At 40.0% G+C, this 72,089-nt stretch overlaps 1 protein-coding gene and 8 long non-coding RNA genes across 13 annotated transcripts in view; 4 read left to right on the forward strand and 5 right to left on the reverse strand.

Annotated features, from left to right (window-relative positions):
* Positions 1 to 3,643: 3,643 nt before the first annotated feature.
* On the reverse strand, positions 3,644 to 4,004 carry LOC126927790 (uncharacterized). The gene is made up of 2 exons (XR_007715891.1): positions 3,924 to 4,004; positions 3,644 to 3,701 (listed from the first exon to the last, which is right to left on the reverse strand). It is a non-coding gene; the product is annotated as an uncharacterized LOC126927790 (long non-coding RNA).
* Positions 4,005 to 11,564: 7,560 nt separating this feature from the next.
* Positions 11,565 to 17,573, reverse strand: LOC126927781 (uncharacterized). Its single transcript, XR_007715882.1, has 3 exons — positions 17,062 to 17,573; positions 13,074 to 14,646; positions 11,565 to 11,585 (listed from the first exon to the last, which is right to left on the reverse strand). It is a non-coding gene; the product is annotated as an uncharacterized LOC126927781 (long non-coding RNA).
* Positions 17,574 to 27,579: 10,006 nt separating this feature from the next.
* LOC126927777 (uncharacterized) lies at positions 27,580 to 29,189 on the reverse strand. The gene is made up of 3 exons (XR_007715874.1): positions 28,757 to 29,189; positions 28,120 to 28,648; positions 27,580 to 28,005 (listed from the first exon to the last, which is right to left on the reverse strand). It is a non-coding gene; the product is annotated as an uncharacterized LOC126927777 (long non-coding RNA).
* A 187-nt stretch (positions 29,190 to 29,376) lies between these two features.
* Positions 29,377 to 29,825, forward strand: LOC126927783 (uncharacterized). The gene is made up of 2 exons (XR_007715884.1): positions 29,377 to 29,525; positions 29,681 to 29,825. It is a non-coding gene; the product is annotated as an uncharacterized LOC126927783 (long non-coding RNA).
* Positions 29,826 to 29,879: 54 nt separating this feature from the next.
* On the forward strand, positions 29,880 to 34,695 carry LOC126927770 (uncharacterized). 3 transcript variants are annotated; one of them, XR_007715857.1, is made up of 4 exons: positions 29,880 to 30,004; positions 30,221 to 30,580; positions 30,635 to 30,787; positions 33,031 to 34,695. It is a non-coding gene; the product is annotated as an uncharacterized LOC126927770 (long non-coding RNA). The 3 variants fall into 3 exon arrangements; XR_007715856.1 differs by lacking the exon at positions 30,635 to 30,787; XR_007715855.1 differs by lacking the exon at positions 33,031 to 34,695 and having other exon boundaries at positions 30,635 to 32,316.
* LOC126927767 (katanin p60 ATPase-containing subunit A-like 2) lies at positions 34,299 to 37,418 on the reverse strand. 2 transcript variants are annotated; one of them, XM_050743802.1, is made up of 7 exons: positions 36,751 to 37,418; positions 36,162 to 36,362; positions 35,802 to 36,051; positions 35,450 to 35,618; positions 35,280 to 35,392; positions 34,881 to 35,083; positions 34,299 to 34,723 (listed from the first exon to the last, which is right to left on the reverse strand). In XM_050743802.1, exons 2-7 carry the CDS (start codon positions 36,245 to 36,247, stop codon positions 34,339 to 34,341), a joined length of 1,206 nt encoding a protein of 401 aa, XP_050599759.1. In that variant the 5' UTR covers positions 36,248 to 36,362; positions 36,751 to 37,418; the 3' UTR covers positions 34,299 to 34,338. The 2 variants fall into 2 exon arrangements, with proteins under 2 accessions (XP_050599759.1, XP_050599760.1); XM_050743803.1 differs by lacking the exon at positions 36,751 to 37,418 and having other exon boundaries at positions 35,802 to 36,046; positions 36,162 to 36,356.
* A 31,156-nt stretch (positions 37,419 to 68,574) lies between these two features.
* LOC126927778 (uncharacterized) lies at positions 68,575 to 70,184 on the reverse strand. The gene is made up of 3 exons (XR_007715875.1): positions 69,752 to 70,184; positions 69,115 to 69,643; positions 68,575 to 69,000 (listed from the first exon to the last, which is right to left on the reverse strand). It is a non-coding gene; the product is annotated as an uncharacterized LOC126927778 (long non-coding RNA).
* Positions 70,185 to 70,386: 202 nt separating this feature from the next.
* LOC126927786 (uncharacterized) lies at positions 70,387 to 70,820 on the forward strand. The gene is made up of 2 exons (XR_007715887.1): positions 70,387 to 70,520; positions 70,676 to 70,820. It is a non-coding gene; the product is annotated as an uncharacterized LOC126927786 (long non-coding RNA).
* A 57-nt stretch (positions 70,821 to 70,877) lies between these two features.
* Positions 70,878 to 72,089, forward strand: part of LOC126927775 (uncharacterized) — a 3,330-nt gene continuing 2,118 nt past the window's right edge. Inside the window, exons 1-3 of one of the 2 annotated variants that reach the window (XR_007715872.1) lie at positions 70,878 to 70,999; positions 71,216 to 71,575; positions 71,630 to 71,782. This is a non-coding gene — a long non-coding RNA (uncharacterized LOC126927775). The remainder of the gene's footprint in view (positions 71,000 to 71,215; positions 71,576 to 71,629; positions 71,783 to 72,089) is intronic. The other variant, XR_007715871.1, reaches the window with a different exon arrangement.

Raw genomic sequence — 72,089 nt, forward strand, 5'->3', positions numbered from 1 at the left:
AAGTTCGTTCATCCCTTTATAACATGATAGGATTAGACTCATAGCTGTGTAAATCATTTCATGGAATAGTATATGTGTGCGTATGTGTTCTAAGTTTTTATTATAACAATGCTAAATGTACTAGGAGACGTTTTTAAAAATTCATAAATTTTTCTTCATCAAACATATCAATCGTTATATTGAAAAGTTAATTATCTTTTATTTGTTTCGAGCTGCACATTGATTGAGACATTCGTGTTGGTTATAATTGCGAATTTAACGCAACGAAGTTGTTTGAATCCCTTGCAAGCATGTAAATATATCGTCGAATTAATAGGTCAATTACTTGAGGTTGGAATTGAAAGAAAGGGAAAGGTGGAGGAGAAGTCTTGCGTTTGAATGCGGGACACTTTTAAAGCCCACAGTTCGTTGAAATTGCCAGAGAATTCAATTAAATGGCAAATTAAACCATTGAACTGAATCTGTTTCCAATCGCGAGCTTAGAAGTTCTATCCTTTGAATTTTTATATCAGTCAACTTTCTTTTTGTACGTACGGTAACGAATATAATTCATGAATTAATGAAGTATGTAATTGGATGAAAGTTCTTCCTCCTGGATTCAGTTTAGACTAAGAAAAATTATATAATAACGAAATTATTAACTTAAAATTGATAGAGTGTATAGTTTTTTTTTTTTTTTTTTTTTTTTTTGCGTGAGGAGGGGAAAATGCTGTTACGCATACCCAGTGATCCGCATCACTGGGTTATGTGGGACTCGGGCGGATGTTGTTGCCATACCCACTAAAAACCCCTCCTCCTTTTTCCTTTGCTTTGAGGACAGACAACCCCGGTAAAACCTGTCGGCAGTCATCAGGGTTGTCCTTTCATGCCCCGTTGTATCTTCTTCGTCGGGCAGTTATTCTGTATATTCAGTATTGCTCTCGTCATCTTCTCAGCTAGTTCAGAATACTGGGCTGATCTCCTTCTGTGGTTCTTTGTTGTCTTGTATCTCTGCCTTCACTGCTCCGCGTAGTTGTTGTTGCTCTCGTTCTCCTCCTTACCTCCTTCAAGGCCTTCGCTGTCACCCTCCTGTGAGACATGACGGTCTTGCGAAATTGCCTGAATTTATCCCAGCTCTCGTTCTTGGCGGCCACCGTGGCGATCAGATTGTCCACGTCGCCAAGAGCGTTCTCCAGCTCAATCCTTCTGTCCGTTCACTTCGGGCACGTGAAGAGGGCGTGCTCTGCATCGTCGTTAGGGTGTGCACAGTCGAGACAGTTGCTGTCGCTGCTCTTGCCAATCCTCTTCCTATAGAAACCAAAACTCCTGTAGAGGTGAGCGTGTGTGCGTTATATATTTATTGGACGTGCGTGATAGTTGTAGTAGTTGGGCCTGGTCCGCTGTAATTGTCACTGGGAGCTGTAGATGTCGCTGCCGTCGTCCGACAGTATTTAGTGTCGAGTGGTGGTATTTGGCTTGTCGAGTGCCGTCACACTCCCATGCCCGGTTAACAGCTGCACGGTGTGATGATCGATGTCCATCTTCTTTTTGGTAAATAGCAGCGCACTCGGTATTAATTTCCTTGCGCCTCCAGTTCCTCCTTCAGCTCGTTGCCGTCATCCGCGCCGATCCTGGTCTTATGGATCTTGTTCCTCTCGTAAGTCTCTCCGAGCATCTTTATCTTTATGTAGATCGGGAGATTCCCGGTCAACACGCAAAGTGCAGCGTGGGAGACGGTACGGTATGCACAGGGCCGTTCGCTGTGTCCGTTTCAGCTTCTTCCTGTTCTTATCGGTATTCGCTAAGCTAATTCTTCTTTCTGAACCCATACTGCCTCCGATGGAACGGGTCCGTTCCGATGCATCTCTCGATGATCTTGTTAAAGCATTTTTCCCAGATCTTGCTCATGGCTGGGAGTATGCTTATCGGCCGGTACGCGTTAGGGAGACCGGGATCCTCTCCCGGCTTCCTTAGCAGTATTACTCTGACCGTCTTCCAGCAGTCTGGTTCCAGCTTGCTTCCAGCTCCTGCTTCCAGCAGTCCAGGAGTCTTCCATCGACTCCTGCAGCCTTCTTGGTGTTCATTCTTCCGGCGGCATCGACGACATCGCCTTCGCCGATGACGACGCTGAAGCTGATGTCTTCCTCTTCTTCGGTCTCTGCCTCTTCGCGGCCCTCGTAATGGGAGAGTCCGTGTCCCATGGTGAATAGCCTCTGTAGGACTGCTTCCACCATGTCGATCGGCATGTCGTTGGTTGGTTTCTTGCTTTTGCATCTCTTCATGACTGTGCGATAGGGTTTGCCTTCTTGCTTTTTTGTATGGATGGAAACGCGTTCTAAATGTAAAAGTAACGGAGTAATTAGCGATGCACGATCCCAGGCTGGTGAATATTTTTCCATCGGGAGAAGTCATGTCGAGCGATACAAGATTTATATGCTCGTTCTGCCAGTTATTTCAACGTCTGTTACGCGATAGAAAATGAACATAAATGAATAATAAATGTATTACAGCCATAAAGATTGCTTGATGTACGCCACCGTTTTTCCCCTATTTCTCCGATACAATTTTCCTTTTTTTTTCTTTGCCAAACACTTTACTAATCGGTACGTATTCGAATTATCCTCAATTATTCTCGGTTGTTTCCGTTTCCTTTGGATTTACATAAGTACTCGTTTGATGTACGTGCAGAGAGAGATAATAACTATTAACAGCTATAAAATAAGAAGCGAAGATACGTTGAAACTCGACTTCTAGATTCGCGAGACTTTGCAGAGCTTCGAAACTCTCGTGTTTCAAACCTAATAAAAAGTTGTAGAGGGAGAATTACATTGCGAGATCAGTTAAGGAAAATCGTATCGTTGTAATAGGATTATTTCAGCGAGGGAAATTCCGTGTTGCGTGTAACGCGTTGCAAAGCCATGAGCTTTTTTTCGGGTTAATATACATAATCGCCTTATCGAACTTTCCATCTAAACCGTTGCGCTCACACGTGAATTTTGCATTTCAATCTTCTTACTTGCAGTCCAGTCCAGTTTAGTGCGACTAAGCTAAATGTTTCAGCCCTTCCAGGTAGAATATGTTTTATAGAGAGACGTACAACTCTATGAAGGAGAGATCAATAAATTGGGTTATCTTTAAATCACTGACAATTATTTCATCGACACGATTTCACCGACAGCGAATTCATCGGCAATGTCTATCAAAGTTTATTTACCGATACACCGAGTGAAATCATCCACAATCATTTCACCAATATGCTTGCCACTACATGTTATCGTTGATTATATGTCTTTATTTACACATTCGTTTACGCGCATAACGAGATAAACGAAGAAACGAAAATGATATGTTGTCATGATGTATTGTTAAATTACTAATTAACACGAGTTATATATCTACCTACATGAAAGCTTCTAAATATCAAATATAATTCATGAAAGCACACAAGCTATTTTGCTATACACAAATAGAATTATAAGGAAATGTTACGTGCTAATGATTTAACGAAATCTATTCCTCTGTACATTCGACATTTCTGTATTATTACTTGTGTACTTTCTGCTCTTGTTTACGTCATGGGAAGTAAAAATACGTTAAGCGAATCAGCTAATCTATTTGAGCGATTCAATGGCTCGGTCTTCTCTTATTCGACTACCAAGTAGAAGATAAGTTCTTGGTTATATAACATTTTATAACATCCAAATTAACTTTTTTTTCATTTTCTTTTTCTTCCTTTTTCTTTTCTTCCTTTTCTTTCTTTTTTTTCCTTTCTCTTTTTCTTTTTTTTCCTTTTTCTTTTTTTTCCCATTTTCTTTTTCTTTTTTTATCCTTTCTCTTTTTCTTTTTCTTTCCTTTTTCTTTTTCTTTTTTTTTTTACGTGGGGAAAATTCGCTCGGACACGAAGCCACTTCTTAAGTGGCGTTGTAGTGAACATCCAAATTAACTGTTTTTTTTTCTTTTTCTTTTTTTTCCTTTCTCTTTTTCTTTTTTTTTACGTGGAGGAAATCCGCATGGACACCAAGCCACTTTTGGGAGGGGGGGGGGGGGGAGTGGCGTTGTAGTGAACATCCAAATCAACTGGGGCACTAATTAACTGAAGCTTCTAGTCAAACCAGGTATCAGTCTTTGTACGCAAAGGCATTCATTACAATCGTTTAAAGTTTGAAGATACACCGTTACAAATTCGTGATATGAGAGAAAGCGATTCAGAACTCGGATTCATTTGTTGGAACGACGCCGTGGGCAAAAGTACATAATGGAAAACTTTTTTCCAAGACCAATTGATATTCCTGGAACTCGATAATTCACTAGGTGATTGCTTTAACCGTGCAGAATACATGCATAAATAATTAATCGCTATTAATATTCCATCGACTTTTGAAAATCCCTGATGTGACCTATTTCACGAGATGAGAATACGTGTAAAGTAAGGTTATTGCTTGATTATCTTTAGCCGAATAAATCGAGTGATTGAAATTATAATGCGGAAGAAAGTCAAAACTATGTATATTATTTTTTTCAATTTTTATGTATCATTTGGCGGAAGGAAATTTGGTAAGTGAGGTTCACCTTCTTTAATGTCAATGATTTTGAGATATGTTATTAAGCTCCAAATTCTAAGCAATCTTCTATATATGTACATATAATTGTGTATTATATATATATAACACACGTATAATAGCCAAAGTTCAACTCCCAAGTATACGCAAAGCTTTTATTTTCAATTTATGCGATACCACTATGTTTCATGAATTTATTTGTTAACGGTATTGTAACAAATAACAAGCAGAGGACGAACTATCCGTGAACTGTTTTGCCAACGAGTACGCTTCCAATATTTTCTGTTTGAGAAAACACGATCTAAGGGGGGGGGGGCAAAGCTTGTTAATCTGGAAAGAATACAAGCATCAATTTCAAGCGCTTATAGGGAATCAAGCGGGCTTGTTAAGGTCGTAAGTTGGACAATTATCCCGTGTTGCATGCTCGATGATGGCGGCAAGCAGAACGGACACGTGCACGTCGCTCCGTAGGCATAACCGAAATATCTGGGTAAATTAAAGAACTCGGGCGGAAAAGTGCACGAAAGTGAAGTTTCTAGTGCTCCGGAATGAGTGGGAATACAAGAAATAGGGGAGCTCGCTGGTATAAAAGCGAGAGAAACGATTGAAAGTGCTGTGTGTGGAAAGTGAGGTTAGGGGCAGAGCGAAGGCCATCTTGGGTCGCGAGACCGAAGCGCCACCGTGCGGGCTACCTGGGTAACCAAGGAGTGGGAGAGCGCCCCCGTGGAGGGCCAGTCTAAACTCCCCGCGTCGAACAGTGATAGGGACACTGCGAGTTTAAGTATCCGGTCATCAGACAGACGACTGGCGACCTTACGACGACATCGGCAAGTTATTTAGGACACGAATCGCATACACGCGGAAGGATACACCTCAAACATACATATATATATATGTATATTAAAGTCATAAACACAATATGGACAAGTACTACAAGGTAAGTAAACTTACGGCTCAGGGGGTTTCGGAGCTTCCAGGCCCCGTCGGGGATTCGAGTAGCGTCCCAGGCTCGACCCGACGGTCACCCAACGACTGGACGAACGGCGAGGGGAAGGTCGATCCCAGGGCCTCCCCTCGTTCGGTAAACACGACCGGGGACCAAGAAACACCCGCAGATGTCACAGAGGAAAAGATGTGCAAAAAAAGCACAAGAAGATACCTCGAATTTGATGAAGACATCGCGGGATTCATCGAGGATGTCGAGATGCCAATGCAGGCACTCAAGGATAAGACACCACCCACCGAAAAGGCGACCCGATTCGCCAAGGAAAAAATCCCGAAAGGTGACAAGATCACCAGATATTTGAGAAAGTCCCCAGTGGAGGGGAGCGCGTGCAAGACAACGAGAAGCCTGGCCAGGAGCCAGCCGATGGCAACGAAGGACGAAGCGGCCAGCACCTCGGAGCTAGACACACCGGCGGAAATGTCGGACAGCGGCAGCGAAGCGGCGGCACCAAGAGAATGTCTCAGGAGGAAGGCCATGGCGAACAGAGCAACGGCCGAGACCGAAAGCAATGACGAGGACAGTATCGTCATCAAAATGAGCGAATGGAAGGCGATGACGGAAATCATCACAGAAGTCTTCCGCGAAATCCAATACATAGGTAGCAGACTCTACCTCATGAGCAAAAAGGATACCGACATCAAGAAAAGGAGGGACGCTATCAGTAAAAAAGCGTCCAAGCTCCACTCGATGTTGAACGAGATGAGGCTCAAGAGGAACGCTAGGACAGTCACGGCCACCAGGATGACCACCCCTTCGGGGAGGAGTGAGGAGAAGGAAGGAAAAAGGAAGGAGAGATCGCCCGTCGAGGGGAAGGGCGACACCAAGAGAAAGAGACCAACGACCATGGAGGCCTCCTACGCAGGAGCCTGTGCCGGCAACAGCTCGGCAAAAGCGACTACTGACTACACGGACAGCGATGTAAAGGATGACTGGATCCCTGTCCGCGGAAGGAGAGGAAAAAGAACGGACACCCCGACGGTGGTCAGTAAGGCGAACGCAGGAAGGGCGGCATTGGACAAGCCAAAGAGGCCGGAGGGACCGAAGAGGATACGTAACAGACCCGAAGCCATCCTCGTCAAAGTAGGGCAAGACAAGGAGTGGATCCAGGTCTACAAAGACTTGATGGGGGCAAAGGAGACCCTAAAAGAGAGCTGTGGAATTAGGAGGACCAGAACAGGTGACATTCTGATCGAGCTGAAAGCAGGTAGCAACGCTAAAAAGACCGCGGCGGATATGAACACGGCGCTAAGAGGCAAGGTGAGAGCGCTACCAATGCGCGACAAGACCTCCGTAGAGATCAGGGATATAGACCCGCTCGTAGGCAAGGAAGAACTAGCCAGGGTGATAGGAATGCATCTGGGCATAAGCGACATCACTGAGGTCGAAGTAAAGACCCTAAAAATGGCGCCGTGGGGCACCCAATCGGCAATAGTGACGATGCCGAAAGCCTACCTGGCCAAAGAGGGGGCGAGCCGGAAGATCAGAACCGGCTTGACGATAGCCTCGATAAAGGCACTACACAATGTAGTAAAGTGCTACAGATGTCACATGTTCGGTCATATCGCGAACAAATGCACGGCGATAAGCCCTGGAAAGGAGATTTGCAGGAAGTGCGGAGCCAAAGACCACACGATAGCTGCCTGCGCCAACGCACCCTGCTGCTCCATCTGCAGCAAGGAGAAAGGTGTGAAATTTGACCACGTAACCGGATCCCTGGCTTGTCCAGAGTATAGAAGGCGGTTGAAAGCGAATAAATGAGGATACTGCAGATAAACCTCAACAGATGCAAGCTGGCGCAGGACATGATGCACCAATGCGCGATCGAACTTAGGCCGGATATAATAATAATTTCCGAGCCGAACAGGCAGCTACCGCACTGGTTTAATGACACCAAAGGAGACGCCTCGATATGGGTCACACTCCTCAACGGCAAACTGCCTGATGAAACAACAGAGGTCAAGAGCGATGGGATAGTGGGCGTCCGCGTCGGCGACGTCTTCTGCTTCAGCGGATACTGTTCGCCCAACATAAATATGCTAGCATACTCCGAATACATAGACACGCTGTCGACTATGACGAAGAGCGCTGCTAGAAGACACGACAAGGTCGTCGTGGCCGGAGACTTCAACGCAAAGTCAACCTGTTGGGGAGGATCGACCACAGACAAGAGATGGAGAGTCTTAATGGAGGCACTAAGCAGCCACCGGGTGTTTCCACTGAGGCTCAAGGAAAAGTATACCTTCTTCATGAACGGGAAGACGAGCTTCCCCGACATAATAAGCGTATCCAATAAGGTCAGCGAGATACACGCCGGAAGCGCGGTCTTGGACAAATACTCGGCCTCGGACCATCTGTACGTGCTCCACAGGTTTAAGGCGAGGAAGACCCGAACCGTATCGAAGTTCTACAGGTACGTGACCAAGGACATATCGCCGGAGGAGTTCCTGAGCAGATTCGACGACACACTGAAGAAGGAAGACCTCAACGCGGCTATCGGAGAGGATGGGGCCGAGCCCCTGCAAAAGAGCATCGAAGGTACGTGCGAAGGGATGCTAAGGAAGTCGAACTGTGCGGGGACCCGCAAGTACGCGAACTACTGGTGGAACCCGATGATCGCGGAACTGAGAGCGCAGGCGCACAAAGCGCTCAGGAAGGTGACGAGAGAAAGGAAGAAGAACGCCGGCAACACCGAGCCCCTCGTCAACGCCTACAAGGAGATCCGAAGGCAATTAAAAAAGGAGATCGCCCGCAGCAAAAAAACAGCCTGGGCAGAATACTGCAAGATACTGGAGAGCGACCCTTGGGGCAAACCCTATCGCACGGTCATGAAGATGTGTAAAAGCAAGGGACCAACCAACGACATGCCGATCGACATGGTGAAGGCAGTCCTACAGAGGCTATTCAACTTGGGACACGGACCCCCCCATTATGAGGGCCGCGAAGAGGCAGAGACCGAAGAAGAAGGAGATATTAGCCTCAGCGTCGCCATCGGCGAAGGCGATGTCGTCGATGCCGCCGGAAGAATGAACACCAAGAAGGCTGCAGGAGTCGATGGCGTGCCGGGCGAGATCGCGAAGCTGGTAGCGAGTCGCAGGAGCGAGCTCGTGACAAGGGCGTTCAACGGCATCACTGAATCAGGAAGGATCCCAGTCTGCTGGAAGACGGCCAGAGTAATACTGCTAAGGAAACCGGGTAAGGATCCCAGTCTCCCTAACGCGTACCGGCCGATAAGCATACTCCCAACCATGAGCAAGATCTGGGAAAAATACTTTAAGAAGATCATCGAGAGATGCATCGGAATGGACCCGTTCCATCGGAAGCAATATGGCTTCAGAAAGAAGAGGAGTACGGTAGACGCCATCACGCAGGTGATGAAGTTTGCCAACATCTGCAGACAGAAGAAGGTAGTATGCGTGATGATCACCCTAGATATTAGCAATGCCTTCAATTCGCTCAGCTGGAAGAGCATATACGAGGAATTTGACAAGAGGAAGCTGCCATGGAAGGTCAAAAGGCTAATCGGCAGTTACCTATCCGGAAGGAGGATCATCGTGAGCAACCAGCACGGCACGGTGGAGCACGAGGTGGCGGCGGGAGTCCCGCAGGGATCCATCCTCGGACCATTCCTGTAGAACTTGGTATACGACCGGTTGCTCGAGAGACTCGACAACATGCCAATGGTCAGAGCAACCGCCTTCGCGGATGATCTGGCCATCACATGCTCCGTCGGGAGGAACGAAGAGGCCTCCGCTAAGGTCAACACGATGCTAAGGATCGCCAACGACTGGTGCACGAGTGTCGGGCTCACCCTGGCGAGAGAAAAGACGGAGGTCATGTTCATCACAAGCTTGCGAGTGCCGAGAGTGGTGAAACTCAGGTTGGGCTCCTCGGACATCGAAACGGTCGATCGCATCAGGTATCTCGGAGTCGTCATTGACTCCAGTCGGAGGTTCGGTGCGCATATCGAGATGGTGTGTAACAGAGCCGACAAGTTAATAGGAGCACTTAGGGGAATTCTACCCAACATCAACGGGCCGCCCAGCTTGGCTCGTAGGCTCTACTACAATGTGTGGGAGTCCATCGTAACTTACGGAGCACCGGTGTGGGCTAGAGCAGCGAATACCGATAAGAACAGGAAAAAGCTGAAACGTGCACAACGAACGGCCCTGTGCATAACAACGACGGCATACCGTACCGTCTCCCACGCGGCACTTTGCGTGTTGACCGGGAATCTCCCGATTTACATAAAGATAAAGATGCTCGGAGAGACCTACGAGAGGAACAAGATCCATGGGTCCAGGAGTGGCACGGATGACGACTGCAAGCTGAAGGAGGAACTGGAGGCGATTCGCAAGAAGGCCCAAGAGGACTGGCAGAAGGAGTGGAACAACTACAAAAAAGAAAATATCACAAAGAAGCTAATACCGAGTGCGCTGCTATTTACCAAAAAGAAGATGGACATCGATCACCACACCATGCAGCTGCTAACCGGGCATGGGAGCTTCGGTGTCTATAGGAAAAGGATTGGCAGGGACAGCGACAGCAACTGTCTCGACTGTGGAGACCCGAACGACGATGCGGAGCACGCCCTCTTCGCGTGCCCGAAGTGGACGGACAGAAGGATCGAGCTGGAGAACGCTCTGGGCGGGAAGATAGACGTGGGCAATCTGATCGCCACGGCGACCGCCAAGGACGAGAGCTCGAATAAATTCAGGCAATTCTGCAAGACCGTCATGTGTCACAGGAGGGTGACAGCGAGGGCCTGGGAGGAAGCAAGGAGGAGAACGAGCGAAACAACAACTACGCGGGGCAATGAGGGCAAGAACATGAAACAACGAAAAACCGCAGAAGGAGACCAGCCCAGTATTCTGAACTGGCTGAGAGGACGACATGAGCAGTAACTGCCCGAAGAAGCAGATACTACGGGGCACGAAAGGACAACCCTGATGACTGCCGACAGGTTTTACCGGGGTTGTCTGCCCCCCAAGCGGAGGAAGAAGGAGGAGGGGTTTTTACTGGGTATGGCAACGACATCCGACGGACTCCCACATAACCCAGTGATGCGGGTCACTGGGCATGCGTAATAGCATTTTCCCCTCCCCACGCAAAAAAAAAAAAAAATTATCCCGTGTTAGGTTCAGTCAGCTTAGTCCTACACAAAATTGATCCAATCATGTGAAAACAAATGTATTCTGATTTTTGTCGCAGATATTTCTGGTCTACGCACTCCAGTGCCCGCACAACTGATATTGAAACGCCTGATTTTCCCATATTCTACAGCGACAACATTACCTGATTTTTTACAACCATGAAGGACTCGAAAATACTTGCAATCCTCATCTGTGTGCAAACTATTTTCGTCACTATCGTCCCGTCAGGGGCTGGTAAGTTGATACTGATTAATTATACCATCGAAATTCTATATAATGGCTACAAAAAATATTTGCATCATTACCCTCATTTCTTTTTTTTCCCTTTTTCTTTTTCTTTTTTTTCCTTTCTCTTCTTCTTTTTTTTCTTTTTCTTTTTCTTTTTTCTTTTTTACGTGGGGAAAATTCGCTCGGACACGAAGCCACTTCTTAAGTGGCGTGGTAGTGAACATCCAAATTAACTGTTTTTTTTCTTTTTCTTTTTTTTCCTTTCTCTTTTTCTATTTTTTTTCCTTTTTCTTTTTCTTTTTTTTCCTTTCTCTTTTTCTTTTTTTTTCCTTTTTCTTTTTCTTTTTTTTTTACGTGGGGAAAATTCGCTCGGACACGAAGACACTTCATTAGTGGCGTGGTAGTGAACATCCAAATTAATTATTTTTTTTCTTTTTCTTTTGTTATCCTTTCTCTTTTTCTTTTTTTTCTTTTTCTTTTTCTTTTTTCTTTTTTACGTGGGGAGAATTCGCTCGGACACGAAGCCACTTCTTAAGTGGCGTGGTAGTGAACATCCAAATTAACTGTTTTTTTTCTTTTTCTCTTTTTTCCTTTTTCTTTTTCTATTTTTTTTCCTTTTTCTTTTTCTTTTTTTTCCTTTCTCTTTTTCTTTTTTTTCCTTTTCTTTTTCTTGTTTTTTTTACGTGGGGGAAATCCGCTCGGACACGAAGCCACTTCTTAAGTGGCGTGGTAGTGAGCATCCAAATTAACTGTTTTTTTTCTTTTTCTTTTTTTTCCTTTCTCTTTTTCTATTTTTTTTCCTTTTTCTTTTTCTTTTTTTCCTATCTCTTTTTCTTTTTTTTCTTTTTTCTTTTTCTTTTTTTTTTACGTGGGGGAAATCCGCTCGGACACGAAGCCACTTCATAAGTGGCGTGGTAGTGAACATCCAAATTAACTGGGGCACTAATTAGCTGAAGCTTCTAGTCAAACCAGGTATCAGTCTTTGTACGCAAAGGCATTCATTACAATCGTTTAAAGTTTGAAGAAACACCGTTACAAATTCGTGATATGAGAGAAAGCGATTCAGAACTCGGATTCATTTGTTGGAACGACGCCGTGGGCAAAAGTACATAAGGGAAAACTTTTTTCCAAGACTAATTGATATTCCTGGAACTCGATAATTCACTAGGTGATTGCTTTAACCGTGCAGAATACATGCATAAATAATTAATCGCTATTAATATTCCATCGACTTTTGAAAATCCCTGATGTGACCTATTTCACGTGATGAGAATACGTGTAAAGTAAGGTTATTGCTTGATTATCTTTAGTCGAATAAATCGAGTGATTCAAATTATAATGCGGAAGAAACTATGTATATTATTTTTTTCAATTTTTATGTATCATTTGGCGGTAGGAAATTTGGTAAGTAAGGTTCACCTTCTTTAATGTCAATGATTTTGAGATATGTTATTAAGCTCCAAATTCTAAGCAATCTTCTATATATGTACATATAATTGTGTATTATATATATATATAACATACGTATAATAGCCAAAATTCAACTCCCAAGTATACGCAAAGCTTTTATTTTCAATTTATGCGATACCACTATGTTTCATGAATTTATTTGTTAACGGTATTGAAACAAATACCAAGCAGAGGACGAACTATCCGTGAACTGTTTTGCCAACGAGTACGCTTCCAATATTTTCTGTTTGAGAAAACACGATCTAAGGGGGGGGGGGCAAAGCTTGATAATCTCGAAAGAATACAAGCATCAATTTCAAGCGCTTATAGGGAATCAAGCGGGCTTGTTAAGGTCGTAAGTTGGACAATTATCCCGTGTTAGGTTCAGTCAGCTTAGTCCTACACAAAATTGATCCAATCATGTGAAAACAAATGTATTCTGATTTTTGTCGCACATATTTCTGGTCTACGCACTCCAGTGCCCGCACAACTGATATTGAAACGCCTGATTTTCCCATATTCTACAGCGACAACATTACCTGATTTTTTACAACCATGAAGGACTCGAAAATACTTGCAATGCTCATCTGCTTGCAGGTTATTTTTGTCACTTTCTTCCCGTCAGGGGCTGGTAAGTTGATACTGATTAATTATACCATCGAAATTCTATATAATGGCTACAAAAAATATTTGCATCATTACCCTCATTTCTTTTTTTTCCCTTTTTCTTTTTCTTTTTTTTCCTTTCTCTTTTTCTTTTTTTTTCCTTTTTCTTTTTCTTTTTTTTTTGCGTGGGGAAAATTCGCTCGGACACGAAGACACTTCATTAGTGGCGTGGTAGTGAACATCCAAATTAATTATTTTTTTTCTTTTTCTTTTTTTATCCTTTCTCTTTTTCTTTTTTTTCTTTTTCTTTTTCTTTTTTCCTATCTCTTTTTCTTTTTTTTTCCTTTTTCTTTTTCTTTTTTTTTTACGTGGAGGAAATCCGCTCGGACACGAAGCCACTTCATAAGTGGCGTGGTAGTGAACATCCAAATTAACTGGGGCACTAATTAGCTGAAGCTTCTAGTCAAACCAGGTATCAGTCTTTGTACGCAAAGGCATTCATTACAATCGTTTAAAGTTTGAAGAAGCACCGTTACAAATTCGTGATATAAGAGAAAGCGATTCAAAACTCGGACTCATTTGTTGGAACGACGCCGTGGGCAAAAGTACATAATGGAAAACTTTCTTCCAAGACCAATTGATAGCGCTGACGTAATTAAAATGTGACGATATTGCCAGCGACGTTTCTCCAAATAGACGACTAACTTATTTACGAATCGCCGTTACACGATTGTCGCTGGTAATACGGTTAGTAATCACTTTATTGAATTTTCGCTTGACGTGACAACGTCGAGTTCCTAGAGAGATTCTTCTCCCTTGTAAAACTATGTTTCTGCAACGACTGTATTTGTTGAATTACCGTTCGTGAACAAGTCCTTCTCTTTATTACGTGTAATAGATTCTTCTTTTTAAGTTTTAAATTACATTGGTAATTTTCTATAATTTATTACTCGAATATGGTAATTTTTTCTTAAAAAGTTTGCTTTTTCTACAATTATTTTACTACAAAACCCATCAAAAACATGATGTATGTATATATACCCTCAAATATTATCGGTTTATTCTCAAGCTATAGTTCAATTTCGGAAATTGCCAATTAAAATCATAAAAAAAAAACACAGAAAGTTCGTTAAAATATGCGATTTTCCAATCAAGATATAGAATTTATTCGAGTAATATAGATTACAGTAGCGATGGTGACGGCAACGATGAATGGACTGATTCTTCGTGCGAAAATAAATTGGTAGCGGAGAACGATGCATTGTTTCAGGGAATATCGATTTTCAAGCATGGTTTTGAAGTACGTGTGCGCGTGACTAGGTTTGTTAATTAATGCCGCTCCCAGGTTTTCAATATATAAATGTGACACCTACGTATCTTTAAGCTTAAAACAATTGGACTAACAATTTCATTAAATTTAAATCAATATTTATCTTTTTAAACGCAACAATATTTTTAATGACAACTTCACGTGTAAATCAAGTGCATACATATTCGATCGTTCTTGAAAACCTGATTCTCTGCGAAGAGAAAAATCCTTTGAGGTGGCCGTGTTGTGAGTTATAGTTGTGGTAGATAGTAGGCCTGTTCCGCTGTAAGTGTCACTGGGGGCTGTAGATGTCGCTGCCGGGGTACTGCTGATTTTTCGGCTTGTCGAGTGCCGCCACACCTTGAATAAAGATTTGATCTACGTTTTATACGCTACGTTTTACATCCACCTCTTTTCAGATATACCTCTCTATTTAAAATCATAGATCGTCACAATCTATAGGTATTTCCTTGAAAAGGTTAAAGTCGTTCTGTATAAAAGCCAATTCAAAGGGGAAGGAAATTCTGCGAAAAATTCTTTCAGATTACCCTATGTTTTTTATCGTTATATTACTTCTAAATTTTAAAGGACCAAATCACATGGCTGAAATTTTTAAAGTCTTTCTATATCTTCGAGGAAGTAAGATAAGGTTGATAGATAGTCGTTGTTGGTACTTAACCGAGTATGGTCATATAGTCGATTAAATGAAATTTCTATTCTTTCAGATATATATCGTCAAATATATATTATATATCAATGTTAATTGTTATCTGTGTTGGCGTAGTGAATAAACACATTGATGTTCGGTGTTTCAATTATCAGAATTATAATCGATGTTAAATGTATAGAGTGTCAAAAAATTATTTGTTATAGCTGTGGAAGATGGAGATCTGTTAGAGAAAATGGATCATGAAATTGATCTTGAGTATAATTTTCAGATAAAATTTTTTATTGCATCATAAAGTACTCATCACGAGAAACGAAAGTTTCAGAAAACCCCTGGATCGTAAATGATTCGTTCTTTTGAAAAAAGCTGTTTAAAATTTCTTATACTAATCCCTATACTAATTGTGTATACTAATTGTATTTAGTATATTATATTATAAATAATGGTTAATATAAGTATCAAAACAAATAGACAACAATTAATTAGATAACATCGTAATAACATAATATAATATAATGGGCGTAATCATATACAGTAAAACTTAGAAAATGTGCTCTGGATGAATTCGGTGATAATTATCCTTTGTTCCGTGGTATGTATAGGCAAAAACGAATGGTAGATCGCAGCATAATAGTTTCCAACCATCCACAATTGTTCTAATTCCTCACTCGACGTCTTTCATGTTCATTCATGTAGGAAAAAGTATGTTATCGTTTAATAATAAGCTTTTAAGCGTTTAATAACATCTCGTCGAGTAGAAATTCCACACGAAGCAGTGAGAAAAATAATATTTGAAGAAGATCTATGTTCTCAGCTTCGTCGTGTGCAAGAACTTTGTAGGATAGATTGTATCATGCGATGAAAATTTTATACTTGTAAGTTAAGAAAATTGGAACGAAAATTCACGTTGTCTCAAAGATATCTTGTTTTTGGATAGAAATAGTTACTTTACTAACAACATTCTCAATATTAAGGATATCAACATCTTAGATTTAATTAAAGCCGCTGGAATACGCCAGATATTTCATATCTGACTTAAACATGTACTGCGACGAGCGAAAAAAGTAAACACATAAATATAAAAAACTAATTTTTCAAGTGATCGGTAAAGATTAGGTAACAGTAACTACAAGTTATTATTAACGAAATGTAATAGTTAATTTTCATTAACATTAATAATGTACAAAACATTTTACAAAAATGGACATCTCAAACCACGTTTACAGTTTTACACATTAATTATACTCGTCGAATCAAGGTTTCAACATAGTATTTCGTCCACTAGTACTACTTCACGTTTATTATATCCAATAGAATTAACTACTATTTAGGTAAATTATTTTGTGGAATGGTCAAATAATGCTCTTTTCTCATTATACCTTCGACATTCGCTTTCTACATAAAATCAACGGGCTGTGTTTACACTTTTGCTTGTCACTGCATATCAAGGAAGATTGAAATATAAAGTAATTCGCACAAAAAAGTAGATATTAGTATTGATGTTATTGTATTCCATATTTGACCTTAAAATATGAATAAAATCAGTCTAAGTATTAATGAAATTGCAAACATTTTTTCTAAAAGAACGGAACTTTCCTTTCTAATGAGCACTATATGATGCAATAGAAAAACAATTTGACACTGAAAATTGTGGTCAAGATCAATTTTGCGCTACACTTATTTAACCAATTTTCATCAAATCGAAGGTGTAGAATGGCTTGAAAAAAAAACCGCGATAAATACTTTTTTGACACTTTGTACAAAGGTGTATATCAATGTGTATATCGATACACATACTCTGTATGTGCATATCCGTGGAACATATATCCGTTTTTCGAAGCAAAATGTCATCTACCTGTTCAAAAGAGCAAAGCAAAAACTCTACATAGAGGGTTTGTTACTGTTCACACTCTGTATTTCCGTGCGTAAAGTATCCAACCAGATATCCAGGAACAGCTTTCAGGGAACGAGATTGAATATTTGATCGAATATATTTAATATGGCAATGTTACGTATAACAATATACGTATGGAATTTTAAAAGTCACGAGGGTTGCAGCGGACTCAATTTTAATGTACATTAAACATTTTGCTCATTGATGACCTTACCTTAATTTTTTTCTCCTTCCTCACTTTCTTCTCCTATGCGAGTGACACAGCAAGATTGATAGTAACAAGCGATTTCATTAAAACACAATCTCCTTTTCCATTTGATGAACACGATACGAGACGAGGGAATGATTTAGGAACACGACTTTCGAGCGGTTTCAACAACTATTAAGTTTCATTTATAGCAACGAACACTGCCAAAGACGTAATCAATAAGATTCGCGTAGGTGCCGTAGATGACGTAGATGAAAAAACGTAGATCAAACGTAAATGACGAAATTATACATTAATTTATTTTAACGCGTTAAAATTACGCTAATGACAGTTGCTCCATTCTATCTGTTCACATATTTGAGCCCTATATGGAACAAAGTGAACGGAGCATCTGCAAGCGTGTTAACCGGACAACGACGAATTTTCACATCTACTCCACGAAGCTTCACATATATCAATGACCACTGCCGTAGTCATGGTCAAGCGTAGATGACGAAGTTATGTATTGATTCACTTTAACACGTTAAGATTACGCTAGTGACACTTGCGCAGTACTATTTGTTCATATATTTAAGCCCTATATGCAACAAAGTGAACGTAGCATCAGCAAGCGTGTTAGTTGGACAACCACGAATTTTCACATATATTGCACGAAGATTCGTATATAACAATGATCACTGCCATAATCATGGTCAAACGTAGATGACGAGATTATGCATTAATTCACTTTAAAAATTACGCTAGTGACAGTTGCGCCGTTCTATTTGTTCATATATTTAAGCCCTATATGCAACAAAGTGAACGTAGCATCTGCAAGCGTGTTAGTTGGACAACGACGAATTTCGTTTCGCAAACACGGGCACGTGAAACATTTTGAAGTTACGTGGACGCGAGAGTAATTCGTTCCCTTAAATTGCTCAATTTCCATTTCTTTCGCCATGTATATTCGAGTATTGCATTTGAATTGCAGAGCAGTCGGAAGTAACGGCGCACGTCGTTGATATATCGACAGGAACATGAATTCTTTTTTCATAGGATGAATACTTTTTTCATCGAATTATTAAACCGAATCAAGTTTTCAAATCCAATCATTTAATTTCATCGTTTTACATCGAACGTTTCAATCTTTTTTCTTTTAAATACCTTACCTATATTTCATCTCGTTGAATATTCCATATTTTTAATGCTACTACCACTTATTGGTAATTTCAAATATGTAATTATCGTTCTGAAGTTAGAAATTCGAAATAGCATTCGTCAGTATATGATTCTACGTTTTATATAGAGTAATAAAAATGATACAATGAGTTTCGGTAAATAACCAATAAAAATTTTTGTTCCTTTTTCTTTTTCTTTTTTTTTTTTTTTTGGTTTTATGTATCCCAGGTCGAGAATAAACTATGTGCACGTTTTCTCTCGTTTCTTGTATTTTTATGAGGAATTCAGTCTTTTTACGCCACAAGAGTCTCAACGTTTTCGTTTTCACGCCTACGTTACGCTCGTTAAACACGTTCCAACAAGACCATGAATAAGGATAACAGCTTTAATGTTTTCACATGTGTTTATTTATTATTTTAGACCTTAAATATTTTATTTATAAAATCTTTATTTAAACAAGTTACCATTGTCGCTACAATAAATCAATGAATGAAATCAGTTTAAATTTAAAATATCATTTCATAATTTCTCGTCACTTGTATCTAAAAACAACAAAAAAAACGGTGTACCCACATCGTGCGTAGACGGGAAATTAAAACAGTGGAGCTTAATTGAAACACTGATCATATTCCGCGATTGTAAAACAATAATAGAAAATCGTGTTTCTTTTGAAGGGTATGAAATTGTCAGGAGATTATGCCATAAATGAAATTGGAAACTGGCTGGTCAAAGGGATTAAATTCAATTAAACCGAACTGTGTTATATTGTACAAAGGCTAGAGAACTGCTACCAAATATCTGCTAGTTTAAAGGTGTCCCTTATAAATTATAATTATATTTCAAATTCAATCTCCTAGTAATAAGTAAATTAATATTTTACCTAAAATCTGTGATATAGATAACAAAAATAAATTCTTTACATTATTCGTTAGTTTGCAATATAATTAGAATATTATCTTTATTTTCTGGTGTCTTTGTTATTCTTAAAAGATAAACTGCTTATTTACAAATTTAACACTGCATATGCTATTAATAAATCATTTTATATTTAATTTTGCAACCTTCAGTCATTGTTAAAACTTGTTGACAATACTGTCGGTTAATAGAAATTTCTAAAATCCCCTTATTTCTACTCGATTAAAGGGTATATTGCAGAAACTATGTTAGCTACAGTGTTAGCTACAAATCACCTGTGTCACTCCATTAAACTTATACACAATAGTATTGATTCTTGTTTTAATTTAAAATAAAATATGTTATTGTAGGAATGAAGCAGAATGTTCAAATAATTGAAACAACTTTTTGTCCTATAATTAGTGCCTTTCATTTTAAAAATTAAAAAATTTTTAATCAACGATATTTGGAAGTTTCGATCTAAAATGACCAGGAATTGAAATAGAAAATATTTTTATGCCAATAAATACGTATTCTTCACACATAAAACAAATATGAAAACAAAAATCGATGTATATTAATGAATTTTGAAATGGGGAGGAATTATATGATTATACCCATTCTCTGTTGCGTTTAATTGTTTCAATTGATGTCTCATGAGAATTTTCATCGAATTTTTTAGAGATTTTTTTTTTATTAGAATATTTACGATCAATTCTCGTTGAGAATTTTCAGTAATTAATTTAATTTGGCGTGATACAATGACATGGATCATAATAGTTTTATATTGTTGGTTCTAGTAGAAACTAAGGATTTAATCTAGAGGGTATTTTCTTTTTAGTCTGCGGATCTGGTCCGTCGTGTCCAGTAGTTGGGTGACTAGTGGGTTGTGGTGGTTGTTGACTCTTGTGTTATATCTGCTTCTGGACTTGTGTATTTCATCTTTGACTGTAGGTATCTTGAGGTCACGGTGGATTGTTTCGTTGGTAAGATACCAGGGTGCATTTGATAGGGATCTTAGCGTTTTCGATTGGAAGCGTTGGAGTATTTCAATGTTGGAATTACTTGCTGTTCCCCATAGTTGGATTCCGTAGGTCCAGACAGGTTTTATTACGGCCTTCTAGAGGGCTATTTTGTTCTGTATGTTTAGCTTGGAGCGTCGGCCCGTGAGCCAATAGAATTTTCTTAGTTTTTCCTTTAGTTGCTTTGTTTTTTCTGAGATATGTTTTTTCCAAGTTAGTCTCCTGTCCAGGGTCATGCCCAGGTATCTTACGGAGTCCTTGCTTGGGATTATTGTGTTGTTAATGGTGACCTGGGGGCAGGTTTGTTTTCGGAGCGTGAAGGTTACATGAGAGGATTTTTTTCGTTTATTTTGAAGCCTCATTTTTCGAACCACTTTTCCATGGAGTCGAGACTTCGCTGGAGAGTGGATGAGGCAATTGCCGGGTCTGCGTGGGTAGCTAATAGTGCTGTGTCGTCGGCAAATGTTGCTATTGTTACCTCGTTTGATATAGGTAAGTCGGCAGTGTGGATGGAGAACAGTAGGGGTCCGAGGACACTACCTTGGGGTATGTCGGATTCTATTGGGAATGTTGCGGAAGTGGCGCCTAGGCATTTAACTATGAATTGTCTGTTGGTTAGGTAGGATTTTAAGATGGTGTAGTATGGGTGGGGTAGGATCTTTTTAAGCTTGTAGAGTAGGCCTTCATGCCATACTTTGTCGAATGCCTGTTGGATGTCTAGGAATACCGCTGAGCAGTATTTTTTCTTTTCAAGGGTTTGGCTGATCATGTGGGTTATGCGGTGGATTTGCTCTACTGTTGAGTGTTGTTTTCGGAAGCCGAATTGGTGATCTGGGAGTGTTTTCAATTCTTCTAGGAGTGGAAGGAGACGATTCGTGAGCATCCTCTCGAATAGTTTAGACAGTGTAGGTAAAAGACTGATTGGGCGATAGGAGCTGGTTTCATATATTGGTTTACCGGGTTTAGGGATGAGGGTGATCAGTGAGATTTTCCACGCCTGAGGAAAGTATTCAAGGCGGAAGATAGCGTTAAAGATTGATGCGATGAGTGCAATCCCTTTTATGGGAAGTTCCTTGATTGCTTTATTGTCTATTAGGTCGTGACCTGCTGCTTTCTTGGGGTTTAGGCGACTGATTGCTTCTATGATCTCTGAAGAAGTGAAGGGTTCAATAGGAGGGGACATTTGGAAGGGAGTGTGCAGATATTCGGTAACGTCCGCTGCAGCTATGGAGGAATGGGGTTGGAATACTTCAGTCAAGTGTTTGGCAAATAGGTTGGCTTTTTCTATAGGGCTACGCGCCCATCCACCCTGCGGACGGCGGATTGGAGGTATTATTTGTGGGAGGCGCGTGAGTTTCCTGGAGGCCTTCCATAGTGAGTAGTTGGAGTCGGCTGTGGGGGACAAGCTGACGAGATATTTGTGAAAACGGTCATTATTGTAGTTTTTTATAGTTTTGGATAATTTTCTAGTTGCGTTGTTTAGTTTGCGTTTGTCCTCCGGTGTTCTATGGGTCTGCCATATCCTTCTTAGTCTACGTTTTTCTGCTATTTTTTTAAATATGTACTGGGGGTATTCGTGATTGCCGATGGACGTTTTTGCCGGTGTGGAGAAGCGGATAGCGTTTATTATGCTCGTGTTTAAGTATTCCGTGGCTGCTTCGATTTCTTCATTGGTTTTTAGTGAAGTTGAGGCTGAAGTTGTGTGTGTAAAGACTTCTCTAAAGAGCTGCCAGTTGGTGTGTTGGTTATGTATGGAGCCATTAGGTGTATTCTCGATGATAGTTGAACTGACTGTTACTATCACGGGGGAATGATCAGAGGAGAGATCAGCCGAGGAATTGATTTGGACGTGTCTTGACGAGATATTTTTAGTTATGAGGAAATCAAGGAGATCGGGTATTTTGTTTGTGTCGGTGGGCCAGTGTGTAGGTTCGTATGTGGTAAGGTAGTTGAGGTTGTTGGTTATTACGCTGTTGAGGAGGTTTTTGCCTCTTACTGTAACCAGTCTGCTGCCCCATTGGGTGTGTTTGGCGTTGTAGTCTCCTCCAGCTATGAATCTATTGCCCAGGGTGTCCAGGAAGTCGTCAAAGTCTTCTTTGGCGATGGAGTGTCTGGGAGGGCAGTATACAGCTGAAGTGGTGATTGTACCATGACAGTCTTCTATTGCTACGTTTGTTGCTTGGAGGTAGTCTTTCTGGAATGGTGGAAGTTCGTAGTGCTTAATGTTTGATTCGATTATGATTCCGGTGCCGCCGTGGGCCTTTCCGCTGGGGTGTTGGGTGTGGTAGAAGTTGTAGCCGTGTATTTTGAGGTAGTTTTTATCGGTGAAGTGGGTTTCGGATATGAGCATCACATCGATTTGCTGTTGTTTTAAGAATAGTTCTAGTTCAAATTTGTGCTGAGCTAGACCGTTGGCGTTCCGCAGAGCTATTCGCATTGGTTTTATTTTGCTTCTGTGCGTATGAATTTGTCCATGAAGAGTGTGAGTAGTGACAGCAAGTTGTTAATTTGCTCTGATTGTTTCTCTATTAGCTTTTCAAGCCTAGAGACGTTGTCTGTATCAGGTGATTTGGGGGCACTATTTTGAGGAGGATCCCTGTGGCTATTTGGTATATTTTGAGTGCCTTGTACCGCTTGGGCATAGGAGGTTGAGGGAGTGGTGAATTTGGTAGGGCTGGGTGTTTGATTGGTTGGGGAGATTGGGGTAAAGATGAATTTCGGTGAGCTGGGTATTTGGTAGGTTACCTCTTTTGTTCTAAGTTTGGGGTACTTGTTTGAGTACAGTGTTTTGTAGGCTGAGCAGCCTTTGTAGTTGGCAGGATGGTCACCTTGACAGTGGATGCACTTCGCTGGGATTTCCGGTGATTTACTGCACTGGTCGGTGGGGTGTGTACCTGCACATTTGACGCAGCGGAAGATATGGTTGCAGTATTTCTGCGTGTGCCCGTATCTTTGGCACCTCTTGCATTGCACTATCTCCTTTTTGATTTGCGGTGGTTCGAATTTTACTATAGCGTTCATTAGGCGACTGATGTTGTAGATTTCCTTATTGTTGGGTTTCTGTTTTAAATCGATAAAAAATAGGGATAACGGTTTTTTCGAGACTCTATGCCTTATGTTGCTGACATTGATGACTTCGTGGCCGAGTTTCGATAGTTCTAGGGCGGCTAGCACCCTTCCCTAACCACCAACATGGAAATTGACCAATTAACAGTAACGCCAATTTCCCTCACTTTCCGAACGAAGGCTTTTTTCCACGAATCCGATGATTTCGGGCCCTTAGGCACACCCATCATAGTTTTCCTCGACAGCGTTACCATGAACAGTTTGCTGGTGAGTGCCGAGGCGTGCAAACGTGTGTCCAGTGCCCTGCGAAGTCCACAAAACAGCACGTGACCATCCAGTTGCTGCTGAGTGCCGAGACGTGTGTCCAGTGCCCTGTGAAATTCACAAAACTCCACGTGACGCTCATCTGTCGAAAGCAAATCCAACAAACCTAGCTAAGGGTTAACAGCCTCTCGACTAGTTCTTTCACACTGAATTAACTAGCTCGATGATGGCTCTATCATTCCAAACAGGCTCTCCGGAGCTAAATTATAACACCGCCGTTTTTCCTCCCCCGTGGCAAGGGGGCAACACATCTATCCTGGTAAACGACCATCACTCGAAAAAACGCAAGCTGGAACCAAGCAAGACAAATGTGAATAAGAGTCAAACTAAACCACCAGCCAGCCAGGTGACCACCTTCAATAGATTCTTAATACTGGAGTCTACGGAAAACTCCATGAATACAACCGAGAAGGTAAATAATCTCCATACTCAAAGAATTCCCCCTCCTCCACCAATATTCATTGACGACGTAATCGACATACAGTCAATGATAAGGACCATTGAAAAAGACATCAGCAAAGAGGACTACAAGTTAAAAATTAACAACAACCACGTGAAAATTCTGCTGACCCACCCAGACGCCTGTAGAAAGTTAACTAAGTTGCTAAAAACGTTAAACGCTAAATTCCACACATATCAGCTCAAAGAAGAAAGACCTTTTCGTGTGGTGCTACGCAACATCCACCACTCAGTCGACCTAGATGAACTAAAGTACAAACTTCAAAATCTTGGCCATGAGGTAACAAACATAAGCAACATTAAACATAGAATCTCAAGATACCCACTATCACTATTCTTCATAAATTTAAAACAAAAAGGGAACAACAAAGAAATTTACAACGTCAACCGGCTGATGAACTCCATAGTTAAGTTCGAACCACCTCTTGTAAAGAAAGAAATAATACAATGTAAAAGGTGCCAAAGGTACGGCCACACGCAGAAATACTGCAACCATAACTTCCGGTGCGTAAAATGTGCAAGTAATCACCCCACTGACCAATACACTAAATCCCCCGAAACCCCCGCTAAGTGCATCCACTGTCAAGGAGAGCATCCTGCGAACTACAAAGGATGCTCAGCATATAAAACACTACATAATATTAAGTATCCAAAACTGAGACCCAAGGACATAACCATACAAGAACCTAGACCCCAAAGCTCACCTCACCATCAGTATCCCACGCGCAGGCAACACAAGGAAACGTAAACAACTCGAAAACCCACAGTGTACACACAGAAAATAGAATTCCCACCCCACAAAACACAAACAACTTCACCAGACTCGAAAAACTTATCGAGAAGCAAACTGAGCAAATTAACAACTTGCTGTCACTACTCACACTCTTCATGGACAAATTCATACGCACAGAAGCAAAATAAAACCAAGACGCATAGCTTTGCGGAACGCCAACGGTCTAGCTCAGCACAAATTTGAACTAGAACTATTCTTAAAACAACAGCAAATCGATGTGATGCTCATATCCGAAACCCACTTCACCGATAAAAACTACCTCAAAATACACGGCTACAACTTCTACCACACCCAACACCCCAGCGGAAAGGCCCACGGCGGCACCGGAATCATAATCGAATCAAACATTAAGCACTACGAACTTCCACCATTCCAGAAAGACTACCTCCAAGCAACAAACGTAGCAATAGAAGACTGTCATGGTACAATCACCACTTCAGCTGTATACTGCCCTCCCAGACACTCCATCGCCAAAGAAGACTTTGACGACTTCCTGGACACCCTGGGCAATAGATTCATAGCTGGAGGAGACTACAACGCCAAACACACCCAATGGGGCAGCAGACTGGTTACAGTAAGAGGCAAAAACCTCCTCAACAGCGTAATAACCAACAACCTCAACTACCTTACCACATACGAACCTACACACTGGCCCACCGACACAAACAAAATACCCGATCTCCTTGATTTCCTCATAACTAAAAATATCTCGTCAAGACACGTCCAAATCAATTCCTCGGCTGATCTCTCCTCTGATCATTCCCCCGTGATAGTAACAGTCAGTTCAACTATCATCGAGAATACACCTAATGGCTCCATACATAACCAACACACCAACTGGCAGCTCTTTAGAGAAGTCTTTACACACACAACTTCAGCCTCAACTTCACTAAAAACCAATGAAGAAATCGAAGCAGCCACGGAATACTTAAACACGAGCATAATAAACGCTATCCGCTTCTCCACACCGGCAAAAACGTCCATCGGCAATCACGAATACCCCCAGTACATATTTAAAAAAATAGCAGAAAAACGTAGACTAAGAAGGATATGGCAGACCCATAGAACACCGGAGGACAAACGCAAACTAAACAACGCAACTAGAAAATTATCCAAAACTATAAAAATCTACAATAATGACCGTTTTCACAAATATCTCGTCAGCTCGTCCCCCACAGCCGACTCCAACTACTCACTATGGAAGGCCTCCAGGAAACTCACGCGCCTCCCACAAATAATACCTCCAATCCGCCGTCCGCAGGGTGGATGGGCGCGTAGCCCTATAGAAAAAGCCAACCTATTTGCCAAACACTTGACTGAAGTATTCCAACCCCATTCCTCCATAGCTGCAGCGGACGTTACCGAATATCTGCACACTCCCTTCCAAATGTCCCCTCCTATTGAACCCTTCACTTCTTCAGAGATCATAGAAGCAATCAGTCGCCTAAACCCCAAGAAAGCAGCAGGTCACGACCTAATAGACAATAAAGCAATCAAGGAACTTCCCATAAAAGGGATTGCACTCATCGCATCAATCTTTAACGCTATCTTCCGCCTTGAATACTTTCCTCAGGCGTGGAAAATCTCACTGATCACCCTCATCCCTAAACCCGGTAAACCAATATATGAAACCAGCTCCTATCGCCCAATCAGTCTTTTACCTACACTGTCTAAACTATTCGAGAGGATGCTCACGAATCGTCTCCTTCCACTCCTAGAAGAATTGAAAACACTCCCAGATCACCAATTCGGCTTCCGAAAACAACACTCAACAGTAGAGCAAATCCACCGCATAACCCACATGATCAGCCAAACCCTTGAAAAGAAAAAATACTGCTCAGCGGTATTCCTAGACATCCAACAGGCATTCGACAAAGTATGGCATGAAGGGCTACTCTACAAGCTTAAAAAGATCCTACCCCACCCATACTACACCATCTTAAAATCCTACCTAACCAACAGACAATTCATAGTTAAATGCCTAGGCGCCACTTCCGCAACATTCCCAATAGAATCCGACATACCCCAAGGTAGTGTCCTCGGACCCCTACTGTTCTCCATCTACACTGCCGACTTACCTATATCAAACGAGGTAACAATAGCAACATTTGCCGACGACACAGCACTATTAGCTACCCACGCAGACCCGGCAATTGCCTCATCCACTCTCCAGCGAAGTCTCGACTCCATGGAAAAGTGGTTCGAAAAATGAGGCTTCAAAATAAACGAAAAAAATCCTCTCATGTAACCTTCACGCTCCGAAAACAAACCTGCCCCCAGGTCACCATTAACAACACAATAATCCCAAGCAAGGACTCCGTAAGATACCTGGGCATGACCCTGGACAGGAGGCTAACTTGGAAAAAACATATCTCAGAAAAAACAAAGCAACTAAAGGAAAAACTAAGAAAATTCTATTGGCTCACGGGCCGACGCTCCAAGCTAAACATACAGAACAAAATAACCCTCTACAAGGCCGTAATAAAACCTGTCTGGACCTACGGAATCCAACTATGGGGAACAGCAAGTAATTCCAACATTGAAATACTCCAACGCTTCCAATCGAAAACGCTAAGATCCCTATCAAATGCACCCTGGTATCTTACCAACGAAACAATCCACCGTGACCTCAAGATACCTACAGTCAAAGATGAAATACACAAGTCCAGAAGCAGATATGACACAAGAGTCAACAACCACCACAACCCACTAGTCACCCAACTACTGGACACGACGGACCGATCTACATTTATCATATTTTATATAAAATTAGAAGGGACCTTTAAAAAATTGCATGCAACAACACACTTACAGGTACTCTTGAATTAGTTTTTCTACATGTCTGATTATGTCTTTATATGTGTATGTCAATTCAAATTTATTTTCTTAAAAGTCCCTTAATGAAAAACTAACACTTCATACTAACTTAGAACTTTTGAGTTCTTAGAATATTCTGATTTAGTCACTGGCTGTACCATAAATTCATTTACAGATATTATATTTCCACCAAGAGCTAGGTTTATTATGAGCCTTCCTGTATCATCATCGAATCCTTCTATTTGACCATAATTATTACCTTGTTTTCCAGCTATAATTTTCACAAATGTTCCTTTCTCGATTTTAACTTCTTCCTCTTCTTTTTTGGAATCTGTATTTTTCTTCTGCAATGCTACTTTGTCTGCTCCAAGACCCATACCTTTTGGTCGTAATTCTGGTATGACAGCTGCTACTAATCTGTAATAGTTAGAATAAACGATTGTGAAATAAAAAATGATGTTCTCTGTTTACTTTCCAATAAGTGATGTATTAAACACATATAATTAATTTAATCTAGAATAAAATTCATACTTTTCATTTCAACCAATTCCCTTTCCTGGTTGCCATCCCATTCCCTGTAACATTGCTACACCAAAAGCATCAATAGGAATTTTTTCATAATCTTGTAACGTAGACTGAAGAATAAAAAACAATATTTATAATATGCAAATGTAATACATCTGTGCATTGCACATCAATATGTTGATAACGTACCTGTTCTTTGCCTCTTAATGATTCATCTTCTACTAAAGGTAAAGTTAAATCATTTGTTTTAGTTTCATGTTCATTCTTTGACTTAAGTTCCTCAATGATTTCTTCCGCCGCTTGCTCTTCTAAAGTAACAACTTTATTTTCACTATCTTCAACTGGCTCTTTCTTTATTGATATTATTGGCGATGTTTTTCCATTAGATAGCTTTGATTTTGCCTCGTTAACACTAGCGTCTCCTACCTTTTCCTTATCTGCCTTCGGAAGGAAAATGTCTGCATCTATTTTATTAACAATTCTATCATGCCAGGTTTTTGAACCTAGTAATGGAATAATTAGAGATTCATCTTTTCTTTCTTCCTCATTGAAATAAAAAATTGTTTTCAAATATATATATTCCGCTATTGGTGATTTTTATAGGTTAGGTTGAGGTTATATGTTTCTTGATTATAAATTTTACTTTTTGAACTCACCCTATTACTTTAATACCTTTTTCATTAAGGCATTCAATGTAATCAACTTTCTTTTTTTCTTGTGGAATAGCATTTTTTCTTAATAGATTTCTTAATAGATTTTGCAAAACCGAAGGAAATCTTCTTTCCTTCTTCTGCTGGTTTGTTTGTTATTTTAACACTGACTTATAGATCAATACACATGTATATACTAGACATAAAGATTGATGTCACTTGAAACTATGTACATGAATCTAATATCTTATTATACTTTATTAATCTACTCACAATTACTTGCACATTACTAAAATTTCATTCCGACAATATATCAAGCGCCTGAATAAGTGACATTAAAGTAAACATATATGAGAGAGGAAATAAGAAGAACTGACGCCTATGGTTTTCTATGTTACAGAGCTAGTGCTGCACCATACGGCCAAATGCCGAAAGTGGCTAGGATATCCCAGAGAGAGTAGTGCTGCACCATGCAGTCAAATGCCGAAGGTGGCTTATGCTAGTATATATCTGTCTATACGTTTCAATCAGAAAATCGATATTATGTGTTCATGTGAAAGTTCACATTTCCTTAGGAGCTGTATTTTGATAGATTTAAGCTTCTAATGGAGCATTTTAAACGTATAGAGTATACTATGAAGTAGAGTGCGGATCATTTTATATTCATAGAAAATTTGAATGTATGGAAATGTACAAAATGCTCATGATATGCAAAAATATGCAAAATATTCAAAGTAAACCAATCATCAAAAAGTTTAAAAGGTGAAACAAATTTCTTTAATAACACCTAGATTAATTTTTATTTGTTAACGATCTACATTCTACTACGCTTTTAATTCTACCCTAGTTTATGCACCATAGCGCATGACAGCGCTATTATGTCCTTTACAATTTATTCAAGATCATTCTATTTTCAGATCAGACTCTCTATTTTTCTTTTTGCATCCTGCAAATTACCGTATAGTGATGTAAAACGAAAGCTATTGCTCGTTAAAATTTGACGTACTTTTGTTTTCATGAAAATATACATATGTTGAATTAAATAAACTAAACTATTGATAATCACATTGAAAGTATATATATTTATATATAACTTAGATTTCACAGATTTGGATTCGATATTGAAGTACTTCTTATGTATTAACGAAGAAGATAAAACATACTAATACAAGCATAATTCAACTGAGCGATTATGATAATGTTAATGCGCATCTCCGAACGTGCAGAGGATAAATGAGCAGGTAAGTTGCTCCCATCACTTTCTCCTTTGTTTCATGCAACTGTAACTCTTAGAATGTAATGTATAAATGTATATAACTATCCTTAACCGCATTGACGAAATGATGATAGACACAATTACTTGTTTGTCAGTTGAAGATCTTTTCTTTCCTCTTACTACATATTTATGTACTCTTAACTTGTCTTTTTAGCAATACTATCGCTCGTTTGTTCTACAGTTTTCAGAATTCTACCTTTTAGCGTTCTACACACGATCGGAGCGTAAATGTGCCCGTAGTCTGCCTGTTCCTATAAGCTACTTTAAACGATCATCTTTGATTGTGTTGGCTCGTAGATCATAGAGGAAGCCATTTACCTATCTTTCGGAACAAGAACTACAGTTAAAAACAGCGACCAATTGAGAACGGTAGTTAAGTCCGCGAGTAGAGGGGTGAGCGTGTTTTAACGGCGACAACAGCACACGGTATGCAGATACGAAGCCGGGGTAAACCGGCAAGCCGTAGTTCACGGACCGTAGTAAGCGTGGTAACTCTGAACAGTCAACGACATTTGAAAGCCGGCCGCGCTCTGGAATTCAGGTAAATTTACCTCTTTTTCGTCTTAAATTTTCATTGACATTTCTCTGCTTATAGATTATTATACGGTTAGAAATGACATATTTTTGGAGATATCGAGGAATGGTACTTTTAAGTAATTTTGATTTTCATCACTCATAAATTGAACCGAGGAAATTCCATCAATTTATTTACCGGCTGTTAAAAAGTTTTAATGAAATGGGACAAATGGTAATTAGTTGCGAAAATAAGGACAGTTGTGCCAGAGTTACAGTGTTTGCCTTTAATTTCAATTAACTGTACAGCCTGAACGTGGAGATTTTGTTCCTATGTAAATGATGAGATATACGACACACTGGACTGGTTTCTCGATAGTTAACATCTAAATGGTTAAATTAGGGAATGCTTTAACAAAGTTGATTCAAACATTTGATGAAAAACCCATAATTTACCTTTCTTAGAAATAGTCTTATACTCTTACATATCTTTTATACATTTTTCTTATATATAGAAATCTAACATTTATCAAATATGTGACAATTTCTACTGCAATCAAACATCTTATTTACTCTACGTAATGAAGCTAAGTTTAATTAACTTTCCTCAGTATCTTACATCACCAGTCACGCTCTCGATCCCGCTAGCTAGGCAATAAATCATCAAAAGTCGAGTTACAATTACGTTCTTATCCTACTTCAGAGCCCCTCACCTATCCGTTATCCAATTTCCTCTTCGAAATCCCATCGTGAAACCGACAATTAACTACTGTTCATCAGCATACGTACAGTTGACGGAATCGACATAATGAGACAGCGGAGTTAAATGTTAAAAAGTTTGCATATTTTATAATTTGAATGGCGTAAGGGAAAATAAGATGTTTGATTCGCCTAAGATCGTTTCATCCTGTATGGCACCAACATTTCATAAAATATTATATAACACAATTTGGAAAACAGGGTTGAGAATCATAGTGGTGTAAGTTAGGCCATTGCCAGTTTTCATCAAATAATCTTCTGTGTTTATTACCGTAAAAATAGATTACATCTGTTCAAACCGTGGAAACAGAAATGGTAGAGAATAAAGTTACGACTTAATCGGTTCTGAAACCAAAGGGAAGATATGTTTTAGAGTAAAAATGAATTCAAACATTCGGAATTACGACTTAAACCACTATGACATTGAATTTGTCGTATGAAACCTACGCGTTGGGGAACGTGTTGAGGATGTCCCGAAACGTAGTTACAAATTAAGACAGGTCCGCGAGGCTAACTGTAAAAGAGCGAGCGTAACTGTGCGGAGTCGATGTTAACGGAGAAGATCTTCCTGCCGAAGATTTGTTCCGCTATGTCTAGACGTTCTATCCTTTGTTTCCTCGTTGCATTTTTTTACTTTCATTATATCGCCACGAACAATGTTGCTCGTCGTGCTCTTAACCGTGCAACAGTCGGACAAAAACCCGTTCTACCTCGTATATAGCGTTCTGTTCGACACGGTCCACGAACTTACGGACAGATTTTTCGCGATTAAAAGAACAAGATAAGACAATTTCACGGTGATCTCATTGTTGTATATGTATACGGAAGTCCCATGGTTGTCGAAGTTTGTGCAGTAATTCTTCTTTCTCTTTCTCTTTTAATTATCGTTTTTTGCAGAAGAATGACCGTGGTGTAGAACATGATTGATGTTGATGGTGTAGTAATGGGCGGTGATGCTTCAAACGTATATAATACACTTGAGTTGTATCAAGCATGTTTTTACAACTTTGAGTCGGTTTTACGTGTTCTCATGTTATTGTAACGATTAAGTTACCATAAATATAGCAGTTTTCCCAATGGATCCACGCGTCGAGAGAAGCCATATCACGTAAAACATACATTTCCGTATAATGTTGTACAAATAACAGTCTAAGAAGAGTAAACACTCTTTATTACGATCATACATGTATATTGAAAATATAGCGATCGTTGCAACGTTATGAAAAATTATTGCAATGAAAAATTTTGACGGTGGATACGTATCGTTAGCAGATGATTCACAAGTTTCGAATCGTCTGACGGTACTGGTGCGTTGAACTTTCAGTGGTTGCGCGCGTACGCGTGTCGAGTCGAATTCTAGTTCGATTTCGCTATGGTAAATGTAATCGAGTGAACAATCGCGCTACCGGGTCTACGCGTAGTCCGGAACTCGGCGCATAATGCCGCGGAAACGGGCATTACAGGTCATTCAGAAGTTACGTCTCATAAATTAAAATACATAGAAGAATGGCAATTACATTCTCCTTTTTATTATTTATATTCTATTATTAGAACACGTATCATTTTTCAAAATTTTCCTTGTAATCTACAATTGTTTATGTTATCTTCCTATTGATCATCGACTTTGTCATTTGCATGTCTCATTTTCCTCGTGTTCGGCATTTCAATATCAGGGAACGAATTTGTATCTTCTACATGAAATCATCTCTTTAATTTCAGATAGACGAATATGCGGCTGCTTCTGTTCCAAATATCTCCGTTACTGTGCCTGTTGACGGAAATCGGCGCGGCTGGGATCGGTAAAGCATGGCAGATCCTGCCATACGCGACCGATTCCTGGAATCACCCATCATGGCCACGGCTCGACTCTTCCGCGTTCGAAGTTCGCAGCGTGAGCGGGATTGGTCATCTCAATCCCTTGTTTAATTGTTGATTTTTTTAAATCTTTGTTTATTAATTCCAGATTTTTTACATATTTTTTTTTTACATGATTTTCTTCCAGAATAAACGCTGAATTCTGATTCTAGGGTGGTACAGGCAAAAGTACCGATACGCGACGGTACGACATAGCCATGCATTATTACATTTTTTTCTTTTTTTTTTTTAAGATTATTATTGTAACTTAAATTTAAGCCGCTGTTACGCTGTGCTTATGTGCGATATTTTAATTTATGTCCTGAAAGCCTGGACGCAAAAACAGGACAGTTCGTTAGCGTAGGAGGGAACTTCTTCGTTAGACTGAACTCTGTTGATTGACTATTGAAAGCGCAAAGCGTAATAAGTTATAGTAATTCTTTTGCACGAGATTAAATAATTCAAGAGCGTTATTTTTTAGTATTGATTATTTATTTTAAACATTGAAATTTACAATAAACATTTAGAATTTACAACAGAATTTGGCTAATAATTCAGTTGTATGAGAAAAATTTCAAGACAATTATCGATACATAATCCGACATCGCATTTTCTGCATTCTCTTATTTTTCTCACAAACAACACATTTTCTTCTCGATAATTAGATGCGACTGTCCTCGAAACAGGTAGACAATTATAACGAGACATTATTGGCATTTGCTTACTGCCGTTACTAAGGAATACATTCATATTTATCTCACATAAATGTAATAGTATTACTTCTACTTGATCGGAAAAATCGACAAACGCGTATATCTGTCCTTAGGCCATGCGGAATACTTGCAAAAAACGCATATATGTGTTCTGAGTCTACACCCATAGCTTTCGCCCGGCGCATATACGCGCCCATACATGCGTTAATAAGATAAGAGGAAATAAAAGACAGATTATCGATAAAATACACTAACACATATGTAATACGTGGATATATTACCACTCAGATTACACATATTATATATTATAAGGGAATACGTATACCACGTATACATATATGTAGAACGAACATTTCATACTTGTTTATAGCGCGTGCGCACACATACATGCACGCACACGAACAATTTTTCGAACGATAATTATATTAATGATATATATTATGATAACCATTTATATTTTTTAAAATATGTTCTTATGGCATACATATTTATTCCACGCTTTATATCTATCCACATCCGTGACTGTAGGTGACATTGTTTTTAACAATTTTGCTATTATTTCATAATTCTTTAATTCATATTTCAAAGTCGTAACAGATGTTTCTTTTTTTTCAAGTTTTTCCCACATTGGACTTATTTCTAGCAGCCATGCTTGCTTACAAAGCAATTTTATATCCGCGCAAGAATATTTTTCAGTAGATTTTATTATGTGGGTTACAATATCCATATTCTCTAATAACTGGTTGCTAAGGTATAATTTGAACATATCGAGTCGAGTAACTTCATTTGGTAATGATACGTATATTTTCTTTTCGAGGCGTCTGTGTAAAGCTGCATCAATGTCCCTAATAATATATTTACAATAAATATTATTGTTCTGTTATATTAATAATAACGAAGGAATATTCCGAACAACACAATAATTAAGATTAAGATAATGAATAATTATGATATTAAGATATTTTCTACTTAGAAAACATTGAAATAGCGTGATATACATACCAAGGGCAATTAGTTGCAGCCAAAAGAACTACATTAGAATTTTCGTTAGATACTAATCCATCCAATCTAGAAAGAAGTTCTGATCTGAATCTCTTTGCAGGTTCAGACAATGTACAGTTTACTCCTTTATTTGTGCCTATCCAGTCAATCTCGTCGATAAAAATAATTGTAGGCGAATAATTATAGGCAAGTTCAAATAAAACCTGTTCAGTTTAACAAATGTATTTATTATTTATTAAATATTATATTCAAAATTCCTTAAATTCATTGTTTCATCACGAACGTAATATCATTTCGTTTTCCAAACAACTATTCTATTTATATATGAATGACGACAAATAAAAACAAATCTTTTTAAACCTAGAATCTCTTCTTCATAGACAAAGGAAATCAACTTACACGGATATACTTCTCGGAATCGCCTCTCCATTTGCTCACCAATGAGCTGGCCGTTATGTTAAAAAAGGTGCATTGGCATTCTGTTGCGACTGCCTTCGCCAACATCGTCTTCCCTATTTCGTAATTGATTGTAAACATGTACGGGAATGAAAGAAATACGAGTATCTTACCTGTACCAGGTGGTCCGTATAGCAGAATACCTTTCCAGGGAGAAAATGGGCCATTAAAAAAGATAGGGTACTTAAGGGGATACACAATGGCCTCCTTAATAGCAGATTTACATTCCTCTAGGCCTACAATGTTGTCCCAATATACATTTAATTTTGTCAGTATGATTTCCTGCGACAATACAAAGATGAAATGGCGCATAATCTCCGTATTAATTTCCGTAAGTGTTATGTAATTCGTTATTTAAAGCTTTACTGAAATCCCTGCGTCATTGATATACAGTGGATTGTTTATCGATAGGTATTTTATTTTTAAAAAGCTTTACAATACGTATATTAATCGAAAATAACTTACGCATGAAATGTCTTCAGCAATCTTCCGCAATTCCGGATTGTCTATATAAAGCTTCCGAGCCCGTTGCGATATCTTTGATTGCGTGGATTGTTCCATTGAGACGTTAAATAGCTCTTCTGATGAAGCTCCATCGCTTTCATTGGCGAAAATTGGTGTCACTGTCATTGCGAGATTAATATCATCCGTAGCGTCACCCGTCATCTTCTGTTGTACATTCCTCCCTTTCACAGACTCACTTCTCGTTTCTTTGCTAACAGATTTGACACGTTTTACTACTTCTTCGAAGATTGAATGATATTGTAATCGATACGTTGAATACGTTGAGAACGTTGAATAGTGTTAAATAATTTAAATTCTTACACTTTGTTCGCATTTGTCATTTCCCTCGTCTTTATTTCCTTTTCAGTTATTTTCTTGCACAATATAGGATATTTTTGGAATTTCATCTTGTAATAATTTTCATATTCTGTAAGAATAATTTCCAAATCGACGTTGTCGCAGACTCGATATTTCCGAGGTAGACGAGCTTCCCGGATTAATACATCGCTAATGTCTACATATCTAAAAAATATAATTTTTAATTCATTGAACAAATTTTATGCTATGAGTACACACTATACGATAATCATCAATTAACTGTTTTATTTCTAGGTAAGACAGACAAAAAGAATGTACTGTCTATTTATTATTATATAAATCCTCGGCGATAATATTTTGCCTTCTGCTTTTTAATTTCCAATTTTTAAAGTTTGAATTTATATATATTTTCATTTATAACTAGTTAATCTACGTTATCGATTGAGTTATTCTATAACTACTGAGTTACCGATGTCGATTTTCAAATTTTGGTTCCTTCCCCTCTTTCCGCACTAATTTCTATTTCGATTGGTCACCGATATTATTCGAAAAAATTGCAACTAAGAAGATATCTAAATTGCAATGTACTCACCCATTGCGTCCCAAATAATCACATATAAGGTACAATATGTTCCGATTACGTTCCGAAGTACGACTCTCCTCCTAATGCGACATTTATTTTTTTTATTATTAACAATAATTATTAATAATATAAAGATTTTCATGCAATTTTCTGTTACATTGCGAGTTTAATCAATTTGTTACACATAATTTTGTTATCTACCATCTTGATACGTGCAAAGATAAATCTTAATGATATATAATACAGCGTAAATGGTTATAAATAATTAATTATTGACAATAATTATAAGAATTATCGAAAGAAAAAATCATAGATACTATGTGCGAGTGTAAAATATCACAAAAAATGAACAACAATTGTGAAAAACGCAATATGGCAAATCAATGACAAAACACACTCATGACTGTCATGGAAGTTCCAAAGTCTAAAATCTAGAATATTCCTTACCTCTTTTCGCAAATTATAAGATATCTTATTTGTGGTACCTTGCAGCGATAAATCACCGTTCATTGTGATAGTTTTAAATGTGATAATGATATCCTTGTATTGACTATCGTTTTTCGATAGTTACGAGAATTTTCGTTTATTACTTTGAGACAATCCGTCACTTCCTTTCTCTTATAAAGTTTCCCTTCAACTCCGTTGAAAACTGAGCATCAAACAGGAGACGAACGATTTGTTGTCATGGCGATGTTGGTTCACGCATAAGCAGGGTGCGAATATAATGATGGAATAGTCGAGTCCTGTCTACTGTATAGTAAGATGGATGCGACATGGAAATAGAAAGAGAAGGCTGTATATAGGCATTTCCTGTCCTTGTTTAATCAGGCATGCACACTAGTGGACACTGACGGCGCTCGTTTACCGTTGTTACATATTTCCGGTACAAGTACGCGGGCATTAGAGAAGGACGGAACGGTCTCTCTCTTTAGCCCTATATCGCGTTTTTAGTTCGCTCACGCGCTCTGTACTTATATCTGTCGGACGCACGTCAGGATTGGGGGTGGGGGTGTTCGGTGAATCTTCGTTGGAATTAGCCATAGGTGCGGTGTAACAATGGTTGAGTTTATTGACACAAATTAGGGAGATTTACAGCGTCGATAGATAATCGCAAGGTTTCGATATTCGCGGCACTATGACAATGGTCTCGGCTCCGGCAACGTTTCCGCGGTCAACGGATACTGGACTTTACCCTTCGTTTGCGTCTAAGTTACACTATATGTTAGAGCACGGGGGCAATTATTTCGTATACGAAAGACAGGTCGATTACTGATGAGATCGCACTAGAGAGTGACTCTCCGTCGCGGTGACGCTGTCGAAGAAAACTATGATGGGTGTGCCTAAGGGCACGAGATCATCGGATTCGCGGAGAAAAGTCTTCGCTCGAAGGGTGAGGGAAATTGACGTTGCTGTTAATTGGTCAATTTCCATGTTGGTGGTTAGAGAAAGATATTAGCTGTCCTTGGGGAAAGTTGCTAGCGAGAAGCGTCGTTCGTGGAAGGATAGATTTCTCTTATCTTCCCGTAGTCGGGGCACAGGCCATTTGTCTATTTGAGAGACTTTGTGTAATTGAAATTTAATATTCGTAGCGGGTCCTCGCCCAGCTAAACATATACTGTGAAGATGCGTTGGCATCTGGCAATCGTCTTACCCGAAGGACAAAGTCTGCGTGTGGCGAGCCACGGGACAGAAATCGTTGAAATGTTTACCGTCGTGCCCCGTCCCAAGTATTTCTTTTAAGGAAAGCTATAGAGTTACTTCATGCCTCTGTTAGATAAAACGTTCATCCCTTGACCGCGACTACGTTCGGCGACCGGTTGTCACCTCGAGCCCGAGCTCACTATCATAAATTTCGAATAAGTACAGTCGGATCGAATTACAACAGTTTCTTAGTGCGGCTATGATGAAATCTGGATTACAGCGCTAAGGGGGTCCTCCCATCGCTCCAAAGGGGAGGCTCCGGTGTTCTTTCATCTCCGACATATCTATTACATTCCCACCATAAGCAGCGGCCGTGCCAGTGACTTACAAAAGTTTCGAACTCGCGGACGTTTAATCACGTTCCCTACTCCGAAAGGGTAAGTACAAAGTTGCTCGTCTCAGTACTCTTGTTAGAAGTTTTATCATATTTTTCATTTCGTGGCTACAAGTTTTTCCAGGAAATTCTTATCGTTTTACAAGGGCTGTGGGGCACAATGACGTCAGCTATCGATCATATACGCGAATTTGTTGTAAATTAATTAGGAGAATATCTGGAGTTCTTTATCGTTGTCAGCTGTAAAATATTAGAATTTTTCATTTATAATTGTCATATTTTCGACTCTTCCGTTGCCAAGACCATCTTGAAAGATTTTTGGTATGTTCCATCACCCTTGTTAAAAGTGTGCCCATTGGTTAGATATATTGATTTTAAAAACCAATACGTATATCAAGTTTATTATCTCACAGAAACAAAGAAATTCGTTTTATTAACGAATTTTCGATGTTTCTTCTCAATTTCCTTTAGTATCGAACGAAGAACATTATCTGATCAAACGTTTCATCGTTCAAGTAAGGTTCACCTTCTTTAATGTCAATGATTTTGAGATATGTTATTAAGCTCCAAATTCTAAGCAATCTTCTATATATGTACATATAATTGTGTATTATATATATATGTCGGAGATGAAAGAATACTGGAACCTTCCCTTCGGAACTTTGGGAAGACCCCTAGTATTGTAATTTGGTTTTCACCATAGCCGAATTAAGAAACTGTTGTCATTCGATTCGACTGTACTTATTTGAGATTTATGATAGTGAGCTCGGGCTCGAGGCGACAACCAGTCGCCGAACGTAGTCGCGGTCAAGGGATGAACGTTTTGTCTAACAAAGGCATGAAGTAACCCTATAGCTCTCCTTAAAAGAAATACTTAGGACGGGGCACGACGGTAAGCATTTCAACGATTTCTGTCCCGTGGCTCGCCACACGCAGACTCTATTCTTTGAGTAAGATGATTACCAGATGTCGACGCGTCTCCACAGTACATGTTCAGCTAGCCCGAGGACCTGCTATAAATCTTAAGGTCTGTTTAACTAAAGTCCTTCAAACCGACAAACAGTCCTCGTCCCAACTACGAGAAAATAGGAGAAATCTATTTTTCTCACCAACGACGCTTCCTCTTCTCGAACTTTCTCTTAAGGGCGGCTAGCACCCTTCCCTAACCACCAACATGGAAATTGACCAATTAACAGTAACGCCAATTTCCCTCACTTTCCGAATGAAGGCTTTTCTCCACGAATCCGATGATTTCGTGCCCTTGGGCACACCCATCATAGTTTTCCTCGACAGCGTTACCGTGATGGAGAACCACTCTCCGGTACGATCTCAAAGACGATTCAAGTAACTCTCAGATACGTAGTGATTGCCTCGTGCATTAATATTGAGTACAACTTAGACGCTGAGGAAAAGTAGAGTCCGTCATCCCCTTGACCGCGGATTCGTTAGTGAGCCTAGGATCATTGTCATTAGCTTCTCGAGTACCTAATTATCCGATTACTTGTCCAATTCCATCATAGTCATATTTGCACTAGTAAATATCTCCTTTATTGCATAATGATCACGTCTAGCGCCAATAGGGATTCGTTTCACGCCCTCAACCCTAACTCAAATGTTAACGCCGACCCGACATATATAACATACGTATAATAGCCAAAGTTCAACTCCCAAGTATACGCAAAGCTTTTATTTTCAATTTATGCGATACCACTATGTTTCATGAATTTATTTGTTAACGGTATTGAAACAAATACCAAGCAGAGGACGAACTATCCGTGAACTGTTTTGCCAACGAGTACGCTTCCAATATTTTCTGTTTGAGAAAACACGATCTAAGGGGGGGGGCAAAGCTTGATAATCTCGAAAGAATACAAGCATCAATTTCAAGCGCTTATAGGGAATCAAGCGGGCTTGTTAAGGTCGTAAGTTGGACAATTATCCCGTGTTAGGTTCAGTCAGCTTAGTCCTACACAAAATTGATCCAATCATGTGAAAACAAATGCATTCTGATTTTTGTCGCAGATATTTCTGGTCTACGCACTCCAGTGCCCACACAACAGTTATTTAAACAGCTGATTTTCCCCTATTCTAGAGCGACAACATCCCCTGATCTTTTACAACCATGAAGAACTCGTACTCGAAAATACTTGCAATGCTCATCTGCTTGCAGGTTATTTTTGTCACTTTCTTCCCGTCAGGGGCTGGTAAGTTGATACTGATTAATTATACCATCGAAATTCTATATAATGGCTACAAAAAATATTTGCATCATTACCCTCATTTCCTAACGAAGCGCGTCTTTTTACCAAGTTTTATATTTCATTTCATAGTATCAAATCTCTGTAGTTACACGAAAGTATTAAATGATAGGAAACTTGATATACACGAATTTAATTAATTAATAAGTTAGTCGATATACAGCCATTATTATTTCATGTGAAATATTACAACGTCAAAAACTTAACGTTCTTGTACGTACAGTATTAATCACAAATTGTAAGAATGTTTACTGATAAGCAAAATATTTAATATGGGAAACGCAGATCTATGGAAAGAGAATTCCTGACATTAGACAGGAATACGCGATTGCACGAAATATTTTATGGTATGTCTAACATGGAGAATATATGAGGCGAAGTACGAAAAATTGTCGAGTGGCAAAGATATTGACGCTGGTAATCGTTTTCAGTGGCTTTAGGAGAAAACTGTATTGATTTCGAAGGAGAAGTTATCTCACATGGACTGATGTATGTGCCGGGACCTTCGGTTTGCAGCCTCTGCGTCTGCTACCATTCGGAGCCAAAATGGTGCCAGGCTATCTTCTGTTCACCTCCTTTTGTAAGTATATGCTCATTCTAAGAGCAACCAGCTTAACACAACCATGAGAAACTAAAGTACACCGTTAACGCTTGCATGCTGGTCGTTAAAACACATGCTGCGCGAATAGGGTACACAGCGATTCATTTAACTCGCCTTGAATTAGTTTTAGAAAAACAAACATGGACAGGGATAATTTTTGTCACGAGCCGTTTAATTTATTCGTTCATTAGAACGAATTAATTTACACCTGCTGAGATCGCGATTGATGCGACAAATTCGAAATCTTGTTCCATATAAATATTTTTAAACAAGCACGTCGTAAGCTTTGTATATTTTTTAATCGCAACGAAACTGTTCAGAGAAATGCTGAAATTATTAATTAGAAAAGGAGATTTCTACGCATCGTTGTAAAAGTGTCAGGGAAAATATTCGTGAAACAGTTACGTTGTTACAAGTTCTACAAGAAGAAATATTGAAAATCACGTTCCACTTATTCAGTTGCACGTGTAAAAGGTATCTTGCGTTCGCGCAAAAAATCTCTGAAGGGTACATGCTTTATAATAATTGGAGTGTCGAAGTTGTTACGCGGATCGGCGTACACGTACCTTTTAATGAAACTAGGTTACTCATTCGTTATTCGTTCCTAATTTTCAGCTTCACGATTTTTACGCAATAAAATTTTATACACCTGTTCGGTTTATAAATGATTCAATTCAAATTTAACAGAATTAAAGTTGAAATAATCATTTGTACTTCGTTAAAAGGTTCTTTCAGCATCTCGTTTTAATATTTTTATTGGTAATATTTTGTTAATCGTTATATTTAAATGGAGTTTTTCAAAGGAGAGACATTTTAAGGTAGGAAATGGACATACATTTATAATAAGAATTCAGAAGAAAGAATATTTCATACAGAAAGAAATATTCCGTATGTATAAATAACTACGCTATGAATTTTATATGTATCGGATATTCCTTCTGGTTAATGTATCTGATGTTTTTTCACACGAGGTAGCGTATATTTGCATCTATATGTCTCTTCGTTTCTCAGTAGTAAAACTTAGCATTCATGCGGCTGATAAGTAGTTACGCACTGACAACGAGAAACATAAAATGAGTAAGAAGCATGAGACATTCTATAAGAAAAATAAAGTTGTTTTTATCTTTCATTGCATATTCGTCAGAATATTGTTAATAAATATTTAAGTTAAGAATTCAGTTGAAATAAATACATAGGATTATACATTTATTTATATATGTATCTATGAACGCATTTGACATAAAATTTTGATAACGACTAAAATTATATATTCTGATATTAAATTAATTTAATGAGAATAAAAAACTAATTTTTTTAAACAAGATTTTGTATAAAGTTATATTTATTAGGAAAAGTTCGTTCATCCCTTTATAACATGATAGGATTAGACTCATAGCTGTGTAAATCATTTCATGGAATAGTATATGTGTGCGTATGTGTTCTAAGTTTTTATTATAACAATGCTAAATGTACTAGGAGACGTTTTTAAAAATTCATAAATTTTTCTTCATCAAACATATCAATCGTTATATTGAAAAGTTAATTATCTTTTATTTGTTTCGAGCTGCACATTGATTGAGACATTCGTGTTGGTTATAATTGCGAATTTAACGCAACGAAGTTGTTTGAATCCCTTGCAAGCATGTAAATATATCGTCGAATTAATAGGTCAATTACTTGAGGTTGGAATTGAAAGAAAGGGAAAGGTGGAGGAGAAGTCTTGCGTTTGAATGCGGGACACTTTTAAAGCCCACAGTTCGCTGAAATTGCCAGAGAATTCAATTAAATGGCAAATTAAACCATTGAACTGAATCTGTTTCCAATCGCGAGCTTAGAAGTTCTATCCTTTGAATTTTTATATCAGTCAACTTTCTTTTTGTACGTACGGTAACGAATATAATTCATGAATTAATGAAGTATGTAATTGGATGAAAGTTCTTCCTCCTGGATTCAGTTTAGACTAAGAAAAATTATATAATAACGAAATTATTAATTTAAAATTGATAGAGTGTATAGTTTTTTTTTTTTTTTTTTTTTTTTGCGTGAGGAGGGGAAAATGCTGTTACGCATACCCAGTGATCCGCATCACTGGGTTATGTGGGACTCGGGCGGATGTTGTTGCCATACCCACTAAAAACCCCTCCTCCTTTTTCCTTTGCTTTGAGGACAGACAACCCCGGTAAAACCTGTCGGCAGTCATCAGGGTTGTCCTTTCATGCCCCGTTGTATCTTCTTCGTCGGGCAGTTATTCTGTATATTCAGTATACTGTATATTCAGTATTGCTCTCGTCATCTTCTCAGCTAGTTCAGAATACTGGGCTGATCTCCTTCTGTGGTTCTTTGTTGTCTTGTATCTCTGCCTTCACTGCTCCGCGTAGTTGTTGTTGCTCTCGTTCTCCTCCTTACCTCCTTCAAGGCCTTCGCTGTCACCCTCCTGTGAGACATGACGGTCTTGCGAAATTGCCTGAATTTATCCCAGCTCTCGTTCTTGGCGGTCACCGTGGCGATCAGATTGTCCACGTCGCCAAGAGCGTTCTCCAGCTCAATCCTTCTGTCCGTTCACTTCGGGCACGTGAAGAGGGCGTGCTCTGCATCGTCGTTAGGGTGTGCACAGTCGAGACAGTTGCTGTCGCTGCTCTTGCCAATCCTCTTCCTATAGAAACCAAAACTCCTGTAGAGGTGAGCGTGTGTGCGTTATATATTTATTGGACGTGCGTGATAGTTGTAGTAGTTGGGCCTGGTCCGCTGTAATTGTCACTGGGAGCTGCAGATGTCGCTGCCGTCGTCCGACAGTATTTAGTGTCGAGTGGTGGTATTTGGCTTGTCGAGTGCCGTCACACTCCCATGCCCGGTTAACAGCTGCACGGTGTGATGATCGATGTCCATCTTCTTTTTGGTAAATAGCAGCGCACTCGGTATTAATTTCCTTGCGCCTCCAGTTCCTCCTTCAGCTCGTTGCCGTCATCCGCGCCGATCCTGGTCTTATGGATCTTGTTCCTCTCGTAAGTCTCTCCGAGCATCTTTATCTTTATGTAGATCGGGAGATTCCCGGTCAACACGCAAAGTGCAGCGTGGGAGACGGTACGGTATGCACAGGGCCGTTCGCTGTGTCCGTTTCAGCTTCTTCCTGTTCTTATCGGTATTCGCTAAGCTAATTCTTCTTTCTGAACCCATACTGCCTCCGATGGAACGGGTCCGTTCCGATGCATCTCTCGATGATCTTGTTAAAGCATTTTTCCCAGATCTTGCTCATGGCTGGGAGTATGCTTATCGGCCGGTACGCGTTAGGGAGACCGGGATCCTCTCCCGGCTTCCTTAGCAGTATTACTCTGACCGTCTTCCAGCAGTCTGGTTCCAGCTTGCTTCCAGCTCCTGCTTCCAGCAGTCCAGGAGTCTTCCATCGACTCCTGCAGCCTTCTTGGTGTTCATTCTTCCGGCGGCATCGACGACATCGCCTTCGCCGATGACGACGCTGAAGCTGATGTCTTCCTCTTCTTCGGTCTCTGCCTCTTCGCGGCCCTCGTAATGGGAGAGTCCGTGTCCCATGGTGAATAGCCTCTGTAGGACTGCTTCCACCATGTCGATCGGCATGTCGTTGGTTGGTTTCTTGCTTTTGCATCTCTTCATGACTGTGCGATAGGGTTTGCCTTCTTGCTTTTTTGTATGGATGGAAACGCGTTCTAAATGTAAAAGTAACGGAGTAATTAGCGATGCACGATCCCAGGCTGGTGAATATTTTTCCATCGGGAGAAGTCATGTCGAGCGATACAAGATTTATATGCTCGTTCTGCCAGTTATTTCAACGTCTGTTACGCGATAGAAAATGAACATAAATGAATAATAAATGTATTACAGCCATAAAGATTGCTTGATGTACGCCACCGTTTTTCCCCTATTTCTCCGATACAATTTTCCTTTTTTTTTCTTTGCCAAACACTTTACTAATCGGTACGTATTCGAATTATCCTCAATTATTCTCGGTTGTTTCCGTTTCCTTTGGATTTACATAAGTACTCGTTTGATGTACGTGCAGAGAGAGATAATAACTATTAACAGCTATAAAATAAGAAGCGAAGATACGTTGAAACTCGACTTCTAGATTCGCGAGACTTTGCAGAGCTTCGAAACTCTCGTGTTTCAAACCTAATAAAAAGTTGTAGAGGGAGAATTACATTGCGAGATCAGTTAAGGAAAATCGTATCGTTGTAATAGGATTATTTCAGCGAGGGAAATTCCGTGTTGCGTGTAACGCGTTGCAAAGCCATGAGCTTTTTTTCGGGTTAATATACATAATCGCCTTATCGAACTTTCCATCTAAACCGTTGCGCTCACACGTGAATTTTGCATTTCAATCTTCTTACTTGCAGTCCAGTCCAGTTTAGTGCGACTAAGCTAAATGTTTCAGCCCTTCCAGGTAGAATATGTTTTATAGAGAGACGTACAACTCTATGAAGGAGAGATCAATAAATTGGGTTATCTTTAAATCACTGACAATTATTTCATCGACACGATTTCACCGACAGCGAATTCATCGGCAATGTCTATCAAAGTTTATTTACCGATACACCGAGTGAAATCATCCACAATCATTTCACCAATATGCTTGCCACTACATGTTATCGTTGATTATATGTCTTTATTTACACATTCGTTTACGCGCATAACGAGATAAACGAAGAAACGAAAATGATATGTTGTCATGATGTATTGTTAAATTACTAATTAACACGAGTTATATATCTACCTACATGAAAGCTTCTAAATATCAAATATAATTCATGAAAGCACACAAGCTATTTTGCTATACACAAATAGAATTATAAGGAAATGTTACGTGCTAATGATTTAACGAAATCTATTCCTCTGTACATTCGACATTTCTGTATTATTACTTGTGTACTTTCTGCTCTTGTTTACGTCATGGGAAGTAAAAATACGTTAAGCGAATCAGCTAATCTATTTGAGCGATTCAATGGCTCGGTCTTCTCTTATTCGACTAGTAGTAGATAGGTTCTAGTAGAACATAAGTCCAAGTAGAAGATAAGTTCTTGGTTATATAACATTTTATAACATCCAAATTAACTTTTTTTTCATTTTCTTTTTCTTCCTTTTTCTTTTCTTCCTTTTCTTTCTTTTTTTTCCTTTCTCTTTTTCTTTTTTTTCCTTTTTCTTTTTTTTCCCATTTTCTTTTTCTTTTTTTATCCTTTCTCTTTTTCTTTTTCTTTCCTTTTTCTTTTTCTTTTTTTTTTTACGTGGGGAAAATTCGCTCGGACACGAAGCCACTTCTTAAGTGGCGTTGTAGTGAACATCCAAATTAACTGTTTTTTTTTCTTTTTCTTTTTTTTTCCTTTCTCTTTTTCTTTTTTTTTACGTGGAGGAAATCCGCATGGACACCAAGCCACTTTTGGGAGGGGGGGGGGAGTGGCGTTGTAGTGAACATCCAAATCAACTGGGGCACTAATTAACTGAAGCTTCTAGTCAAACCAGGTATCAGTCTTTGTACGCAAAGGCATTCATTACAATCGTTTAAAGTTTGAAGATACACCGTTACAAATTCGTGATATGAGAGAAAGCGATTCAGAACTCGGATTCATTTGTTGGAACGACGCCGTGGGCAAAAGTACATAATGGAAAACTTTTTTCCAAGACCAATTGATATTCCTGGAACACGATAATTCACTAGGTGATTGCTTTAACCGTGCAGAATACATGCATAAATAATTAATCGCTATTAATATTCCATCGACTTTTGAAAATCCCTGATGTGACCTATTTCACGAGATGAGAATACGTGTAAAGTAAGGTTATTGCTTGATTATCTTTAGCCGAATAAATCGAGTGATTGAAATTATAATGCGGAAGAAAGTCAAAACTATGTATATTATTTTTTTCAATTTTTATGTATCATTTGGCGGAAGGAAATTTGGTAAGTGAGGTTCACCTTCTTTAATGTCAATGATTTTGAGATATGTTATTAAGCTCCAAATTCTAAGCAATCTTCTATATATGTACATATAATTGTGTATTATATATATATAACACACGTATAATAGCCAAAGTTCAACTCCCAAGTATACGCAAAGCTTTTATTTTCAATTTATGCGATACCACTATGTTTCATGAATTTATTTGTTAACGGTATTGTAACAAATAACAAGCAGAGGACGAACTATCCGTGAACTGTTTTGCCAACGAGTACGCTTCCAATATTTTCTGTTTGAGAAAACACGATCTAAGGGGGGGGGGGGGCAAAGCTTGTTAATCTGGAAAGAATACAAGCATCAATTTCAAGCGCTTATAGGGAATCAAGCGGGCTTGTTAAGGTCGTAAGTTGGACAATTATCCCGTGTTGCATGCTCGATGATGGCGGCAAGCAGAACGGACACGTGCACGTCGCTCCGTAGGCATAACCGAAATATCTGGGTAAATTAAAGAACTCGGGCGGAAAAGTGCACGAAAGTGAAGTTTCTAGTGCTCCGGAATGAGTGGGAATACAAGAAATAGGGGAGCTCGCTGGTATAAAAGCGAGAGAAACGATTGAAAGTGCTGTGTGTGGAAAGTGAGGTTAGGGGCAGAGCGAAGGCCATCTTGGGTCGCGAGACCGAAGCGCCACCGTGCGGGCTACCTGGGTAACCAAGGAGTGGGAGAGCGCCCCCGTGGATGGCCAGTCTAAACTCCCCGCGTCGAACAGTGATAGGGACACTGCGAGTTTAAGTATCCGGTTATCAGACAGACGACTGGCGACCTTACGACGACATCGGCAAGTTATTTAGGACACGAATCGCATACACGCGGAAGGATACACCTCAAACATACATATATATATATGTATATTAAAGTCATAAACACAATATGGACAAGTACTACAAGGTAAGTAAACTTACGGCTCAGGGGGTTTCGGAGCTTCCAGGCCCCGTCGGGGATTCGAGTAGCGTCCCAGGCTCGACCCGACGGTCACCCAACGACTGGACGAACGGCGAGGGGAAGGTCGATCCCAGGGCCTCCCCTCGTTCGGTAAACACGACCGGGGACCAAGAAACACCCGCAGATGTCACAGAGGAAAAGATGTGCAAAAAAAGCACAAGAAGATACCTCGAATTTGATGAAGACATCGCGGGATTCATCGAGGATGTCGAGATGCCAATGCAGGCACTCAAGGATAAGACACCACCCACCGAAAAGGCGACCCGATTCGCCAAGGAAAAAATCCCGAAAGGTGACAAGATCACCAGATATTTGAGAAAGTCCCCAGTGGAGGGGAGCGCGTGCAAGACAACGAGAAGCCTGGCCAGGAGCCAGCCGATGGCAACGAAGGACGAAGCGGCCAGCACCTCGGAGCTAGACACACCGGCGGAAATGTCGGACAGCGGCAGCGAAGCGGCGGCACCAAGGGAATGTCTCAGGAGGAAGGCCATGGCGAACAGAGCAACGGCCGAGACCGAAAGCAATGACGAGGACAGTATCGTCATCAAAATGAGCGAATGGAAGGCGATGACGGAAATCATCACAGAAGTCTTCCGCGAAATCCAATACATAGGTAGCAGACTCTACCTCATGAGCAAAAAGGATACCGACATCAAGAAAAGGAGGGACGCTATCAGTAAAAAAGCGTCCAAGCTCCACTCGATGTTGAACGAGATGAGGCTCAAGAGGAACGCTAGGACAGTCACGGCCACCAGGATGACCACCCCTTCGGGGAGGAGTGAGGAGAAGGAAGGAAAAAGGAAGGAGAGATCGCCCGTCGAGGGGAAGGGCGACACCAAGAGAAAGAGACCAACGACCATGGAGGCCTCCTACGCAGGAGCCTGTGCCGGCAACAGCTCGGCAAAAGCGACTACTGACTACACGGACAGCGATGTAAAGGATGACTGGATCCCTGTCCGCGGAAGGAGAGGAAAAAGAACGGACACCCCGACGGTGGTCAGTAAGGCGAACGCAGGAAGGGCGGCATTGGACAAGCCAAAGAGGCCGGAGGGACCGAAGAGGATACGTAACAGACCCGAAGCCATCCTCGTCAAAGTAGGGCAAGACAAGGAGTGGATCCAGGTCTACAAAGACTTGATGGGGGCAAAGGAGACCCTAAAAGAGAGCTGTGGAATTAGGAGGACCAGAACAGGTGACATTCTGATCGAGCTGAAAGCAGGTAGCAACGCCAAAAAGACCGCGGCGGATATGAACACGGCGCTAAGAGGCAAGGTGAGAGCGCTACCAATGCGCGACAAGACCTCCGTAGAGATCAGGGATATAGACCCGCTCGTAGGCAAGGAAGAACTAGCCAGGGTGATAGGAATGCATCTGGGCATAAGCGACATCACTGAGGTCGAAGTAAAGACCCTAAAAATGGCGCCGTGGGGCACCCAATCGGCAATAGTGACGATGCCGAAAGCCTACCTGGCCAAAGAGGGGGCGAGCCGGAAGATCAGAACCGGCTTGACGATAGCCTCGATAAAGGCACTACCCAATGTAGTAAAGTGCTACAGATGTCACATGTTCGGTCATATCGCGAACAAATGCACGGCGATAAGCCCTGGAAAGGAGATTTGCAGGAAGTGCGGAGCCAAAGACCACACGATAGCTGCCTGCGCCAACGCACCCTGCTGCTCCATCTGCAGCAAGGAGAAAGGTGTGAAATTTGACCACGTAACCGGATCCCTGGCTTGTCCAGAGTATAGAAGGCGGTTGAAAGCGAATAAATGAGGATACTGCAGATAAACCTCAACAGATGCAAGCTGGCGCAGGACATGATGCACCAATGCGCGATCGAACTTAGGCCGGATATAATAATAATTTCCGAGCCGAACAGGCAGCTACCGCACTGGTTTAATGACACCAAAGGAGACGCCTCGATATGGGTCACACTCCTCAACGGCAAACTGCCTGATGAAACAACAGAGGTCAAGAGCGACGGGATAGTGGGCGTCCGCGTCGGCGACGTCTTCTGCTTCAGCGGATACTGTTCGCCCAACATAAATATGCTAGCATACTCCGAATACATAGACACGCTGTCGACTATGACGAAGAGCGCTGCTAGAAGACACGACAAGGTCGTCGTGGCCGGAGACTTCAACGCAAAGTCAACCTGTTGGGGAGGATCGACCACAGACAAGAGATGGAGAGTCTTAATGGAGGCACTAAGCAGCCACCGGGTGTTTCCACTGAGGCTCAAGGAAAAGTATACCTTCTTCATGAACGGGAAGACGAGCTTCCCCGACAAATAAGCGTATCCAATAAGGTCAGCGAGATACACGCCGGAAGCGCGGTCTTGGACAAATACTCGGCCTCGGACCATCTGTACGTGCTCCACAGGTTTAAGGCGAGGAAGACCCGAACCGTATCGAAGTTCTACAGGTACGTGACGAAGGACATATCGCCGGAGGAGTTCCTGAGCAGATTCGACGACACACTGAAGAAGGAAGACCTCAACGCGGCTATCGGAGAGGATGGGGCCGAGCCCCTGCAAAAGAGCATCGAAGGTACGTGCGAAGGGATGCTAAGGAAGTCGAACTGTGCGGCGACCCGCAAGTACGCGAACTACTGGTGGAACCCGATGATCGCGGAACTGAGAGCGCAGGCGCACAAAGCGCTCAGGAAGGTGACGAGAGAAAGGAAGAAGAACGCCGGCAACACCGAGCCCCTCGTCAACGCCTACAAGGAGATCCGAAGACAATTAAAAAAGGAGATCGCCCGCAGCAAAAAAACAGCCTGGGCAGAATACTGCAAGATACTGGAGAGCGACCCTTGGGGCAAACCCTATCGCACGGTCATGAAGATATGTAAAAGCAAGGGACCAACCAACGACATGCCGATCGACATGGTGAAGGCAGTCCTACAGAGGCTATTCAACTTGGGACACGGACCCCCCCATTATGAGGGCCGCGAAGAGGCAGAGACCGAAGAAGAAGGAGATATTAGCCTCAGCGTCGCCATCGGCGAAGGCGATGTCGTCGATGCCGCCGGAAGAATGAACACCAAGAAGGCTGCAGGAGTCGATGGCGTGCCGGGCGAGATCGCGAAGCTGGTAGCGAGTCGCAGGAGCGAGCTCGTGACAAGGGCGTTCAACGGCATCACTGAATCAGGAAGGATCCCAGTCTGCTGGAAGACGGCCAGAGTAATACTGCTAAGGAAACCGGGTAAGGATCCCAGTCTCCCTAACGCGTACCGGCCGATAAGCATACTCCCAACCATGAGCAAGATCTGGGAAAAATACTTTAAGAAGATCATCGAGAGATGCATCGGAATGGACCCGTTCCATCGGAGGCAATATGGCTTCAGAAAGAAGAGGAGTACGGTAGACACCATCACGCAGGTGATGAAGTTTGCCAACATCTGCAGACAGAAGAAGGTAGTATGCGTGATGATCACCCTAGATATTAGCAATGCCTTCAATTCGCTCAGCTGGAAGAGCATATACGAGGAATTTGACAAGAGGAAGCTGCCATGGAAGGTCAAAAGGCTAATCGGCAGTTACCTATCCGGAAGGAGGATCATCGTGAGCAACCAGCACGGCACGGTGGAGCACGAGGTGGCGGCGGGAGTCCCGCAGGGATCCATCCTCGGACCATTCCTGTAGAACTTGGTATACGACCGGTTGCTCGAGAGACTCGACAACATGCCAATGGTCAGAGCAACCGCCTTCGCGGATGATCTGGCCATCACATGCTCCGTCGGGAGGAACGAAGAGGCCTCCGCTAAGGTCAACACGATGCTAAGGATCGCCAACGACTGGTGCACGAGTGTCGGGCTCACCCTGGCGAGAGAAAAGACGGAGGTCATGTTCATCACAAGCTTGCGAGTGCCGAGAGTTGTGAAACTCAGGTTGGGCTCCTCGGACATCGAAACGGTCGATCGCATCAGGTATCTCGGAGTCGTCATTGACTCCAGTCGGAGGTTCGGTGCGCATATCGAGATGGTGTGTAACAGAGCCGACAAGTTAATAGGAGCACTTAGGGGAATTCTACCCAACATCAACGGGCCGCCCAGCTTGGCTCGTAGGCTCTACTACAATGTGTGGGAGTCCATCGTAACTTACGGAGCACCGGTGTGGGCTAGAGCAGCGAATACCGATAAGAACAGGAAAAAGCTGAAACGTGCACAACGAACGGCCCTGTGCATAACAACGACGGCATACCGTACCGTCTCCCACGCGGCACTTTGCGTGTTGACCGGGAATCTCCCGATTTACATAAAGATAAAGATGCTCGGAGAGACCTACGAGAGGAACAAGATCCATGGGTCCAGGAGTGGCACGGATGACGACTGCAAGCTGAAGGAGGAACTGGAGGCGATTCGCAAGAAGGCCCAAGAGGACTGGCAGAAGGAGTGGAACAACTACAAAAAAGAAAATATCACAAAGAAGCTAATACCGAGTGCGCTGCTATTTACCAAAAAGAAGATGGACATCGATCACCACACCATGCAGCTGCTAACCGGGCATGGGAGCTTCGGTGTCTATAGGAAAAGGATTGGCAGGGACAGCGACAGCAACTGTCTCGACTGTGGAGACCCGAACGACGATGCGGAGCACGCCCTCTTCGCGTGCCCGAAGTGGACGGATAGAAGGATCGAGCTGGAGAACGCTCTGGGCGGGAAGATAGACGTGGGCAATCTGATCGCCACGGCGACCGCCAAGGACGAGAGCTCGAATAAATTCAGGCAATTCTGCAAGACCGTCATGTGTCACAGGAGGGTGACAGCGAGGGCCTGGGAGGAAGCAAGGAGGAGAACGAGCGAAACAACAACTACGCGGGGCAATGAGGGCAAGAACATGAAACAACGAAAAACCGCAGAAGGAGACCAGCCCAGTATTCTGAACTGGCTGAGAGGACGACATGAGCAGTAACTGCCCGAAGAAGCAGATACTACGGGGCACGAAAGGACAACCCTGATGACTGCCGACAGGTTTTACCGGGGTTGTCTGCCCCCCAAGCGGAGGAAGAAGGAGGAGGGGTTTTTACTGGGTATGGCAACGACATCCGACCGACTCCCACATAACCCAGTGATGCGGGTCACTGGGCATGCGTAATAGCATTTTCCCCTCCCCACGCAAAAAAAAAAAAATTATCCCGTGTTAGGTTCAGTCAGCTTAGTCCTACACAAAATTGATCCAATCATGTGAAAACAAATGTATTCTGATTTTTGTCGCAGATATTTCTGGTCTACGCACTCCAGTGCCCGCACAACTGATATTGAAACGCCTGATTTTCCCATATTCTACAGCGACAACATTACCTGATTTTTTACAACCATGAAGGACTCGAAAATACTTGCAATCCTCATCTGTGTGCAAGCTATTTTCGTCACAATCGTCCCGTCAGGGGCTGGTAAGTTGATACTGATTAATTATACCATCGAAATTCTATATAATGGCTACAAAAAATATTTGCATCATTACCCTCATTTCTTTTTTTCTCCCTTTTTCTTTTTCTTTTTTTTCCTTTCTCTTTTTCTTTTTTTTCTTTTTCTTTTTCTTTTTTCTTTTTTACGTGGGGAAAATTCGCTCGGACACGAAGCCACTTCTTAAGTGGCGTGGTAGTGAACATCCAAATTAACTGTTTTTTTTCTTTTTCTTTTTTTTCCTTTCTCTTTTTCTATTTTTTTTCCTTTTTCTTTTTCTTTTTTCTTTTTTACGTGGGGAAAATTCGCTCGGACACGAAGCCACTTCTTAAGTGGCGTGGTAGTGAACATCCAAATTAACTGTTTTTTTTCTTTTTCTTTTTTTCCTTTCTCTTTTTCTATTTTTCTTCCTTTTTCTTTTTCTTCTTTTCCTATCTCTTTTTCTTTTTTTTTCCTTTTTCTTTTTCTTTTTTTTTTACGTGGAGGAAATCCGCTCGGACACGAAGCCACTTCATAAGTGGCGTGGTAGTGAACATCCAAATTAACTGGGGCACTAATTAGCTGAAGCTTCTAGTCAAACCAGGTATCAGTCTTTGTACGCAAAGGCATTCATTACAATCGTTTAAAGTTTGAAGAAGCACCGTTACAAATTCGTGATATAAGAGAAAGCGATTCAAAACTCGGACTCATTTGTTGGAACGACGCCGTGGGCAAAAGTACATAATGGAAAACTTTCTTCCAAGACCAATTGATAGCGCTGACGTAATTAAAATGTGACGATATTGCCAGCGACGTTTCTCCAAATAGACGACTAACTTATTTACGAATCGCCGTTACACGATTGTCGCTGGTAATACGGTTAGTAATCACTTTATTGAATTTTCGCTTTATTACGTGTAATAGATTCTTCTTTTTAAGTTTTAAATTACATTGGTAATTTTCTATAATTTATTACTCGAATATGGTAATTTTTTCTTAAAAAGTTTGCTTTTTCTACAATTATTTTACTACAAAACCCATCAAAAACATGATGTATGTATATATACCCTCAAATATTATCGGTTTATTCTCAAGCTATAGTTCAATTTCGGAAATTGCCAATTAAAATCATAAAAAAAAAAAAAACACAGAAAGTTCGTTAAAATATGCGATTTTCCAATCAAGATATAGAATTTATTCGAGTAATATAGATTACAGTAGCGATGGTGGCGGCAACGATGAATGGACTGATTCTTCGTGCGAAAATAAATTGGTAGCGGAGAACGATGCATTGTTTCAGGGAATATCGATTTTCAAGCATGGTTTTGAAGTACGTGTGCGCGTGACTAGGTTTGTTAATTAATGCCGCTCCCAGGTTTTCAATATATAAATGTGACACCTACATATCTTTAAGCTTAAAACAATTGGACTAACAATTTCATTAAATTTAAATCAATATTTATCTTTTTAAACGCAACAATATTTTTAATGACAACTTCACGTGTAAATCAAGTGCATACATATTCGATCGTTCTTGAAAACCTGATTCTCTGCGAAGAGAAAAATCCTTTGAGGTGGCCGTGTTGTGAGTTATAGTTGTGGTAGATAGTAGGCCTGTTCCGCTGTAAGTGTCACTGGGGGCTGTAGATGTCGCTGCCGGGGTACTGCTGATTTTTCGGCTTGTCGAGTGCCGCCACACCTTGAATAAAGATTTGATCTACGTTTTATACGCTACGTTTTACATCCACCTCTTTTCAGATATACCTCTCTATTTAAAATCATAGATCGTCACAATCTATAGGTATTTCCTTGAAAAGGTTAAAGTCGTTCTGTATAAAAGCCAATTCAAAGGGGAAGGAAATTCTGCGAAAAATTCTTTCAGATTACCCTATGTTTTTTATCGTTATATTACTTCTAAATTTTAAAGGACCAAATCACATGGCTGAAATTTTTAAAGTCTTTCTATATCTTCGAGGAAGTAAGATAAGGTTGATAGATAGTCGTTGTTGGTACTTAACCGAGTATGGTCATATATTCGATTAAATGAAATTTCTATTCTTTCAGATATATATCGTCAAATATATATTATATATCAATGTTAATTGTTATCTGTGTTGGCGTAGTGAATAAACACATTGATGTTCGGTGTTTCAATTATCAGAATTATAATCGATGTTAAATGTATAGAGTGTCAAAAAATTATTTGTTATAGCTGTGGAAGATGGAGATCTGTTAGAGAAAATGGATCATGAAATTGATCTTGAGTATAATTTTCAGATAAAATTTTTTATTGCATCATAAAGTACTCATCACGAGAAACGAAAGTTTCAGAAAACCCCTGGATCGTAAATGATTCGTTCTTTTGAAAAAAGCTGTTTAAAATTTCTTATACTAATCCCTATACTAATTGTGTATACTAATTGTATTTAGTATATTATGTTATAAATAATGGTTAATATAAGTATCAAAACAAATAGACAACAATTAATTAGATAACATCGTAATAACATAATATAATATAATGGGCGTAATCATATACAGTAAAACTTAGAAAATGTGCTCTGGATGAATTCGGTGATAATTATCCTTTGTTCCGTGGTATGTATAGGCAATAACGAATGGTAGATCGCAGCATAATAGTTTCCAACCATCCACAATTGTTCTAATTCCTCACTCGACGTCTTTCATGTTCATTCATGTAGGAAAAAGTATGTTATCGTTTAATAATAAGCTTTTAAGCGTTTAATAACATCTCGTCGAGTAGAAATTCCACACGAAGCAGTGAGAAAAATAATATTTGAAGAAGATCTATGTTCTCAGCTTCGTCGTGTGCAAGAACTTTGTAGGATAGATTGTATCATGCGATGAAAATTTTATACTTGTAAGTTAAGAAAATTGGAACGAAAATTCACGTTGTCTCAAAGATATCTTGTTTTTGGATAGAAATAGTTACTTTACTAACAACATTCTCAATATTAAGGATATCAACATCTTAGATTTAATTAAAGCCGCTGGAATACGCCAGATATTTCATATCTGACTTAAACATGTACTGCGACGAGCGAAAAAAGTAAACACATAAATATAAAAAACTAATTTTTCAAGTGATCGGTAAAGATTAGGTAACAGTAACTACAAGTTATTATTAACGAAATGTAATAGTTAATTTTCATTAACATTAATAATGTACAAAACATTTTACAAAAATGGACATCTCAAACCACGTTTACAGTTTTACACATTAATTATACTCGTCGAATCAAGGTTTCAACATAGTATTTCGTCCACTAGTACTACTTCACGTTTATTATATCCAATAGAATTAACTACTATTTAGGTAAATTATTTTGTGGAATGGTCAAATAATGCTCTTTTCTCATTATACCTTCGACATTCGCTTTCTACATAAAATCAACGGGCTGTGTTTACACTTTTGCTTGTCACTGCATATCAAGGAAGATTGAAATATAAAGTAATTCGCACAAAAAAGTAGATATTAGTATTGATGTTATTGTATTCCATATTTGACCTTAAAATATGAATAAAATCAGTCTAAGTATTAATGAAATTGCAAACATTTTTTCTAAAAGAACGGAACTTTCCTTTCTAATGAGCACTATATGATGCAATAGAAAAACAATTTGACACTGAAAATTGTGGTCAAGATCAATTTTGCGCTACACTTATTTAACCAATTTTCATCAAATCGAAGGTGTAGAATGGCTTGAAAAAAAACCGCGATAAATACTTTTTTGACACTCTGTACAAAGGTGTATATCAATGTGTATATCGATACACATACTCTGTATGTGCATATCCGTGGAACATATATCCGTTTTTCGAAGCAAAATGTCATCTACCTGTTCAAAAGAGCAAAGCAAAAACTCTACATAGAGGGTTTGTTACTGTTCACACTCTGTATTTCCGTGCGTAAAGTATCCAACCAGATATCCAGGAACAGCTTTCAGGGAACGAGATTGAATATTTGATCGAATATATTTAATATGGCAATGTTACGTATAACAATATACGTATGGAATTTTAAAAGTCACGAGGGTTGCAGCGGACTCAATTTTAATGTACATTAAACATTTTGCTCATTGATGACCTTACCTTAATTTTTTTCTCCTTCCTCACTTTCTTCTCCTATGCGAGTGACACAGCAAGATTGATAGTAACAAGCGATTTCATTAAAACACAATCTCCTTTTCCATTTGATGAACACGATACGAGACGAGGGAATGATTTAGGAACACGACTTTCGAGCGGTTTCAACAACTATTAAGTTTCATTTATAGCAACGAACACTGCCAAAGACGTAATCAATAAGATTCGCGTAGGTGCCGTAGATGACGTAGATGAAAAAACGTAGATCAAACGTAAATGACGAAATTATACATTAATTTATTTTAACGCGTTAAAATTACGCTAATGACAGTTGCTCCATTCTATCTGTTCACATATTTGAGCCCTATATGGAACAAAGTGAACGGAGCATCTGCAAGCGTGTTAACCGGACAACGACGAATTTTCACATCTACTCCACGAAGCTTCACATATATCAATGACCACTGCCGTAGTCATGGTCAAGCGTAGATGACGAAGTTATGTATTGATTCACTTTAACACGTTAAGATTACGCTAGTGACACTTGCGCAGTACTATTTGTTCATATATTTAAGCCCTATATGCAACAAAGTGAACGTAGCATCAGCAAGCGTGTTAATTGGACAACCACGAATTTTCACATATATTGCACGAAGATTCGTATATAACAATGATCACTGCCATAATCATGGTCAAACGTAGATGACGAGATTATGCATTAATTCACTTTAAAAATTACGCTAGTGACAGTTGCGCCGTTCTATTTGTTCATATATTTAAGCCCTATATGCAACAAAGTGAACGTAGCATCTGCAAGCGTGTTAGTTGGACAACGACGAATTTCGTTTCGCAAACACGGACACGTGAAACATTTTGAAGTTACGTGGACGCGAGAGTAATTCGTTCCCTTAAATTGCTCAATTTCCATTTCTTTCGCCATGTATATTCGAGTATTGCATTTGAATTGCAGAGCAGTCGGAAGTAACGGCGCACGTCGTTGATATATCGACAGGAACATGAATTCTTTTTTCATAGGATGAATACTTTTTTCATCGAATTATTAAACCGAATCAAGTTTTCAAATCCAATCATTTAATTTCATCGTTTTACATCGAACGTTTCAATCTTTTTTCTTTTAAATACCTTACCTATATTTCATCTCGTTGAATATTCCATATTTTTAATGCTACTACCACTTATTGGTAATTTCAAATATGTAATTATCGTTCTGAAGTTAGAAATTCGAAATAGCATTCGTCAGTATATGATTCTACGTTTTATATAGAGTAATAAAAATGATACAATGAGTTTCGGTAAATAACCAATAAAAATTTTTGTTCCTTTTTCTTTTTCTTTTTTTTTTTTTTGGTTTTATGTATCCCAGGTCGAGAATAAACTATGTGCACGTTTTCTCTCGTTTCTTGTATTTTTATGAGGAATTCAGTCTTTTTACGCCACAAGAGTCTCAACGTTTTCGTTTTCACGCCTACGTTACGCTCGTTAAACACGTTCCAACAAGACCATGAATAAGGATAACAGCTTTAATGTTTTCACATGTGTTTATTTATTATTTTAGACCTTAAATATTTTATTTATAAAATCTTTATTTAAACAAGTTACCATTGTCGCTACAATAAATCAATGAATGAAATCAGTTTAAATTTAAAATATCATTTCATAATTTCTCGTCACTTGTATCTAAAAACAAAAAAAACGGTGTACCCACATCGTGCGTAGACGGGAAATTAAAACAGTGGAGCTTAATTGAAACACTGATCATATTCCGCGATTGTAAAACAATAATAGAAAATCGTGTTTCTTTTGAAGGGTATGAAATTGTCAGGAGATTATGCCATAAATGAAATTGGAAACTGGCTGGTCAAAGGGATTAAATTCAATTAAACCGAACTGTGTTATATTGTACAAAGGCTAGAGAACTGCTACAAAATATCTGCTAGTTTAAAGGTGTCCCTTATAAATTATAATTATATTTCAAATTCAATCTCCTAGTAATAAGTAAATTAATATTTTACCTAAAATCTGTGATATAGATAACAAAAATAAATTCTTTACATTATTCGTTAGTTTGCAATATAATTAGAATATTATCTTTATTTTCTGGTGTCTTTGTTATTCTTAAAAGATAAACTGCTTATTTACAAATTTAACACTGCATATGCTATTAATAAATCATTTTATATTTAATTTTGCAACCTTCAGTCATTGTTAAAACTTGTTGACAATACTGTCGGTTAATAGAAATTTCTAAAATCCCCTTATTTCTACTCGATTAAAGGGTATATTGCAGAAACTATGTTAGCTACAGTGTTAGCTACAAATCACCTGTGTCACTCCATTAAACTTATACACAATAGTATTGATTCTTGTTTTAATTTAAAATAAAATATGTTATTGTAGGAATGAAGCAGAATGTTCAAATAATTGAAACAACTTTTTGTCCTATAATTAGTGCCTTTCATTTCAAAAATTAAAAAATTTTTAATCAACGATATTTGGAAGTTTCGATCTAAAATGACCAGGAATTGAAACAGAAAATATTTTTATGCCAATAAATACGTATTCTTCACATACAAAACAAATATGAAAACAAAAATCGATGTATATTAATGAATTTTGAAATGGGGAGGAATTATATGATTATACCCATTCTCTGTTGCGTTTAATTGTTTCAATTGATGTTTCATGAGAATTTTCATCGAATTTTTTAGAGATTTTTTTTTTATTAGAATATTTACGATCAATTCTCGTTGAGAATTTTCAGTAATTAATTTAATTTGGCGTGATACAATGACATGGATCACAATAGTTTTATATTGTTGGTTCTAGTAGAAACTAAGGATTTAATCTAGAGGGTATTTTCTTTTTAGTCTGCGGATCTGGTCCGTCGTGTCCAGTAGTTGGGTGACTAGTGGGTTGTGGTGGTTGTTGACTCTTGTGTTATATCTGCTTCTGGACTTGTGTATTTCATCTTTGACTGTAGGTATCTTGAGGTCACGGTGGATTGTTTCGTTGGTAAGATACCAGGGTGCATTTGATAGGGATCTTAGCGTTTTCGATTGGAAGCGTTGGAGTATTTCAATGTTGGAATTACTTGCTGTTCCCCATAGTTGGATTCCGTAGGTCCAGACAGGTTTTATTACGGCCTTCTAGAGGGCTATTTTGTTCTGTATGTTTAGCTTGGAGCGTCGGCCCGTGAGCCAATAGAATTTTCTTAGTTTTTCCTTTAGTTGCTTTGTTTTTTCTGAGATATGTTTTTTCCAAGTTAGTCTCCTGTCCAGGGTCATGCCCAGGTATCTTACGGAGTCCTTGCTTGGGATTATTGTGTTGTTAATGGTGACCTGGGGGCAGGTTTGTTTTCGGAGCGTGAAGGTTACATGAGAGGATTTTTTTCGTTTATTTTGAAGCCTCATTTTTCGAACCACTTTTCCATGGAGTCGAGACTTCGCTGGAGAGTGGATGAGGCAATTGCCGGGTCTGCGTGGGTAGCTAATAGTGCTGTGTCGTCGGCAAATGTTGCTATTGTTACCTCGTTTGATATAGGTAAGTCGGCAGTGTGGATGGAGAACAGTAGGGGTCCGAGGACACTACCTTGGGGTATGTCGGATTCTATTGGGAATGTTGCGGAAGTGGCGCCTAGGCATTTAACTATGAATTGTCTGTTGGTTAGGTAGGATTTTAAGATGGTGTAGTATGGGTGGGGTAGGATCTTTTTAAGCTTGTAGAGTAGGCCTTCATGCCATACTTTGTCGAATGCCTGTTGGATGTCTAGGAATACCGCTGAGCAGTATTTTTTCTTTTCAAGGGTTTGGCTGATCATGTGGGTTATGCGGTGGATTTGCTCTACTGTTGAGTGTTGTTTTCGGAAGCCGAATTGGTGATCTGGGAGTGTTTTCAATTCTTCTAGGAGTGGAAGGAGACGATTCGTGAGCATCCTCTCGAATAGTTTAGACAGTGTAGGTAAAAGACTGATTGGGCGATAGGAGCTGGTTTCATATATTGGTTTACCGGGTTTAGGGATGAGGGTGATCAGTGAGATTTTCCACGCCTGAGGAAAGTATTCAAGGCGGAAGATAGCGTTAAAGATTGATGCGATGAGTGCAATCCCTTTTATGGGAAGTTCCTTGATTGCTTTATTGTCTATTAGGTCGTGACCTGCTGCTTTCTTGGGGTTTAGGCGACTGATTGCTTCTATGATCTCTGAAGAAGTGAAGGGTTCAATAGGAGGGGACATTTGGAAGGGAGTGTGCAGATATTCGGTAACGTCCGCTGCAGCTATGGAGGAATGGGGTTGGAATACTTCAGTCAAGTGTTTGGCAAATAGGTTGGCTTTTTCTATAGGGCTACGCGCCCATCCACCCTGCGGACGGCGGATTGGAGGTATTATTTGTGGGAGGCGCGTGAGTTTCCTGGAGGCCTTCCATAGTGAGTAGTTGGAGTCGGCTGTGGGGGACAAGCTGACGAGATATTTGTGAAAACGGTCATTATTGTAGATTTTTATAGTTTTGGATAATTTTCTAGTTGCGTTGTTTAGTTTGCGTTTGTCCTCCGGTGTTCTATGGGTCTGCCATATCCTTCTTAGTCTACGTTTTTCTGCTATTTTTTTAAATATGTACTGGGGGTATTCGTGATTGCCGATGGACGTTTTTGCCGGTGTGGAGAAGCGGATAGCGTTTATTATGCTCGTGTTTAGGTATTCCGTGGCTGCTTCGATTTCTTCATTGGTTTTTAGTGAAGTTGAGGCTGAAGTTGTGTGTGTAAAGACTTCTCTAAAGAGCTGCCAGTTGGTGTGTTGGTTATGTATGGAGCCATTAGGTGTATTCTCGATGATAGTTGAACTGACTGTTACTATCGCGGGGGAATGATCAGAGGAGAGATCAGCCGAGGAATTGATTTGGACGTGTCTTGACGAGATATTTTTAGTTATGAGGAAATCAAGGAGATCGGGTATTTTGTTTGTGTCGGTGGGCCAGTGTGTAGGTTCGTATGTGGTAAGGTAGTTGAGGTTGTTGGTTATTACGCTGTTGAGGAGGTTTTTGCCTCTTACTGTAACCAGTCTGCTGCCCCATTGGGTGTGTTTGGCGTTGTAGTCTCCTCCAGCTATGAATCTATTGCCCAGGGTGTCCAGGAAGTCGTCAAAGTCTTCTTTGGCGATGGAGTGTCTGGGAGGGCAGTATACAGCTGAAGTGGTGATTGTACCATGACAGTCTTCTATTGCTACGTTTGTTGCTTGGAGGTAGTCTTTCTGGAATGGTGGAAGTTCGTAGTGCTTAATGTTTGATTCGATTATGATTCCGGTGCCGCCGTGGGCCTTTCCGCTGGGGTGTTGGGTGTGGTAGAAGTTGTAGCCGTGTATTTTGAGGTAGTTTTTATCGGTGAAGTGGGTTTCGGATATGAGCATCACATCGATTTGCTGTTGTTTTAAGAATAGTTCTAGTTCAAATTTGTGCTGAGCTAGACCGTTGGCGTTCCGCAGAGCTATTCGCATTGGTTTTATTTTGCTTCTGTGCGTATGAATTTGTCCATGAAGAGTGTGAGTAGTGACAGCAAGTTGTTAATTTGCTCTGATTGTTTCTCTATTAGCTTTTCAAGCCTAGAGACGTTGTCTGTATCAGGTGATTTGGGGGCACTATTTTGAGGAGGATCCCTGTGGCTATTTGGTATATTTTGAGTGCCTTGTACCGCTTGGGCATAGGAGGTTGAGGGAGTGGTGAATTTGGTAGGGCTGGGTGTTTGATTGGTTGGGGAGATTGGGGTAAAGATGAATTTCGGTGAGCTGGGTATTTGGTAGGTTACCTCTTTTGTTCTAAGTTTGGGGTACTTGTTTGAGTACAGTGTTTTGTAGGCTGAGCAGCCTTTGTAGTTGGCAGGATGGTCACCTTGACAGTGGATGCACTTCGCTGGGATTTCTGGTGATTTACTGCACTGGTCGGTGGGGTGTGTACCTGCACATTTGACGCAGCGGAAGATATGGTTGCAGTATTTCTGCGTGTGCCCGTATCTTTGGCACCTCTTGCATTGCACTATCTCCTTTTTGATTTGCGGTGGTTCGAATTTTACTATAGCGTTTATTAGGCGACTGATGTTGTAGATTTCCTTATTGTTGGGTTTCTGTTTTAAATCGATAAAAAATAGGGATAACGGTTTTTTCGAGACTCTATGCCTTATGTTGCTGACATTGATGACTTCGTGGCCGAGTTTCGATAGTTCTAGGGCGGCTAGCACCCTTCCCTAACCACCAACATGGAAATTGACCAATTAACAGTAACGCCAATTTCCCTCACTTTCCGAACGAAGGCTTTTTTCCACGAATCCGATGATTTCGGGCCCTTAGGCACACCCATCATAGTTTTCCTCGACAGCGTTACCATGAACAGTTTGCTGGTGAGTGCCGAGGCGTGCAAACGTGTGTCCAGTGCCCTGCGAAGTCCACAAAACAGCACGTGACCATCCAGTTGCTGCTGAGTGCCGAGACGTGTGTCCAGTGCCCTGTGAAATTCACAAAACTCCACGTGACGCTCATCTGTCGAAAGCAAATCCAACAAACCTAGCTAAGGGTTAACAGCCTCTCGACTAGTTCTTTCACACTGAATTAACTAGCTCGATGATGGCTCTATCATTCCAAACAGGCTCTCCGGAGCTAAATTATAACACCGCCGTTTTTCCTCCCCCGTGGCAAGGGGGCAACACATCTATCCTGGTAAACGACCATCACTCGAAAAAACGCAAGCTGGAACCAAGCAAGACAAATGTGAATAAGAGTCAAACTAAACCACCAGCCAGCCAGGTGACCACCTTCAATAGATTCTCAATACTGGAGTCTACGGAAAACTCCATGAATACAACCGAGAAGGTAAATAATCTCCATACTCAAAGAATTCCCCCTCCTCCACCAATATTCATTGACGACGTAATCGACATACAGTCAATGATAAGGACCATTGAAAAAGACATCAGCAAAGAGGACTACAAGTTAAAAATTAACAACAACCACGTGAAAATTCTGCTGACCCACCCAGACGCCTGTAGAAAGTTAACTAAGTTGCTAAAAACGTTAAACGCTAAATTCCACACATATCAGCTCAAAGAAGAAAGACCTTTTCGTGTGGTGCTACGCAACATCCACCACTCAGTCGACCTAGATGAACTAAAGTACAAACTTCAAAATCTTGGCCATGAGGTAACAAACATAAGCAACATTAAACATAGAATTTCAAGATACCCACTATCACTATTCTTCATAGATTTAAAACAAAAAGGGAACAACAAAGAAATTTACAACGTCAACCGGCTGATGAACTCCATAGTTAAGTTCGAACCACCTCTTGTAAAGAAAGAAATAGTACAATGTAAAAGGTGTCAAAGGTACGGCCACACGCAGAAATACTGCAACCATAACTTCCGGTGCGTAAAATGTGCAAGTAATCACCCCACTGACCAATACACTAAATCCCCCGAAACCCCCGCTAAGTGCATCCACTGTCAAGGAGAGCATCCTGCGAACTACAAAGGATGCTCAGCATATAAAACACTACATAATATTAAGTATCCAAAACTGAGACCCAAGGACATAACCATACAAGAACCTAGACCCCAAAAACTCACCTCACCATCAGTATCCCACGCGCAGGCAACACAAGGAAACGTAAACAACTCGAAAACCCACAGTGTACACACAGAAAATAGAATTCCCACCCCACAAAACACAAACAACTTCACCAGACTCGAAAAACTTATCGAGAAGCAAACTGAGCAAATTAACAACTTGCTGTCACTACTCACACTCTTCATGGACAAATTCATACGCACAGAAGCAAAATAAAACCAAGACGCATAGCTCTGCGGAACGCCAACGGTCTAGCTCAGCACAAATTTGAACTAGAACTATTCTTAAAACAACAGCAAATCGATGTGATGCTCATATCCGAAACCCACTTCACCGATAAGAACTACCTCAAAATACACGGCTACAACTTCTACCACACCCAACACCCCAGCGGAAAGGCCCACGGCGGCACCGGAATCATAATCGAATCAAACATTAAGCACTACGAACTTCCACCATTCCAGAAAGACTACCTCCAAGCAACAAACGTAGCAATAGAAGACTGTCATGGTACAATCACCACTTCAGCTGTATACTGCCCTCCCAGACACTCCATCGCCAAAGAAGACTTTGACGACTTCCTGGACACCCTGGGCAATAGATTCATAGCTGGAGGAGACTACAACGCCAAACACACCCAATGGGGCAGCAGACTGGTTACAGTAAGAGGCAAAAACCTCCTCAACAGCGTAATAACCAACAACCTCAACTACCTTACCACATACGAACCTACACACTGGCCCACCGACACAAACAAAATACCCGATCTCCTTGATTTCCTCATAACTAAAAATATCTCGTCAAGACACGTCCAAATCAATTCCTCGGCTGATCTCTCCTCTGATCATTCCCCCGTGATAGTAACAGTCAGTTCAACTATCATCGAGAATACACCTAATGGCTCCATACATAACCAACACACCAACTGGCAGCTCTTTAGAGAAGTCTTTACACACACAACTTCAGCCTCAACTTCACTAAAAACCAATGAAGAAATCGAAGCAGCCACGGAATACTTAAACACGAGCATAATAAACGCTATCCGCTTCTCCACACCGGCAAAAACCTCCATCGGCAATCACGAATACCCCCAGTACATATTTAAAAAAATAGCAGAAAAACGTAGACTAAGAAGGATATGGCAGACCCATAGAACACCGGAGGACAAACGCAAACTAAACAACGCAACTAGAAAATTATCCAAAACTATAAAAATCTACAATAATGACCGTTTTCACAAATATCTCGTCAGCTTGTCCCCCACAGCCGACTCCAACTACTCACTATGGAAGGCCTCCAGGAAACTCACGCGCCTCCCACAAATAATACCTCCAATCCGCCGTCCGCAGGGTGGATGGGCGCGTAGCCCTATAGAAAAAGCCAACCTATTTGCCAAACACTTGACTGAAGTATTCCAACCCCATTCCTCCATAGCTGCAGCGGACGTTACCGAATATCTGCACACTCCCTTCCAAATGTCCCCTCCTATTGAACCCTTCACTTCTTCAGAGATCATAGAAGCAATCAGTCGCCTAAACCCCAAGAAAGCAGCAGGTCACGACCTAATAGACAATAAAGCAATCAAGGAACTTCCCATAAAAGGGATTGCACTCATCGCATCAATCTTTAACGCTATCTTCCGCCTTGAATACTTTCCTCAGGCGTGGAAAATCTCACTGATCACCCTCATCCCTAAACCCGGTAAACCAATATATGAAACCAGCTCCTATCGCCCAATCAGTCTTTTACCTACACTGTCTAAACTATTCGAGAGGATGCTCACGAATCGTCTCCTTCCACTCCTAGAAGAATTGAAAACACTCCCAGATCACCAATTCGGCTTCCGAAAACAACACTCAACAGTAGAGCAAATCCACCACATAACCCACATGATCAGCCAAACCCTTGAAAAGAAAAAATACTGCTCAGCGGTATTCCTAGACATCCAACAGGCATTCGACAAAGTATGGCATGAAGGGCTACTCTACAAGCTTAAAAAGATCCTACCCCACCCATACTACACCATCTTAAAATCCTACCTAACCAACAGACAATTCATAGTTAAATGCCTAGGCGCCACTTCCGCAACATTCCCAATAGAATCCGACATACCCCAAGGTAGTGTCCTCGGACCCCTACTGTTCTCCATCTACACTGCCGACTTACCTATATCAAACGAGGTAACAATAGCAACATTTGCCGACGACACAGCACTATTAGCTACCCACGCAGACCCGGCAATTGCCTCATCCACTCTCCAGCGAAGTCTCGACTCCATGGAAAAGTGGTTCGAAAAATGAGGCTTCAAAATAAACGAAAAAAATCCTCTCATGTAACCTTCACGCTCCGAAAACAAACCTGCCCCCAGGTCACCATTAACAACACAATAATCCCAAGCAAGGACTCCGTAAGATACCTGGGCATGACCCTGGACAGGAGGCTAACTTGGAAAAAACATATCTCAGAAAAAACAAAGCAACTAAAGGAAAAACTAAGAAAATTCTATTGGCTCACGGGCCGACGCTCCAAGCTAAACATACAGAACAAAATAACCCTCTACAAGGCCGTAATAAAACCTGTCTGGACCTACGGAATCCAACTATGGGGAACAGCAAGTAATTCCAACATTGAAATACTCCAACGCTTCCAATCGAAAACGCTAAGATCCCTATCAAATGCACCCTGGTATCTTACCAACGAAACAATCCACCGTGACCTCAAGATACCTACAGTCAAAGATGAAATACACAAGTCCAGAAGCAGATATGACACAAGAGTCAACAACCACCACAACCCACTAGTCACCCAACTACTGGACACGACGGACCGATCTACATTTATCATATTTTATATAAAATTAGAAGGGACCTTTAAAAAATTGCATGCAACAACACACTTACAGGTACTCTTGAATTAGTTTTTCTACATGTCTGATTATGTCTTTATATGTGTATGTCAATTCAAATTTATTTTCTTAAAAGTCCCTTAATGAAAAACTAACACTTCATACTAACTTAGAACTTTTGAGTTCTTAGAATATTCTGATTTAGTCACTGGCTGTACCATAAATTCATTTACAGATATTATATTTCCACCAAGAGCTAGGTTTATTATGAGCCTTCCTGTATCATCATCGAATCCTTCTATTTGACCATAATTATTACCTTGTTTTCCAGCTATAATTTTCACAAATGTTCCTTTCTCGATTTTAACTTCTTCCTCTTCTTTTTTGGAATCTGTATTTTTCTTCTGCAATGCTACTTTGTCTGCTCCAAGACCCATACCTTTTGGTCGTAATTCTGGTATGACAGCTGCTACTAATCTGTAATAGTTAGAATAAACGATTGTGAAATAAAAAATGATGTTCTCTGTTTACTTTCCAATAAGTGATGTATTAAACACATATAATTAATTTAATCTAGAATAAAATTCATACTTTTCATTTCAACCAATTCCCTTTCCTGGTTGCCATCCCATTCCCTGTAACATTGCTACACCAAAAGCATCAATAGGAATTTTTTCATAATCTTGTAACGTAGACTGAAGAATAAAAAACAATATTTATAATATGCAAATGTAATACATCTGTGCATTGCACATCAATATGTTGATAACGTACCTGTTCTTTGCCTCTTAATGATTCATCTTCTACTAAAGGTAAAGTTAAATCATTTGTTTTAGTTTCATGTTCATTCTTTGACTTAAGTTCCTCAATGATTTCTTCCGCCGCTTGCTCTTCTAAAGTAACAACTTTATTTTCACTATCTTCAACTGGCTCTTTCTTTATTGATATTATTGGCGATGTTTTTCCATTAGATAGCTTTGATTTTGCCTCGTTAACACTAGCGTCTCCTACCTTTTCCTTATCTGCCTTCGGAAGGAAAATGTCTGCATCTATTTTATTAACAATTCTATCATGCCAGGTTTTTGAACCTAGTAATGGAATAATTAGAGATTCATCTTTTCTTTCTTCCTCATTGAAATAAAAAATTGTTTTCAAATATATATATTCCGCTATTGGTGATTTTTATAGGTTAGGTTGAGGTTATATGTTTCTTGATTATAAATTTTACTTTTTGAACTCACCCTATTACTTTAATACCTTTTTCATTAAGGCATTCAATGTAATCAACTTTCTTTTTTTCTTGTGGAATAGCATTTTTTCTTAATAGATTTCTTAATAGATTTTGCAAAACCGAAGGAAATCTTCTTTCCTTCTTCTGCTGGTTTGTTTGTTATTTTAACACTGACTTATAGATCAATACACATGTATATACTAGACATAAAGATTGATGTCACTTGAAACTATGTACATGAATCTAATATCTTATTATACTTTATTAATCTACTCACAATTACTTGCACATTACTAAAATTTCATTCCGACAATATATCAAGCGCCTGAATAAGTGACATTAAAGTAAACATATATGAGAGAGGAAATAAGAAGAACTGACGCCTATGGTTTTCTATGTTACAGAGCTAGTGCTGCACCATACGGCCAAATGCCGAAAGTGGCTAGGATATCCCAGAGAGAGTAGTGCTGCACCATGCAGTCAAATGCCGAAGGTGGCTTATGCTAGTATATATCTGTCTATACGTTTCAATCAGAAAATCGATATTATGTGTTCATGTGAAAGTTCACATTTCCTTAGGAGCTGTATTTTGATAGATTTAAGCTTCTAATGGAGCATTTTAAACGTATAGAGTATACTATGAAGTAGAGTGCGGATCATTTTATATTCATAGAAAATTTGAATGTATGGAAATGTACCAAATGCTCATGATATGCAAAAATATGCAAAATATTCAAAGTAAACCAATCATCAAAAAGTTTAAAAGGTGAAACAAATTTCTTTAATAACACCTAGATTAATTTTTATTTGTTAACGATCTACATTCTACTACGCTTTTAATTCTACCCTAGTTTATGCACCATAGCGCATGACAGCGCTATTATGTCCTTTACAATTTATTCAAGATCATTCTATTTTCAGATCAGACTCTCTATTTTTCTTTTTGCATCCTGCAAATTACCGTATAGTGATGTAAAACGAAAGCTATTGCTCGTTAAAATTTGACGTACTTTTGTTTTCATGAAAATATACATATGTTGAATTAAATAAACTAAACTATTGATAATCACATTGAAAGTATATATATTTATATATAACTTAGATTTCACAGATTTGGATTCGATATTGAAGTACTTCTTATGTATTAACGAAGAAGATAAAACATACTAATACAAGCATAATTCAACTGAGCGATTATGATAATGTTAATGCGCATCTCCGAACGTGCAGAGGATAAATGAGCAGGTAAGTTGCTCCCATCACTTTCTCCTTTGTTTCATGCAACTGTAACTCTTAGAATGTAATGTATAAATGTATATAACTATCCTTAACCGCATTGACGAAATGATGATAGACACAATTACTTGTTTGTCAGTTGAAGATCTTTTCTTTCCTCTTACTACATATTTATGTACTCTTAACTTGTCTTTTTAGCAATACTATCGCTCGTTTGTTCTACAGTTTTCAGAATTCTACCTTTTAGCGTTCTACACACGATCGGAGCGTAAATGTGCCCGTAGTCTGCCTGTTCCTATAAGCTACTTTAAACGATCATCTTTGATTGTGTTGGCTCGTAGATCATAGAGGAAGCCATTTACCTATCTTTCGGAACAAGAACTACAGTTAAAAACAGCGACCAATTGAGAACGGTAGTTAAGTCCGCGAGTAGAGGGGTGAGCGTGTTTTAGCGGCGACAACAGCACACGGTATGCAGATACGAAGCCGGGGTAAACCGGCAAGCCGTAGTTCACGGACCGTAGTAAGCGTGGTAACTCTGAACAGTCAACGACATTTGAAAGCCGGCCGCGCTCTGGAATTCAGGTAAATTTACCTCTTTTTCGTCTTAAATTTTCATTGACATTTCTCTGCTTATAGATTATTATACGGTTAGAAATGACATATTTTTGGAGATATCGAGGAATGGTACTTTTAAGTAATTTTGATTTTCATCACTCATAAATTGAACCGAGGAAATTCCATTAATTTATTTACCGGCTGTTAAAAAGTTTTAATGAAATGGGACAAATGGTAATTAGTTGCGAAAATAAGGACAGTTGTGCCAGAGTTACAGTGTTTGCCTTTAATTTCAATTAACTGTACAGCCTGAACGTGGAGATTTTGTTCCTATGTAAATGATGAGATATACGACACACTGGACTGGTTTCTCGATAGTTAACATCTAAATGGTTAAATTAGGGAATGCTTTAACAAAGTTGATTCAAACATTTGATGAAAAACCCATAATTTACCTTTCTTAGAAATAGTCTTATACTCTTACATATCTTTTATACATTTTTCTTATATATAGAAATCTAACATTTATCAAATATGTGAC

Source organism: Bombus affinis, unplaced genomic scaffold (assembly GCF_024516045.1).
Source record: "Bombus affinis isolate iyBomAffi1 unplaced genomic scaffold, iyBomAffi1.2 ctg00000214.1, whole genome shotgun sequence".
NCBI classification, from domain to species: Eukaryota; Metazoa; Arthropoda; class Insecta; order Hymenoptera; family Apidae; genus Bombus; species Bombus affinis.

Bases quoted from the DNA above. Each gene is read 5' to 3' on its own strand.
- LOC126927767 (XM_050743802.1), bottom strand. From the start codon at position 36,247: ATGAAATTCCAAAAATATCCTATATTGTGCAAGAAAATAACTGAAAAG. The intron at 35,619-35,801 runs GTAAGTTATTTT...GTATTGTCGCAG, and splicing joins TTGCTGAAGACATTTCATGC to GAAATCATACTGACAAAATT. The intron at 35,084-35,279 runs GTAAGTTGATTT...TAAACTGAACAG, and splicing joins ATTCCGAGAAGTATATCCGT to GTTTTATTTGAACTTGCCTA.